Here is a 72089-nt window from a genome sequence, read left to right on the forward strand (position 1 = left end):
GGATTTGAAAGCGACATTTTCTGAAAATAAAGATGTAGCAAAAATGAATAACATGCAGATTTTGCAAGAAATAAACTATCAAGATATGGACTTCTATCTTAATATGCTCCCACTATTTTACTAACGAGTCACGCGACACCCTCAGCACGTGAAACGGAAGTCTCCGGCAAACTTCTAGTGGGGATCAGGATCCAATCAGCGTCTTAGTGTAACCTCGAGGGACTCGACCAATCACACTAAGCCTAAAAGGTAGGCAACTCTTGCCGATCATAACTCCTTGTGATTCCCGTCCTGTTCGGCCTCCGAATCACCATGGCCTCGAGGGACTCGACCAACCATGATGCTCGGTTAAGTCAACACCTTCGTTACAAGATGAGTCTGATTTGATGATATACCCTCGAGGGACTCGACCAAGCATACCATGTCCTCAGGTCACCGGTGACATCTCTATGTCGTAAGCAAGATAGCGAATCGCGATATAGGTGAGTCTCGAGGGACTCGACCAACTCAACCTACACCGGGATTCGGTTCCTACTCATAACGATGGAAGGCCACGTGGGTCAATCTAATTGCCTCACGTTTACCGACTTAATATTATCGAGAGATGTTTCTATAATTTGGTCTCCTAATATGACATGTCACACATATACATATTTAATATATATCTACATCGCATGCAAATATATATACTTATCTAGTATGTGTATAAGCAATCACATCAGATGATCATGGACCACAACCTAATATGATTAGGCCCGAGCCAGTAGGCCTAATCACTCACATCAAGATCTATGTGTGCAACGGTGCATCTCCATGCCCTGTGATCGTCCATCTCGTCCTCGTCGGTTTCGTCGACATCTTGATGCATCTCCATGCATCACGATCGTCCGTCTCGTGGGTCCCGCTGTCGCATCCACGCTCCCGCTGCGCCTCCTCATGTGATTACAACTTAATCATAGGCACGCAGGCCCGACAATAAACGAGAAATATAATGGAGGTTCGCAGACCTCAATAATAATAATCACAAGTACACACATCACACGGTCCATGATCATCCGTCCACACATCATACATCACATATATAAATAATCATCATCATGTAGGACTACTAGATAATAATAAAAATAATAATCAACTAAACCTTTTAATTAATTAATATTTTTCTGAAATCAGGGACATGTAGGGAATTTCTCAATTCCTAAGGGTATTTTCGTAATTTGGACAAAAGACAGAAACTGGAATTTCTCAAATTCCGAGGGGCAAAACTGTCTTTTTCCCAGAAAACCCTAATGCCCTTTCCCCTTTTCGCTGCTGCCGCCGCCGCCACCCTGCCGGCGGCGGCCTGTGCGGCGATGGGCGGGGCGCTGCCCTCGCCTGCGGGCGTCGCCGCCTCCGCGGGCAGTTCTGCCGGCGAGGCAGCGCCCGCAGGCGGTGCTGCCTCGCTGGCGGCCGCCCCTGCGGGGTTTTTGCCCGTGGGAGCAGCGGCCACAGGCGCCGCTGCCCTGCGGTGCCTCAGCCCGCGCTGCTGCCCCGCGGCGCCTCTGCCCGCGGCTCTGCCCTGCGGTGCCTCAGCCCGCGCTGCCAGCCCCGCCGGCCGCAAGCCTGCTGCAAGCAGGCCGCCGGCCGGCTGCTGCAGGCACAGCGCTTGCGCATGCGCCGGCGCTGTGCTGCCTGGCTGCGACTGCGGCTGCCGCTGCAGGTGGCTGCAGGCATGCAGATCGAGGGCAGCAACTGTTGCTGCCCTTCCTCGCTTTTGCGTCAACGATTTTGACGTCAAAATTCTTCCTAAACACAATACACGCAGTTCAAAACCAATCATTCGCACGAACAACCTGGCTCTGATACCACTGTTGGGAAATCATTGGGGGGGCGACATCATATGCGCAGCGGAAGAACAAGAAAACAAAAATCCCCGATTCCCAAAAGGATGTTCATCGTCGTGCGAAGATTGGTGCGCAAAATCCGCAAAAACACAAAACTGCGTATAGAGATTGTGTTACCTAGGGAGATCGTATATCCCTGTTTCCTTGCAGATCCTTAGGAGAGGGTGAAGGAGGTCAAGCGTCCTCCTCTCTAGCGGTGATCCACACAGCAGGGTTGCGACGACGCTCCTCAAAACTCCAGGCCTACTCTGAGGTGGAGAGGGAGAGGAGAATAGGAAGGGCAAGCAAAGACTCTAGCCTATGAGGCTGTGAATCCCTCCTATTTATAGAGATCCCGTGTCAAAACCCTAATGGGTCCTTTCCCTAGTGGGTATTGGATCTGCATCCAATAAGACAGGGCTCCGTCGGATATCTCATATCCGAACCTCTACTCATCGCAATGCCTACCATATGTGTGTGACCCTCTAGGCCCAATATCGAGCTGGCCGTGAGTCATACCTGTCAGAACTCCTTCTGACTGAGTGAATTATTATCTCTGTAATAATTCACTCGACTCATCGACTACGGAAGTACTAGGCCACTACGCCGTAGTCCCCAGACGATACAGGGGAATCCAATCCATTGGACCTATCTGTCCTCAGTTACCATGTACCTATAGTCCCTCATCCATCTAATATCCCAGAGACCGTATATCGAGCATGGTGCTGTCAGACCCATACGGTTTCTACTCGAGTCTCGCTCTAATCGGATTCTCCCGGAGAACTCTTTCTCTCTTAACCCGAATGACCCTGGCCAGGGATTTGTCTGAGCAAGATCACATGGGATATTCCTCTCATGATACCGAGAGTGGATGATCCTCTATCGACACTCAATAGCCCTCGTAAGGTCGACTACCACTCCCAATGACCAGCTGTACTAGATCTGGGAACAGCCAAACCTATAAGTCTGGTATCAAAGAGTGGAGCACTCATACAGGACATCCTTGGTGTCTCAAGTCTAAGAACCAGATACACCACTAGGACTACGGAATCGTTGTCTGACAATAAGGCATCATCAACCATCCAGCATTCCGTAAGCGGATCAATCAGTGAACTCATTCTCCAATGAGCACCTGTACTGTATCCCTAGTGTCCCTACACGAGCAGCTATGAGACCAGCTGCATCAATCATATGGACGGGTATACAGCACACCAGTCTATCCGGTTATCACGATGTCCCTCTCGAGTAACCTATGACCGGGATTATTTAGGATATGTGTTTAAAGGTGAATCGATCTCATTATCGTGATCTCATCACGATCCGATTCCCATTGCACAAATCTAAGGACATCACAATATATATGCATTTATGCAATAGTTATAAAGTGATATACGCCAAAATATAATAAGCAAAAAGATTCTGTATCAAGTCACACGTGCCATCACTCACGTGATTGGCTTGTTGGGCACTTATGACTAGCAAGGATTAGGTGTTAATCCTATAACCCAAGTAGGGGCCAATTAGGCCCAAGTTCGGACTGGTTTGGACCAAGTTTGGAGCCAAACCAAGTGAGCTGGAATAGTGAAAGAGGTGCAACCTCCCCAGCCAAGAGGTGCAACCGCCCAGGCTAGGCTTTCCAGCGAGATTAGGCGGTGCAACCTCCCCAGCCAAGAGGTGCAACCGCCCAGGGCTCAGTCTCCAAGCGAGACTGGGCGGTGCAACCTCCTCTGTCAAGAGGTAGCACCGCCAGAGCTCAAGTTTCGAGCTCTACCAAGAGGTGCAACCACCGAGCTCGGTCTTCGAGCTCTGGCAGAGAGGAGCAACCTCTCTGGACAGGAGATGCACCGCCCGAGCTCGGTCTTCGAGCTCTGGCAGAGAGGTGCAACCACCTCCGGCAGAGAGGTGCAACCACCTCTGGCAGAGAGGTGCAACCTCTCTGGTCAGGAGATGCACCGCCTGAGCTCGGTCTTCGAGCTCTGGCAGAAAGGTGCAACCACCCCTGACAGAGAGGTGCATCCGCCTGAGCTCAGTCTTCGAGCTCTGCCAGGCGGTGCAACCTCTCCAGTCAAGAGGTGCAACCGCCTGATCCCGAAATTCCGGGATTTGATCGTTTTGAGCTCCAAATTTGAATTGGGTTGGGGCCTATAAATACCCCACCCATTCAGCACTGAAAAGTGCAAGAACTCAAGCCGAAATCTTGATCTTTTCAGTGGTTCTTAGAGCTCAAAACTGCTAGTTTTTCCTCCTCCTTCTGTTCTTCAAGTTTGAGTTGTAAAGAGAGGAGAGAAAACATTTGTAAGGGTTGTCTCCTAAGCCCATCAAAAGGAGTGAATCTGTAAGAGGGTAGTTGGCCTTCGCCTATTGAAGGAAGGCTTCTAGTTGACGTCGGTGACCTCATCGGTGGAGGAAGCCAAAAGTGGAGTAGGTCAAGACTGACCGAACCACTCTAAATCTCTGGTTTGCGTTTATTTTGAGCACCTTATCATTACTGCAAACCTCCTACTTAGCCTCTGCTCTCTGCGCTTTTACGAACGAATTCTGTGCAGTTTACGTTTACGTCTTGATTTCATTTACAACTGCAAACTGTCTTCTGCGCTTTTACGAACAAGGTTCTGTGCAGTTTACGTTTACGTCTTGATTTCATTTACAACTGCAAACTGTCTTCTGCGCTTTTACAAACAAGGTTCTGTGCAGTTTACGTTTACGTCTTGATTTCATTTACAACTGCAAACTGTCTTCTGCGTTTTTACGAACAAGGTTCTGTGCAGTTTTCGTTTACGTCTTGATTGCGTTTAGACGTAAATCTGCGTTTAGACGTAAATCTGCGTTTAGACGTAAAACTACGTTTAGACGTAAATCTGCGTTTAGACGTAAAACTACGTTTAGACGTAAATCTGAGTTTAGACGTAAATCTGCGTTTAGACGTAAAACTGCGTTTAGACGTAAATCTGCGTTTAGACGTAAAACTGAGTTTAGACGCAAATCTGAGTTTAGACGTAAATCTGCGTTTAGACGTAAACTGCGCTTCGACGCAATCTGCGCTTAAACGCAAACTGCACTTAGATACAAACTGAGAATTAGCTTTTGCATCATAATAGTTTTTATTGAACGAACGTAGCTTTTGGTTTTAATCGCTGTAAGATTTTCGCTGCACTAATTCACCCCCCCCCCTCTTAGTGCTCTCGATCCTAACAATTGGTATCAGAGCGGGGTATTTCTCATTTCGGATTTACACCCGAGAGAAATGGCTCTTCAAGAGGGCTTTTCGGTCTTTCGTCCACCGTTCTTTAACGGATTGGACTACACTTATTGGAAAACTCGAATGAGAGTTTTCTTGATTTCTCTAAATCTGGATTTATGGAATATCGTTGAAAACGGTTTTCAACTTCCCTCTAAACCGATGAACGAATGGTCGGACTTGGAGAAGAAGTATTTTTCTTTAAACGCAAAGGCTATGAATGCCTTATTTTGCGCTTTGGACAAAAATGAGTTCAATCGGGTTTCTTTGTGCGAAACGGCTTTCGATATTTGGCGCACTCTTGAAATCATGCACGAGGGAACTAGTAGAGTCAAAGACTCGAAAGTTAATATTTTACTGCATGATTTCGAGCTTTTTCATATGAAACCAAGCGAATCCATTGTTGACATGTACACCCGTTTTACGGATGTCGTCAATGGTTTAAAATCACTTGGTAAAAGCTTTTCGGATTTTGAACTCGTTAACAAAGTTTTGCGCTCACTTTCTAAAACTTGGGATTCAAAAGTAACTGCTATTCAAGAATCGAAAAACCTAAACAACTTACCACTTGAAGAACTAATTGGTTCATTGATGACATATGAAATGGTGCACAATGCACATGATGAACATGTTGAACACAATCACCTTCCAAAGAACAGGAAGGATTTGGAACTCTGGACAAATGAATGCCACTTGAGCGATGACTCAAGTGATGAGGACAATGATGAACAAAACAACCTTCCAAAGAACAGGAAGGATTTGGGACATAGAACATTTGAAGACCACTCGAGCATAAGCTCAAGTGATGGTGAACTTAAACTACAAATGAAACGAAAATTAAAAAGCAAAAAGAATGGAACTACTTGCTTTAAACGCAAGAAGAAGAACAAAAATTGGGATGAATCGAGCTCCTCCGAAGACGAAGAAAAAATCAACAAAAGCGAGGCGGCAAACTACGCCTTAACAGCCTACAACGTTGAGGTAATGCCTTTGGTTTATTTTGAAATTACTTGATGCTTTCATGATGTAGTTTTCTTTTTTAGTTTAGAACTAATTTTCTTGAAAATTACATGTTAAAAAAAAAAATTACAAAATTATGATCATGCTAGTAATTTCGAAAATGATAATATTGCATATTTTATGATAAATAAACAAAATTATTTTGATTGAAAATATGAAATCATGGTTAAGAAGTAAGAATATGTATCATGTTTGATTAACATTGTTGAATGAAATCATGTTTGATTTAAAGTAATGCATAATAATATTAAATGGTTATGATACAATGATTAACAATTTTATGCATGAGATTTTAAGTTATTCATGATCATGAGCTTGTTTGATCTTCATGATTTAAATTCAAAATCTATAGCAAAAATCATGTCTGAATATATGAAAGTGTTAATTTCATTTTCGGATTCACTTAACAAGTGGTATCCTAACAATCGGATTTACTCATACACTTATGAAAAATAATTTTCTAAAATAGATTTGATGAAATGATCCCTGCTTATAAATTCCATCTTGAAATATGAATGATAGTATTTTTGCTTGCAAAGATTTGTTTCACATACATATCTCCTATGATTCATGTGCAGAAAAAGAATTTATAAATCATAATACAATGAGATTTCTTATGCAAAAATAAAGTGCTTTTGTGATTCATTGCTAAAGAGAATAATTATTAAAATCATGATCTTGATAATTATAACATGAAGCTCGTTATAAATCAAGATCGTTCATTATGCTTATCAAAAAGGAGTTCTTCAAATGAAATGCAACTTGTCTTTTGATTTCTTAGAATTCAATGAAGTGTCATATTAATATCTTAAAACTTGGAATATTTTAAAATGTGATCTTGATAATAATGTTTCAAGTTGCTATTTGTACTATATCTTTTCAAATGAATCATGAGCCTTGATATCATATATTTCATAATATAGAAATAACAAGATTTCTTTGCCTTTTGTCTTGAACCTTCATGCTTATCTTAATTTGGCATATAAAGACTAAGGCATGATTAGATGAAAAAGAATCTCTTAAAAAATGCTTTTCCCATCTGATCGAGATTAATGATTTCATCTCGAAATTAATTTTAATGACTTGATTATGAATTTCAAGTTAATGATTTGATTTGAATAAGTTTTATCTAAATCATAATCTTGATCTTGCAAAATTGAAGTCACAAATAATATCCTGTGGTATTCATGAATTGATACTCACAATATGAAAGCATTGATATTCATGACTTGAATTGGATTGAAACATTGTATGCTTAAATTAATCATTCTCCTATGTTTCAAAAATTCCTTAAATGCCTTATGTGATGATTGAAAACTAACTTGCTTTATGATGAATCACGAATCATAACTTAATCTATGATGCCTTGAAATGATTGAAATATTTAACACTTTTATGCTCTACCCCCTACTTTCTTCTTGTTTTCAATGATAAAATGGGGAGAAGTTTTGATCATGCATGGTAGGATATAATTTGACAAAATTGATACCATCATGATATGAAACATTTATGATGTGCAATTATGCATGCAATACTTGTGCTTTCTAATTATGATGTGATGTGTTGCATATGATGTAAATCATGATTTAAAATGTTATGAGTGCTAAGTTACACACTTTGAGAATAAATTGCTATATTGAAACATTAATGTAATTATGAATGGTGATATGAAATTATGCATGTAATACTTCAACCTATGATAACGATGCATGCAATGATAAAATATTCATGATGAAAAATTGTCTTGACATTCATAACTTGATTATTCATCCTTTGTCATGATTTTGAAATCGTTGTAAAAGAAAAAAAAAACTACAAAACTGTATTCTTCCTTTCTTTTTGACAATGACAAAGGGGGAGATAGCTAGCTTGCACAAGTCAAGAAGATGCAAAAACTTGATTGCTAACTTGCTTATTTCAAGAAGCAAAAATTGTCTTCTTGAAAATCACTATCTTGAATATCTCAAGAAGCAAGACTTGCAACCTGCACATTACAATAGGAAGCAATAATCATGAGCCTACACAAGAAAGTTATCTTGCATTTGCTTTCGAAGTTTTTGCTAGCTTGTATATTGCGAAACTTGTATATCGTAAAAATTGCTAGCTTGTAGTCTAAAGAGAAGCGAAAAGTTGCTATCTCAAAAGAAGCATATGTGCTATCTTGCCTATCTCAAGAGGCAAAAATGCTAACTTGCACATCTAGCAAAACTTGACAAATTTGCATATCTCAAGAAGCAAGAGTTGCTTTCTTGAACATCTCAAAACTGCTATATTCTAAGCATGAATCAACACTTGCTATATTTTCTAGCAAAATTGCATGATGATAAAACTTGATATTATGTTTTTCATGCAATGAGTTGAACCAATATCACAAACACTTGATTGTGATACTTCTCCTTTTTGTTGATGACAAAGGGGGAGAAGTATGTTGATGAAAGTATGTTGATGACATGACATGTGATGCATAAGTTTATGCAAATGTTCATGTTGACGTATTGCAAGTATTCATGATGAATATTGCAATGACTTGAATTCAGTTTGAATTCAAGGTTCTATCAATATGGCATATTGATAGGGGGAGTTTGTTTAAACTCCGGGAGTTAAGTTTAACTCCGTCATCAAGTGGTTGTCATCATCAAAAAGGGGGAGATTGTTGAATCTCGTATTTTGATGATGAAACTACTTGATATATGTTTATGATTTAATCTGCGTTTTGAGTGACGCAGGATGCTTTGATCAGAATGAGACAATTAAAGCAGGAAAATCATGTTGTGCCGAAGGAACATGTCAGAAGATTGGACGTCGGGCCGGTGGATCGGTCGACGTATCGACAGAAGGCTTCGGGCCGTGGACTCGGGCATCGGGCCAAGAAGAGCGGGTATTGTGCCAAGGATATCGGAGTTGCGGAGTCAACTGGCCGATTGGGCAATAGGCTGCAGGAAAGGACGATGCGCCGAAGAATCGGACGAAGCGTCGAAGGACCAATGACATGCCGGACAACTTGGTTAATTGCCTAGGATTAATTGTCTCGATCGAAGTTTTGTTTTGTTGTGCAGGATTAACTATGATAACGATGAAGACATAAAGCGAAACAAAGTGTTGGAGTCAAGCGCGAAGGATTTGTTGCGAGTTCGAGAGTTCGACGGAAGTCCGAAGGTTCGTCGGGAATGCTACCGGAACTAGCCGAGAATGAGTTGGGAGCTTGCCGAAGGGTTTTTCGGAAGCTCGCCGGAAGGTTCGTTGGAAGTTCGCGGAGCTCGCCGAGAAAGATCGGAGCTTGCCGAAGAAGCTCGTTGGAACTCGCTAAGATCAAATCGTGAAGTCTAGGAGCTTGCCGGGAGTCCGCAGAATGGTTTCCGAGAGTTCATCGGAAGACCGTCGGAAGTTTGCCGGAAGCTCGCCAGAAGAAGTCTTGACTTGCGGACTTTGTAATAGCTTAGAAAATGTCTTTAAATTCATAGTTAGCACATTAATTAGGGTTAGGATTATGTGTTAATCCTATAACCCAAGTAGGGGCCAATTAGGCCCAAGTTCGGACTGGTTTGGACTAAGTTTGGAGCCAAACCAAGTGAGCTGGAATAGTGAAAGAGGTGCAACCTCCCCAGCCAAGAGGTGCAACCGCCCAGGCTAGGCTTTCCAGCGAGACTGGGCGGTGCAACCTCCCCAGCCAAGAGGTGCAACCGCCCAGGGCTCAGTCTCCAAGCGAGACTGGGCGGTGCAACCTCCTCTGTCAAGAGGTAGCACCGCCAGAGCTCAAGTTTCGAGCTCTGCCAAGAGGTGCAACCACCGAGCTCGGTCTTCGAGCTCTGGCAGAGAGGAGCAACCTCTCTGGACAGGAGATGCACCGCCCGAGCTCGGTCTTCGAGCTCTGGCAGAGAGGTGCAACCACCTCTAGCAGAGAGGTGCAACCACCTCTGGCAGAGAGGTGCAACCTCTCTGGTCAGGAGATGCACCGCCTGAGCTCGGTCTTCGAGCTCTGGCAGAAAGGTGCAACCACCCCTGACAGAGAGGTGCATCCGCCTGAGCTCAGTCTTCGAGCTCTGCCAGGCGGTGCAACCTCTCTAGTCAAGAGGTGCAACCGCCTGATCCCGAAATTCCGGGATTTGATCGTTTTAAGCTCCAAATTTGAATTGGGTTGGGGCCTATAAATACCCCACCCATTCAGCACTGAAAAGTGCAAGAACTCAAGCTGAAATCTTGATCTTTTCAGTGGTTCTTAGAGCTCAAAACTGCTAGTTTTTCCTCCTCCTTCTGTTCTTCAAGTTTGAGTTGTAAAGAGAGGAGAGAAAACATTTGTAAGGGTTGTCTCCTAAGCCCATCAAAAGGAGTGAATCTGTAAGAGGGTAGTTGGCCTTCGCCTATTGAAGGAAGGCTTCTAGTTGACGTCGGTGACCTCATCGGTGGAGGAAGCCAAAAGTGGAGTAGGTCAAGACTGACCGAACCACTCTAAATCTCTGGTTTGCGTTTATTTTGAGCACCTTATCATTACTGCAAACCTCCTACTTAGCCTCTGCTCTCTGCGCTTTTATGAACGAATTCTATGCAGTTTACGTTTACGTCTTGATTTCATTTACAACTGCAAACTGTCTTCTGCGCTTTTACGAACAAGGTTCTGTGCAGTTTACGTTTACGTCTTGATTTCATTTACAACTGCAAACTGTCTTCTGCGCTTTTACAAACAAGGTTCTGTGCAGTTTACGTTTACGTCTTGATTTCATTTACAACTGCAAACTGTCTTCTGCGTTTTTACGAACAAGGTTCTGTGCAGTTTTCGTTTACGTCTTGATTGCGTTTAGACGTAAATCTGCGTTTAGACGTAAATCTGCGTTTAGACGTAAAACTGTGTTTAGACGTAAATCTGCGTTTAGACGTAAAACTACGTTTAGACGTAAATCTGAGTTTAGACGTAAATCTGCGTTTAGACGTAAAACTGCGTTTAGACGTAAATCTGCGTTTAGACGTAAAACTGAGTTTAGACGCAAATCTGAGTTTAGACGTAAATCTGCGTTTAGACGTAAACTGCGCTTCGACGCAATCTGCGCTTAGACGCAAACTGCACTTAGATACAAACTGAGAATTAGCTTTTGCATCATAATAGTTTTTATTGAACGAACGTAGCTTTTGGTTTTAATCGCTGTAAGATTTCCGCTGCACTAATTCACCCCCCCCCCTCTTAGTGCTCTCGATCCTAACATACTATACAACAAAAACCATCATCCAACAAAGATTAGCTCAAAAATCTTCTAGCCTTTCACTGCTTTAACCTAATTCTAGCTTTTCAGTGCGTGACAAGCTACCCTGAAAAATTTATATAGCAACGGGGTGAGCATAAAGAGCTCAGCAAGCGTCTAACATATCCATGGCGATAGGAGAAGTTCAAGCAAGCTTAGTATCAAGATACAAAAGTAGAAATACAAGTGTTCATTTGAAGTCATCTCTTTTGATATAAAATCACAAAGGTTTACCTCGTTCAAAAACAGGCATTAGACATAACAATAGGAGAAAGGAAATTAGAGCATTTCATTGGCAAAGGAAGCATTTAGGCATGTATCAAATGGCACATGAAGTATTTAGGTGCATATCCAAAGGTATAAGAGTGTTTGGGGGCATAATAATGACAAACGAAACACTTCAAAGTATAATAAGTGAACCGAATAATAAACACAAGCTTGTATGTCATTCTTGATGTAGCATGCATTCCATTTTTATCCAAAGCATAATATGAACTCATAAACAAAGCTTTGGATATCATATCAATGAGCATAGATGGCGCTGTGGGACCACATACATAATGTGATTCATCCATTTCTGGATGACCACCAAGCATAAGTCTCCCACGTCTGGGAGCTCCATCCACCCACGTCTGAGTGAAGTCAATGGGGCCGGCAGAGCAATCGCGGGCTCTAAGCATAACTCCCTTTACCATTTCTGGCAAAGGTTCACAATATCCCACAAGACACCAGAGTACAAAAGGGTAGTATGAACAATAACATTGACACATATCAGAAACACATGCGGAACAACGAAGATATGCATGTGCCTTATCAAACAAGGAAATGCAAACAAAGCATTACATAATAAATTTCAGTTATACAATAATTTCAGGATGAACAATTCAAGAACTTCAAAGGACTAATATAAAGCTCAATTGAAGAAGAATTTAGCAGAAATCAATTTTCCAATAGGATGAAAATTGAATAGGCAAATCCCAACAAAGTTTTCAATTATGACAGGATTTGAATGGTATAGTTTCTGAATTGTTTGAGTGACCAAATATGCTCTAAATCACTAAAAATAGGTGTCATTGGAAAGCTGTATCAATCTATTTTCCGATGAACTCAGATTTATAATTTTTTGATTTCTTAACAGGAAGTTACACCAAATAGAGTAAAGGAAGGTCAGAAATAATCATCCCTGTTTTGCAGACTTGATAGAATCGATTTAAACAGAAGTTTCAGAAGGCAAACATACTTCAAAATTTCCAACTAGGTGTCAAAAGAAAGATACACGAATCTAGTTTCCAAGGAACTAAGTTTTGCTTAATTCAGAATTTTCTCTAGAGAGTTATGAGCAATTTAGTAACAGAAGGTCAGAAATTTCAGTCCCTATTTTGCAGAATCTGTAGGGTGAATTGAAACAGAAGTCTTAGTAGTCATTTAAACTCCGAATCATTCAATCTTAGTGTCAAAATAAAGATATTTGAGTCTACTTTCAAATGGAATAGGTTTTGTCTAAATCAGAGTTTATTACAAAATGTTATGACCGAAATATTGAATAGAGGTCAGATTACCGAAAAATTTCAGATTCATGGATTTGTATCAAAAAGGAAAGAACGGTTTGGTACTAAGCTGAAATCTTCTGCATTATGAAAAATTAAAAGGAAAACAAAGATTAGGAGTTCTGTAGGAAGAGGTTAGAACACTTGCCTTAAACAAATTTGATTCCCAAATGGGGGGAGTTGATGCAAAACCTCAATCAAATCTTCTTCTTCAATTCCTCTTCTTCTTCTTCTTCCCTTCTCTTCTCTTCTTAAACTCACGTTGGATGCAGCATCTGAAGGTTACATTTAGTTTCTCCTTTAATCTCTTACTTAATTACTTTTTGTTAACACAAGAGTTGCAAAGTTTCAAGGTGGCAAGCATGCATGAAAAGTGCTAGGTGTCATCCTTAGAGCAAACTTAGGTGGCACCATTAGGCTAGCTAGTGACACATGTCCACTAATTTTTTTTTTTTTTTTTTATAACTTAAATCTGAAACTTTCATAAATCATATTAAACTTCTATTATAATATTATTTAATATAAAAAAATTATTAAATAATCCTCATATTTACAAATAAGCATTTATTAAATTTTTAAAAATGGGGGATATTACAGATACCAATTGTTAGGATCAAGAGCACTAAGAGAGGGGGGGGGGGGGGTGCGTGAATTAGTGCAACGAAAAACTTTCGACGATTTAAAACGACGTTCGTACGATAAAAACACTTTCGATGAAAAACTGTTTTGGAAAGTTCTTCAAATTAAGATTAAACGAAGTACAGTTGAAGAAAAACAATGGAGATAGTTTGCAGTTAAGATAGAGAGCAGAATGTAAATGCAAACCGAGATTTAGAATGGTTCGGTCAATCTTGACCTACATCCACTTTTGGCTTCCTCCTCCAATGAGGTTACCAATATCCACTAGAGGCCTTCCTTCAATAGACAAATGTCAACCACCCTTTTACAGCTTTACTCCATTTGACGGGCTTAGGAGACAACCCTTACATATTTTTCACTCCTCTCTTGAATGATCAAAACTTAGATAAAAAGAGGGAGAAGAACTTTTGGCCTTTTACAACACTTTTGAGCTCTCAAATTCTTAGAATAAGATCAAGATTTCGGTGCCCTTTTATGCAGAAAAGGGTGGGGTTTATGTAGGCCCCAACTGGTTTGAATTTGGAGCTCAAAAATGTCATCTCCCGGATTTCCGGAGTCTTGGCGGTACTACCGCCATAACTAGGTGGTACTACCACCTAGCATTGCTCGGAGACTGAGCTCAGGTGGTACCACCGCCTGACAGGGGCGATACCACCACCTAGCATTCCTGGGAGACTGAGCTCCTAGGCGGTGCCATCGCCGGTCAGGAATTCTGGGTCCGAATGGGCTGATCCATTCGGCTAATTTTGAGTCTGTCAAAGGCCCAATTGCCCTTAGATTAAGTTAATGGGATCACCTCCCATTCCTAACTTAATCTACATGATAACTATGATATTTAAGATATTAATACTGCAACTTGCTCCGGTGCGTCAATCGCTTCTTCCGGCGAGCTTTCGGCAAACATCCGACGAACCCTCGGTGATGCTCCGGCGGACTTCCGATAAACTCCTGGACTTGCGACGATCTATTTGGCGAGTTCCGACGAGCTTTTTTGGCAAGCTCCTGGACTTCTCGGATTTGTTCCCGTAGAACCTCCGACGACCGTCCGGACTTCTGTCGAACTCTCGAACCCCCAACGTGATCATGGTCTTGACTCCGGCGTAACTCCTACTATATGTCTTACTTTCATCGTAGTTAATCTTATATACTTATCTCAACGTATGGATTAGATAACAAATGACAATTGACTTCATCATCAAAATCCGAGATTCAACATCTCTCCTATAAAAATTATCTCTTACAAAATTTTACTATAATTAATTTTTTTATTAATTAATAATCAAAATTTATTTATATTTATAATATATCTAATAGTGCATTAACATGTCAGCTTTCTCTGCACAAGATTTAACATGATGGCAGAGGCATAAGCAGAGTTCAGAGTCTTTTGATTCTGTGCGTTCAATCGAGTGCAGGTAACGCAGGCAGCGTTGCCTCACCTTTTGGCTTTTATCTGCTGGAAACCAAGTCAGGCATGGTGAGTGATGCAATGGTCCAATGTCAGGCCATTGCACTCTGTTGCTGCAGTAGGGGGACCAAAGCATGCATGACTGGTACTGAACAGCATTTGAATGTGATCCACCAAGGTTCATGGGAGATCACAGCCATGGTAGTGAGTGGAGACCTCACTCATCCATCACCTTGGCTCATTGTTGGAAGCCACCATCCTTTGAAAATTGCTTCTCACTGCCAGTAGTAAGGAGGAATGTAATGTTTATTTTGAAGATATGGAATCAGATGGAAAATTTGCAAGGAGAAAGTTTTCTCTGACTTGAAAAATGTGTGAGCTGTTTAAACTCTTTTGTGTCTAATGTGAATGGATTCTGTATCCCAAAGTTGAAGGTAAAGGAGCTACTTCAAAGCAAAGTATGTGTTATGCAGGGACAATAGGGTCCAATCATGAACAGAAAAAGTCTTTATTAGTATTCTGAGACCACCTTAACTTGTGTTTACGAAGAAAGTCTAGAGACAGAGAAGTAAAACTCATTAAAAGTTCATAAAGGATTTGGTTCTTTCTCATTGTTTAGTATCAAAATTGATCATTGATTTATTTATGTCTATCTAGCCTCGAGAACTAGAGGGTCATTTTCTCAAGACAAATTTCTCGCATTATTATGAATATGACCCGTAAAACTAATATTAAGTGGATTACTTTGATAGTCAAGTCAATATAAGATTTTACAAAAAATTCAAATCCTCTCTCTAATCAATCTAAAATTTGATTATATCAAAAGGTGGATCTAAAATTTTTCAGTAAATATAATTTATAAATTATCTTGTTAATTTAAGAATCATACTGGGAAATGCATTAAAATCAATCAGTTCTTTTGGAACCTCCTTGTTCTATTGTTGCTGATTTATCCTTATGAGTTCATATGCATGCATCAGAAAGCCTTTCTAAAACACAATTATATCAAGACAGAAACACACAGTGGAAATAGTTAGATGAGAAGATCCATACTCCATTCGCCACATCAAAACTTGAATAAATGGCCTCGTTGCTTAGCTAAGCTTGCCCAAGAATAGTATCTAGTTCTAAGAAATCTAGAGCAATCATCATAACTTGGCGTAGGCTAACAATTGCTTGTGAAGTATACGATCGAGCACATCTGGATACAATGTCCTCACTGCTTTGGCTTGAGTTTGGTCCTGCGGTCATGCACATATCAACAACTTCCATTAATGCACGATAGTCATGTCATATTATTGTAGCTTGCTTGCTCTACACGTTGATTGTGATGCCACAGCCCATCAAGGTGTCAAAAGTGTTACATCCCTATTATCTTAAGTATCAATAGTGAATCAAAGAACTCCTCGATATCTTCGAGGGTGATGTGGTCTCTTGCAAACCGAATATATGTATGTGATCCATCTCTATGCGTCGACCTACACATGAATACATCACCCCGTGGGGCGAATCGGTACACCCACCTAAGCAGCTTTTTTCCAACCCACGATGGCATGAGGACAAGACGCCACAGCACAGTCCTCCATCGCATGAGGTTAAACCTCAAGGATCATCCTTGCGTGGGCCCACTAACAGCTCCACTTTAGGGCTGCTGCTTGTGTGCTCAGTCAGTGACTGAGGCTGAACACCGTCCACTGGTGGCAGCCACAATGGTCCCTGATGCAGACCACAAATCAAGATGTTGTTTTGTACAGAGAGGGTTTCGGGATGATCTTTTTGTCTTTCTCTTTCCTTCAAACTCATCAAAGATTGTAGTGAAGCTAAGAAGGATCCTCCCTCGCTTTGCCAAGACTGCTACTTGGTCCAAGAAGAGGAGGGCCATGTTGCCAACCAAGTAACAGAGTGTTTTTGTTTGCACAATACCAGAGAGGTTGCTCCAATAGCATCAAAATATTCCCCATCCAAAAGAGTTTCCCCATGTCAATCCAAGCTTCGCAGATCCATCTACCCATCAATCACATGCAGCTTCCAACTCCATGCCTCAAGTTTCCCTGTAGGACGTTTGTTGTGGCTTGTCCCAGAGGATCGGGATAAGCCACAAGGGCTTTGCTATTTGGGAAAGGGGGGGGGGGGGCGGAGAAGAAAAGACAAAAGGAACTGCAAGTTTCATGCACGAAGAAACAGGGGTTGGGTGGTGACCTTCTTGTGCGTACGTGCTGATCCAAATCAGCATGGATGAGTGGTGAGGAAGCGAACAATGCACATCTGCCAAATGATTGAAACATAGAAAATTGACGACTTAGGGTGAGATCTAAGACCTGAATTTTAGACATTTGTTGGTGAAGAAAGTACCTCAAGAAGATGAATCTACTTCAAGCATTTGTTGTCTTATTTTGCTTTGATCGCTGGGTTTTAGCCATGTTGAGGTGTTTTTATAATTTAAAAAGGTATTTTGTTTGAGAAAAAAAAAAAGTAGTAAAAATGAAGAACTGTCTCACTTCCCCTCGTAGTTGTTATCTGTTCATCTTTCTTTGATCTTATTTCCTGAACATTTTGTTTACAGTTCAGAATCCAGAAGGAGTAGAGATTACAAATTGATGAGATGGCAAATTTATTTCCTGGTCCTTTTTTTTTTTTTTTGTTTCAGTGCACTTAGATCGGGTCCAAACAAAACAAAAGGCTCCATCATCAATCACAGAAACTTTTTGGCTGAGTCCTCCCTGATCCAACTACAAAGAAGTGGGGGATCCATACTGGTGTGACCCTAATCCTATCTGCCTGCCATTCTTGTGACTTGTAACACCCCTCCCATTACCGGTGGGCCTTAGATCGAGTGTCAAACAACAAAGGACTAGTAGCTTCAAATCAAAACTTTTGCTTTTGTGGGGGAAGGGTGTATAATTGTACAAGCCAAGGTCAAGATTCTCATACAGATATGTCTTTTAGTGGGCTCTTATCTTTTCCTACTTTTTCTCTCTGTCCTCTCGGTAAAGAAGCACTCAGCACTTGGCCATCATAAATGCTGAATCTTTAGTGGGTTAACCCAGCTGATTGCCATCAAGTGTTCTATCCTTCCAAGCCCAATGTTTGAGCTCATATTTATTCATGTCACACTGCTCACCTTCTCTTCGTAAGACAGATAACTTAGAGATCTGCCTATTGGTTAGTGTAGTGGTTGTTTGAAGAGTTACTTTCCTATCAAAGCAGACCTCTTAGAATCTGAGATAGCCGAGTCAAGATTTTATGTTCTAAACCTTATATTTAGAGCAAATAATTAGACAGAGGAATTAAAATCTAAATGGATCATGACGTGGCACATCTCCATCCAAACATGCTGTTGAGTGTTTGGAATGTGACCAAATTGACAGCAATGGAGCACAAAAAGAATCCAACCATGAATCCAGTACGACTTCGGTGTTCCATACAGTCTCCTGCCCATCTCCAATGAACTTAAAAACATGCTTCTTCACTGCATTTCTTTGCTTCATTCCCACATAGATGGACTGCATGAATGATAGAAGTTCCTGAAGTGGTATCATTCATCAAAGTCCACAGAGGAACGGATACCCTTCCAGTTAGTCTTTCAACAAACACTCATGTAGAACCAAAGAACAGAAGCAACATGGATTCTCCCCTCATCTCCGGCTAACAAGATCATAGTCATTAAACAAGCTCATTAATTTTACATCATCAGGGTGTGGCTCCAACAAAGATTAGTGAAGAACAACAGAACAAAAGCCATCACATCCTTCCTCAAAAGGAGAAAGGCAAATGTTTGCAGCTGAGAGCTTTTTAGTAGTTTAAGCAAAAGGAGAAGACAAGCCACTGGGAGTGTGTCAGCCCTCCTTGTACTCCTCCTCTCAGCGCCTTACACCCCACTACGGCCATCACTTCGAAAGATCAACCCCACCATTAAAAGACTACATGATGACCCATTATACAAACCAGGAAAGGACACCCCATTTGAAAGCCCCCATTCAGTGGCAACCCTCGTAAATTTGCACAACAAGCGTGGCCTAAAACACGCCTCCCTTCTGTCGGCCGAGCTCCCGGAAGCTGCGCACGATATAATTAAGAGTAAATATACGAACACGTGCACGAATTTTCTATGCGGGATAACAACTTCCCGTTGATTGACCGCCAAAATCATCTCAAGCGTTCATCACTGGCGTCCAATTCCTATGCGGGAGACAATGGCGATTTCGTTAATTTCCTGCAGTTCAGGAATTAATTATTAGACTGGATCCGACGGTCTGGATTCAATGGTTTAGAGGGGGGAGTTGATACTGCTTGCGATTCGTTACCTAGTTCGATACCCGTGTTGTTATTGGAAGACATGTGGGTCCCAGTTCTCGGTTTGGATTTTCTCGTCAATTGTTTCATCCCTCCCGTCTGGGTATATATATTGACCTGGACTTACGGTTCTACCCCCGCAATCGGAGGAACGATGCGGCCTTGCCTGTAAAGAGGACCACCCCTCGCAAGGAGGCCATCTTCTCTCTCTCTCTAAACGTGCTCTCTTCGCGCTCCGCGGAGACCCTCTCGAAGCTCCCCCAGGTGGTCAAGCTCGTCGATGGGTGGCCGGCGACCGACAGCGGAGGAGGAGGGGAGGGCCGCGCGTGGTAGGAAGAGGGGTGGTGGACTGCGGACCATGCAGGCGGGGCGGGGCTCTTGCCGCGGCAGCTAGACCCGTTCTTATCCCCGGAGCCGCGCGGTGTCGACATTTGCTGTCTCTCGGAGCCCTTCCGTTGTCTCTCTCCTTCTCTCCCTTCCTTTTCGGCTTCCAGTTGCTTTCTTCCTCCGAATTTGGCGGCAAAGTCGGGTCTTTTTTGGTCGATCGACCGTGGTGGTGGGGCTTGTCGCCATGGGGCTGCCGCTGAGAGAGGCGCTGAGGCAACTGTGCCTCGAGTTCGGGTGGTCGTACGCGGTTTTCTGGAGCGCGACCGGCTTTGGGAGTGGGATGTAAGTTTCCTCTCTCGAATTTTATGTCTTTCTGTTTCGCCGGGTAAAGTTTAGCAGAGGTAGGGTATACTAAACTCGCATTTGATGAGCTTGGTAACATGATAAGTAAGGAAAAAGGTGTCTACGTCCGGTTCGTCTTGAGCTGATGGAAGCTTATATCTGAGCTTCTCATGTTGTTACGTACGAAGAAATATGCTTGTTTGGTTATCTTTGGAAAAACCGAGACGCTTTTTATGGTTTATTCTGTGTCTCTTTCATTTGCTTTCCATTTTTGAGTGGCAAGGCAAACAAAAATATCCCTGTGGTTTCTAAACATTTGTGATGGATAGCAAGCAGAAAAATGTGTTATTGACATTAGGTCTTGCATGGATTGTGCGGCTGTAGCTTTGAGCTCTTGTATGATGCTTGTGACGTTGTTTCACTATGATCTTAAAAACGAGTGAAAAATTTTGGAGTTTTGGTCGACTATTTGTTTAAACCTTTGGATTACATGTTTTGACATTTGTTTTGAGGACTCTATTGTGAAATTTAGCAGGCATTTGACCTGGGAGGATGGGTATTGTGACCGGAAGCTGGGCGTGTCAAAGTTGCAGGTTTCAGATTTGCTGCTCAAGGAACATGCTGTTGTTGAAAGTACCGAGGACAACTGCTTCTCGGAGCGAGGCTGTCAAGCAGATGACAGAATAGTTGATCTGGTTGACAAGATTATGGCATCACAGGTCCATATTGTCGGAGATGGGTGTGTGGACTAATCTGGTCATTCTTGGTTTTGGCATTTCTGTGAAATGTTTTCTTCTTATTCGTCTTCTTTATGCTTGCCGTTGGCTTCTCTTTCCTAGTTTAGCTTACTTAATGGACTTCTTATTTCAGGTTAACTGGACAGGCAGCTTCAGTGGGAAAACATCTGTGGATCCATAAGGATACCCTTGATGGATTTGGTTCCACATCTAAGGTATAGCTTTTGATGTTCTTATTGTCTAGTTAAAAATTAAACATATGATGCTATAACCTAAAATGCTCTCTGAGGTGGGCACTTTATGTGTGACAACATTGTTGTTATTTGTGTACCTAGGTCATCTTGTCAATGGCTTAACATATGAAACTTGGAAATTTTGGTAGGTATAGCTCAGGGGATTGTTTCTCTTTATAACATTACTAAGGAAAATATATACTAAGACTGACAAATAAATGCACATTGGAATACTCTTGGTGTAAATGATTTGCTTTTGACTATCCTCGGTTGTTTTCGGGAATTAATTGCTTCTGTAACTGATAAAATAACTGAATTAGAGAAGAAGATGAGGCCTAGACTTGTGTTATTTCATCAGTTATTTGAAGAAGTGAGCCTAAATTTTCAAAAACATCTAGAAATTCTAGATGTAATTAAGTGTAAAGCACCTTAGGCTGGAATTGGGCTATGCAAAGGCTTATTGACCCAAAACGGAAACTTTTGGGTTTTGTAAAGGCCCTTTGTCACTACCTCTGGTCAGAGTATAATTGACTCATTAATTTCATTGAGACTAAACGACAAGCCCAAATTACTTAAGACTCTTATAAGTCAATCGGATGTGTAAGTAAATCAGGTATTACATTCTCTCTCACTTAAGATGTGTTGTCCAACATAGCTCAAAATCAGACCCTAACATGATGCGTGTGTGACATGCTTTAGTGGTAGCTCCAAACCATGATGTATCCTTTTGCTCCGTTCCGTGGACGTCCTCTAGCTCCCTATACAGATAGTCCTTTTATACTCAAGCCTCTCACCATGCCTCATGTCGTCTCGGTTCTGATACCAATTGTCACAACTTATCCTGATGAGATAATTATGCTACTAACATCGTTGGGGGTAAATCACTAGTCCAAAATGCTTAATCCTAAATTAAGGATAGTACACTCATCGTACTTTTATAAATCAAACCAAGAATTTGCCCATTTCCATTGCAGGACTGAACTGAGATGTTATACTCTTCTTTCAGGCAGATTGGCTCGCTTTTATCATTATGATGATGGCAGTGGTTCTGCAAAGTCTGTACTGCATCTTAGGATAATTTTTAATCAATTTCTTCCTCTTGACTAATGTTCAAAGCTACATCTTCTCTTGATTTTGAATATGGTGTCATGTGATTGGGCCAACCTTTCATGCTGTTTGAGTTTTAAGCAATCTTGGTGTCCCTTATTTCCAGGGAGATTAGCTTTAATAAGTAGATTTATCACTAGTCTGTGGTTAGGAATTATCTTACTGTGTTCGTTGGTGATAGTTTATTATATCGGTTTGACATGAGTTTCTTTGATTAGATCTATGTGTATCACACTTAATAATGTTATGGTATAGAACGTTCATAATTGGAGATGTACTGTGCAAGCCGATTTCATTGTGGATGAGTGAGTAGCGAGTGTGCCCGTCAATTTTTGTGTTGGGTTTTTTCCATTCTTTTGCTTGTGGAATCCTATATTAAACATCTATTCTAAAATGTTACTGTGGCCAAGTACTTCAAAAGCATATTCTACTTCCTGATTTGGAGTAAAAGCCCTGATTACCATCTTGCCATCCCTAATGAATGTTTATTGTGTACTTGTAGGGCTTTGCTAACATAAATTGCCAGATTGTAGCAGGCATTCAGGTCATGCAGTATTCTCTTAACATTTCCTATTATTCTCACTTCTTCTTCTTCTTCTCTTGTTTGTGTTTATTGGTATATCATTCTATTTTCTTTCTTTTTCTTAACCAAATTTCTGATAAATTTCTTGCATTGCAGACAATTGTAGTTGTTCCTGTGCTTCCAGTTGGAGTCATACAACTAGGTTCCACCCAGATGGTATGTTGACTTCCACTATATTGAAAACTACAAGTAGATCCTGATTTTAGCTTTGTTGAAGTGGCCTCATCTTGTGTTTCCAATTTCACTATATGTTTTAATGTTTCAGACAGCAATAAACACAACTCGGAGTGTGGAAAAATAACATGGATGGGTGCACTTACTTGCAAATTGGGAATCATAAACTTGCATATTGTCACTATATATTTGGGGAGTGGTTGAAACTATGCTGCAAGATCATTTTTGATGAAAATTCTTCACAAACACACATCATTATGAAGAATTAACAAGCAAAGCTTAGAATTTATTTTACATTTATGGGCATGATGATGATGTACTGCTGGAAAGCCTGATCCTATCTATGATCAAAGAAATTTACTGCGAGACATGCTGAAGGAATGAAGCTTATTTATATTTTTTATTATCCTCTTTTCTGATCTGTGTATCCATATCTTGCAGGTTCTGGAAAACATTGATTTCATTAATCATGTGAAAAATTTAGTTTTGAAGCTAAATTGTGGATTGGGAGCTCATCCATCTGATAACACCCAGAAAACACTGAGGCAAAAAAGTCAAATGTATTCTTCACTTGGCCCGCTTTTTGATTGCCGATCTACAACTGCTTGTACTACTGTGGACAATATACTGCCTATTACTGCTAACGGATTCAGCCATGAGCTCATCAGGTTCCTACCTCCAGAATCTTTTGCTGCATCGTTTTCTGCATTACCATCACAAATGAATAAGAAAATGCAACCCAGTGCTTCTGAAATAATGTCAGGCAAACAAAATGTGAACACTACAACACATACTATAGGTGAACTTTTCATGCATGGTACTCAGGACATATCTCCGAAGCCAGATATAGAGTGTACACAGCAAGTAATGCCAGTTAATACAGGCTCCAAATGTCAAAACGAGCCTTCTGTTTCAAACTTATTTCTATTGTCCAACAGTTTAAAGGTCCTGGAAGAAGAGCTTATGTTCACATCAGCTATTGGAACATTAGAATCTGCGAACAATTTATCTACATCACTGCAAGATACCAAGGGTTTTCCACTAAGTGTTAAGAGTGAATCATCCAACAATGCAGATAAACTTGGCAAATCCAGTTCCATTCAGCATGGAGTCACTGAACATTCAAATTTGTGTGCCAAGTTTTCTGTAAGTGGGGCACCCCAAATTTTAGACCAAAGAAGCTGCTCACTTGGAAAACCTGGCATTTCAGAGGTTTCTAACAAGGACCAGCCTTTCTGCATCAATGAAGTTTCTAATCCTGTATCAGATGCAGGAGCACTAAAAGAAAACAGTGATTTAGTTCAAGCTTCTTGTTTCTTTTCATCCAAACCTGATGTTCGAGTTTCTTGCCCTGAGATGCCAGCTGACATTTTTGAGCATGAATTTTGCTATTCAAATGCTGTTCAGAGAGATCAAAGATGTAAAAGAGTTAATTATAAGGTAAATGGTATTTGTCCAGGCGAGAGCAGGCAATGTGTGCAAGATTTGGATGAATGCAAACTTCTATATACATCAAAAGACGCATCACCATTTCCTGTGGCTTTTACTTCAAGCAGTGATCTTTTTGGTTTGTTTGATATTGACAATAAGACAAATTGCTCAAATGGCAGTTTAGATGATGTTTTAGTGCATGAGAATAGTGCAAGTGCTCTTAATGTGGGTACAGAGATACCTGTCTTAGATTCATCAAGCAATCAGATTTTGTATTCTGGGCTATTTTCCATAGATGACAGTGATCAATTATTGGATGCAGTAATCTCAAAGATCAATTCAGGTGCCAAGCATAGCTCAGAAGACAGTACTTCTTGTAAGACTTCATTATCAAATGTTCATAGTTCTCATTATGCTGGAAATCCCAGTCATGGCGAAGTGCTTCTGTCGAAGCACAGGAAAGATGACTTTATTGGTTTTTCACCAGTACTTGCGAAAAACGAGCCTTCATACTCAGGTTATGGCAAGTCTTCATGCAACCTTGAGAAAGATGGAGACTACTCTCAGAAAATTGGGCTTCATAAATCTTTGACCAGCTCATGGGTTGAGAATTGTCAGAATGTTAAATATGACTGTGTATCAGATTCAAATAGTAAAAAAGTTGCTGAAGTAGGTAAGCTAAGTAGGAAGAGGCCGAGACCTGATGAGAGTCCTAGACCAAGGCCAAAAGATCGACAGATGATACAAGACCGTATCAAGGAACTCCGAGAAATAGTACCAAATGGGGCAAAGGTGACCTTATGACCTGAAGCTTCAAGCATGCATAAGTTTTATGAGTTATGATTGTTGATGCTTAAGGGCAATACTAATGATTTTGTTGCTACTTGTTGACAATGGAACAGTGTAGCATTGATGCCTTGTTGGAAAAAACCATCAAGCACATGCTTTTCTTGCAAAGTGTAACCAAGCATGCTGACAAGCTTAAGGTTGCTGGAGAACCCAAAGTATGTGGATTTATCCTACAATCACCATTTGCTATATGTCTAAGCTTGCTTAAACTTCTTAAGAATCATTGGTTACACCTTTTTAGCAATCTGAAAACTAAATAAGCAACACCGACATTGAAAACCATGTTTGTTATTTGTGGCATAAATTTTTGCATGATGCAATAAAGGTTTATGCTAGTGAAGACTTCCAATGATCGTTAGAGATTTCTTCTAACTGAAAACCCTCATGAAGCTATCTCATGCAAATCATGTTTTGGGATTACTGTAATTTTATTAAATACTTAATTGGACTAGTTAAAGAATTTTATTTTATATGGCCATTTGTCTTTCTTTGTGAACATGTCGTAATCAGCTCCATCCTTGTCTGCATAGCCTTAAGCTGTTACATTCTATTTTGTTATTCCTTCCATCAGATTCTCAGATCAGATGTGTAGGACTTCATTGATTTATAACCCTAAGTGTCATTTTTTACTTGCTGCATATACAGATCAGTGGTGAAGAGGGCGGGTTGCTCTTGAAAGACAACTTCGACGGTGGTGCAACATGGGCATTTGAGGTAGGAACTCAACCAATGATCTGTCCGATCATAGTGGAGGATCTGAACCCACCTCGACAGCTGCTCGTAGAGGTAAATGGTTCCTCTTGTTACTTGCTTTTCATCAATTCTCATCAATGATGAGAAAGCCTCAAGATGATTTATTTGTAGATGCTTTGCGAGGAGCGGGGTTTCTTTCTGGAGATTGCTGATTTCATCAGAGGATTGGGATTGACAATATTGAAAGGGGTGATGGAAGCACGAAAAAGGAAAGTTTGGGCACGTTTTGCCGTAGAGGTACTAAGATGCCTCTGGCATATAAGTTCCTTGCTATTGATCTGTGCCTTCAGTTTAGTAGCATGCAGACAAACTTTAGTGTCATACTGTACCTGTTGGAAAATTATCATTGAAGGATGATAGTTTTCATTAATTCATAGAAAAACACAGTAGCGGATAAGTAAAGAGGATGAAACTAAAATATTTTATTCATCACAATCAATCACTCTATCTTTCTCTCATGTTACAAGGTCATAGGCAGACCATACCGCAGCCTAATTTGATGGAACTCTTCATTTAATTACGGCTCTTAAGCTAACTCGTTATCTAAATATAATTTTTAATTTAATATTCCATCAGCATTATGCACATGCCTCACACACTTACATAGGTCATATATTCTCCTTTCACTTGTTCCTTATCCTAACATCCCATGTGGTGCATTTATAGCCCATAGTTACATACAAAAATTTATAGCCCATGGTAACTATGTTACATCCATAAATTCAGTCATCGTTTGGGGAAGGAAATCATTGGGGATTGGTTGGCTAGGTTTTCTTTGTCAACTAAAAATTCCTTTTTTTCAAGAGGCTACTGGCATGATCCTCTCCTTCCTCTTTTGAGTGCTGATTCTTTAAGCATCGGTCATACACGATCTTTCTAGCAATGTAATTTCTTTTGTGTTTGAAAAAAAAAGAAAATGTTACGATTGCTAAAACAAAGGTTGCATATATTGTGCACAGGCCAACAGAGATGTGACTAGGATGGAGATATTCGTTTCACTCATGCAATTGTTACAACCCACGGCTGGAAGCAGCACAGGACCACCAAGTGTCGGCAACATCAACATGCCGCATGCCGTACTCCACCAAACTTCTATTCCTGCACAGGTTCTCTGATCATTTGTTAGCAAGTAATTGGCATGGCGCCGGTGTTGGACCTGGAAAAGCAAAGAGCAGGTTTAACTTCTCCTGCCATGACTAGCATTCCAGAACCTATTTGGAAGACAAATTAGACTATAGACATTTTTGTCTAGTCTGTTCCAGCTTAATCTGGAAGCATGTGAGCTGTGTACTTGGGATGTTTATTGTCAATGCTAATAGCATACCCTTTGCCTTTGGTAAATTCTTTATAAAGAAAGCAGCCTTCTTGGCAACTGTTACCCTTCTTCTAATTTGTTTGGAATGCCAGTAAGATGTGAATGCTATGGCATGACATTGAGATCAAGGTTTTGTATGCTTCTTGTTTTGAATTTGCTGTACTTGTTTGGAAAGCAAAAGAAGTAAAAAACTTGGGATTTGAATGCATGAAATTGGAGATACCATGTTTTTATTGTCAGTATAATTGTCCCACTGGCTACAGTATTCTGTTTCTCCTTTTACCCCAAAAGCAGTGGAAATCCCATATCATTGTGACATACTATTTGCACGCAAACAAATCACCAGCCATACAACATACATCTGCATAAAATTCTTCCATATCAGTGTTGCATAATATTGTCACACACTGCACAATTCTAAATTTTGTGAAGTGTTTCTTCTTTAGTAATATTTCAATCTTATCTTATACATAAATATTTTGCTAAGGATTATATAATTTATTATATAACCCTTTTCATTACCTCTCATTGAAGGGTCATCTTAGAAAAACTGATGTAATCAATTTTATACAAGTAATTTCTTTTATTATCTTACAAATATATCTGAAAACATATTAATATAGATCATATCATACGGATGTACATGAGTGGAAGATGCTATAATCCTGGATTAAGAAGGGAATAAGATTTTTTAGGGTTTTAACGAGGAACTAATTATGTTTATGAGGAATCAATGTAGATTTATTTAGCATATGCAAGCATAAAGACTTTTTATTCTTTGGTATGGAAACCTTGCAGGATTTACACTCGTTACTACTAGTATTTACGTAGCTCATCAGCTCCATTCTCCTCTCTCTCTCTCTCTCTCTCTCTCTCCTGGCGAGAGAGAACCATGGGAGCGTGCGCCACGAAGGCCAGAGCCGACGGGGACGCGTCCCCGCCGCTGGAGCAGCCGGCCGCCCCGCCGGATCACCAGGTGAAAGATGGCGGAGGAAGGCGGGACGTTCAGCGGGGGCCGGCGCAACCGCAGGAGAACCGGCGGAGATCTCTCAGTGACTTGTTCCAGGTGCGTGTCGCTGCCTTATTCCTCAGATTTAATCGTCAAAATCTCTGTTTCAGCTGCAGAAGGAAACAAGTTGCGATCTTTAGGCCTGGTAGTGTGTTCTGAAGATTCTTGATGTTAGCTTTTGATCTCATTTGTTGCATCGAATGAGGGAATCCCCTCCTCATTTGGCTGCTTCTAAAACTCCACTAACATGGTAAAATACGGGTGTCAGGGGCAGTAAGCAAAACCTTGGCATTGATTATGTTAGGCGAGGTTGTTGATGTCATTGGAAGAGAGGATAGAGATATCAAATAGAGGAAGAGTATAACGAGCTTCAATCTTCTATATTTCTCTCAAAAAATATTTTTACAATTTCAGAAACTCTCTTACCCTCATGACTCAACATATGGGGTTTATATAGTCCCCAAAGATACATTATATTAATTGTATTCAAGATGAATCATTCTCTTTCAAGAAATCTTTTCAAGAATCAATAATCAATAATCAATTTGACTTATCCTTTTATAGACTTTTAATCCATTTTTTCTGTTTGATGTAATGATTCTCCCACTTGATGCAATGAAACTCTTTATGACATTTGAACAAGTTTAATTCCAACAAAGGTCACATGCATATCGAATTTAATTATTCAATTCGCTTGCTACATTAGAAGCAGCTGTGTGGCGGAAAGTGTAATCCAGTAGAAGCTCCATGTTGACTTTATTGTGTAACCGACCTTATGGTTCTCCAATTTTGTCCCATGGATTTCTTTGAGAATAGAAAATTGCAATTTTCTAGTAGTTGATGTCATTGTTTCATTGCCTGCCTATAGTGTGGCTTATATTCTTCGTCTTTAGACCTAATGCATCATTCTCACCATTATTGTTTTCTTCTCTCTTTATGTTTTCCCTGCGCTACTTTACTTTGAACCATAGATTAAGAAGAATCTTTTAGAATCTCCTAAGACAATTCTTATGTTTCTGATTTCTGATTGACAATTGGTTGTTGTTTCCTATGTCTGTTCATGTAGGTTATCCAGTAAAATACATGAGCATTATTGACAATGACCGTGCAATCAATTAGAGGCTTTTTCTTTAGCTTTACAAAAGATACTTCACCCTTTCAATTTTCCTCAGGAGGACTGCCAGTTGTCTTTTTTCTTTTTTCAAGTGCCAGCACTTTTACTTTTCTCCTTTATCGATCATAACACATCGAAAGGTCTCAAACCCTTTTTAAGTGCTTGTGCCAACCTTCATTATAGCATGTAAATTTTATGTCGTGGGCTAATTCTGCTGGAAATCTTGTGTGGAGCACTCTGATATCATTCCTGTGGAAAACTCTGTTATACCCACCTTAGGTTTCTAATTAAGAAATTTAATGCTGATGATCACTTAAACACATTGGTTCTCTTAATCCATGTAGCCCTTTAGTTGTTTTAGATTTTTTCTACATTTCAAAGCTTGCTTGACCATAATTCATTGATAGTAGGGCTTAGCTAAAGCCGATAACAGTTTATTATGGATATGCTAGTGTCAAAATCGCGTATAGGAGGCTTAAAGACCTTTTATAAGATTTTTTTTTTTTTATCGATAGAAACAGGCATTGAATGATTTGTTCATGGCATTAGAAAAGTATCAAGTACGTAGAAATAGGGTATGTGACATACAAATCATCATGGCATAGAACACATTCAAAGATCAACAACTGCTATGATGTCAGTCTTAAGGCTTTCCACATAAATAGGACCTACTCCCAAGTAATGCTTGAGGTAATTCTGTAAGGTTAACGTTGAGTATGAAGTTAAATGAATGCAGTGAATTTTTTAATCTTATCACTCTTCTTGAGTTAATAAATATCAAGAATTTGAAATCCTAGAATTGTTCAATAGACACCAAGGACCATAATGTGTATTTTCGTTGATGTTCTTGCTTATATGTTTTCTCGGTAGGGAACTTTTCAGGTCATCTTCCGGATGGAAGTAAGCCTCAGAACCTGCCACCATAAAAAAAAAAAAAAAAAAAAAATCACTAAATGTATGTACAAAGTTCACAAAAGCTAATTTGAAGTTGAACTTATACTAATTATATTTGCCGTCTCTGCAGAATGAAGAGACGAGCAGTTCCTCTGAGACTGCTAAGAACATTCTATCGGAGACTGTTACATCAGAACCTGTGTTACCAAAGGAAGAAGTGATCGAGTGCAAGGCATCGAAAGAAGCAGTGGTGCAAGAAACAGATGAACGACCTACGCAGATTTCTAAAGCCGAAGCCGCTCAAGCTATCACGACTGCTACCCCACGGGAGACTTCTGTTCCTTCTACGGCGGCAGATTCCGTAGCAAGCGTAGCAAATGCAGTAGCATTGGGTTCAGAAACTAAAGCCCAAGTCGAAACTGCTAAGGTGGAGGCAACAGATTCCAGTGTCACAGAAGGTAGTCCAGATGCAGAGGAGAAGATGACAGATGCATGATTGCCTGTTTACTGATTGCCACAATTTACACCGACATGGTTTACAGGTAAACATGGCTGATCTGATGGAATTACTCTTCTGCGTCTGTTGTCTGTTCATCATTCGGCTGTTTCCTTTCACGATTCAAATCCCGATTGCATTGTAGATTTGATTTTTTATCTGCTCATGTTCTGTGGTAAGAAAAATAAAACTATATGTAGCAGGATATGATATTTTTAAATAATTCTTGTATATCCTCCTTGCTGAGGAGAATTAAACTCCTACAGGACTTGTAGAAGCTCTTGGCAGTATGCTCTTAACTATTGCATTCTTGTAAGAATCAGTACAAAAAACAAAATTCTTCACTGTTTTGATTCATAAACCATGGCTGTTTGGTTGATCAACATGAACTCAAAATTTAGCTGCAGATTTCATTTGGTAGCACTTCCAACTCTTGATTTCTTCAACACAAGGATTTCTTTCATGTTTCGAAGTAGAAATAACATCAAAATAGTTCAGGCCATGTTGCTTCCTTCTCCTGCATGTGCTGGCTTTCCTTCTTCGATTGAGACCTGACAGAGAGCTCTTTCCTTGTTCTTTCCCCATAGGACTCCATAAAGGCCTCCAACCATAAGAAGTCCACCTAAAATACTGAAATCAATGTGTCAACATAGCATTAGCTTAGCTAAATTAATCAGACAGTTTGAAAGATGGAAGAAAAACCAGGTATGCGTAGGCCCCACACCTTCCCACAGAAATCATCTCTCCTAGGAAAACAGATGAACATATCATGGTGAAAACAATATTTAGAGGTGTGAAAATTGCCGAAAACACAGGGCCCTTCTTCTCGACACAAAATGTTTGCAAATAGAAACAAACTCCTGTCACCACAAACCCCTGCCATCAAAGAAAATGTGATTCATCATTGCTTTTTCTTGTGAGAAACACAAGAAGATTTATCAGCAACAAAATGACTGACCTTCAGTTGATAGCATCATATCCAATAAACTTGTTGGGAATAAAATTATTTCCAGTAGCATTTTATCTCAAGATACCAAGAATAGTTTTCTTGCTTGTACTTATGAAATAGGTGAGTGTTTCCTCATCTTTCTTAAAAATTCTTGAGGTGTCACTAAGAAAAATGATAGGCCATCGGTTGAACCTATGGTCAACTGATTGACCATAACTTTCATATATTTTATAAATAAAATAAAGCATATGTTATATTTAAAATAGAAAATTTACATAAATAGTATTATAAATTTTTTTGGTATGAGTGAGCCGACGGTGAGGGGATGAGAGAGTAACGAAAATAGTTCTTTTATTTTTCATCCTTATAATACAAAGACTAAATTGCCCTTAGAAAATTCAAACATCTTTAACGGTAAATTAAAATTAAAAGTATTTAAAATATAAAAATATACAAATAATATTATATTTTTTTGATATGAGGGAACGGACATTGAGGAGATAAGAGAGTAACAAAAATAGTTTTTTATATATATTTTTCGTCCTTATAAGATAAAGACTTAATTGCCCATATAAAATTCAAACATCTATAATGATAAATTAAAATTAAAATTATTTAAATTATAAAAATATATAAATAATATTATAATTTTTTGATATGAGGGAACAGACATTGAGGGGATAAGAGAGTAACAAAAATAGTTTTTTTTAAAAAAATTTTTCATCCTTATAATAAAATGACTTAATTGCCCTTAGAAAATTCAAACATCGTTAACGATAAAAAAAAAAAAAATTACTTATTTTAATCTGTTTAAGAATCAAATAACCTAATCGGTTTAAGATGCTGAGTCACTCACACTGTAGAGGATGGCAAGCAGGCCCATATCCCACTGCAGCTTCCACTTGGAGCTGTCCCTCTCGAATGCTATCGCAACAAACAGCGACTGAAATGTGCCGAAAAGGCACTCGAGTGTTGTGAAGAGAAGCTTGGAAGTGTACTCCTTCAGCAACATCCCCTGTAAGCAAAGTGATCAGCGATTAGCATGGAATCCCCAAACCCCCCTGTTGCCTATGGCAACATCTCTCTCTCATGGCTGATCTAATGCTAGTGCAATGCACCTGTAAGACCAGCCACAATGCCCAGGTTATGTTGGAGGTGATCATGAAAAGGGTGCCTTTGATCCAGGTGGTCTTTGGCAGAGCTGCCTTCTGGTGTGTTGGACTTGTGTGGCGGCCGGAGGAGCCATGGAGGTTCAGGGGATGGATGTAAGAGCCTCTGTAGAGGGCAGTCATCACCACTCCGGCCACACAAAGTGCTATTCCCACTGCCTTGGCTATTCCTGAGATCCTCTTCACCTTCATGGTCTCCATTCTGGATCATTAAAGTACACATACTACTCTGTTCATATATTGAAGCTGGAGATATTTGTCATGGTAATAATCTATGCCAAGTGCATTAATTTGAGAACATACACTTGCAAACTTTGATACTATAAATATGAAGTTGTGAGGGAATATATATATATATATATATATATATATATATATATATGTATGTATCAAGCAATGTAGTTTGGCCCTTAAAATAGCGATATGGCCCATCAAGAAGTATAACAATAGGCCACTTGATCCTATAATCGAGTGCAACTTCTATCAAAAGCCATGAGCCAGCGAGGAACATCTGCATCGTACCAGACGATATTTTTTCGACCTGAAATGACCTGTTCCGATCTGACCCGACTCATCAGTTTTTTTGAGTACTGAATCGTAGCTACTTTGCTTCGATCTTTTTCCCATCAAAGAATTAATCTTTGGAACGGAAATTAATGAAGGTACATAATTTATATGATGTCGCTTACTACTGTCAACAAAATTAGTTCTATCTCATAAGGGAAGAAGAATAGAAGAAGAGCCACAAACCTGAAGAGCACAGCAAAGAAGAAGGTATATACCGGGACGGAGTTCGCAGTTGCTGAGGCCACTGATGCTGAAGTATACTTCACTCCGATGTTATACAAGTTCAAACTCAAAGTAATCCTAAAAACACAGAGACTACCACTGTCACACAAAGTGTGAGATCAACACTACCAGCACGCAACAAAAGCTAACATCAACAACATATATACCCAAGCATTGCATGCATGAACAGTTTCAACGACACCATAAACGTCAATGGTGGAGAGGAATTCCTGCAACCAGCAACCAAGATGATGGCCACGGCAGAACTAAGAACGAAATGAAAGCAGATGATGATGATGATGATGAATACCTTTCGAAGACAAAAGCGAGGGGGGCGAGTAGTACCGAAGCAGCTGCTTGTCGATAGAAGATGAACACGAACGTGCTCAAACCCTCGTCGAAAGCTGCTTTGGATATCACGAAGTAGCCAGTATATGTCAGCTGGATGATGACTGCGGCGATGTATGGTTTGTAATTTGCGTCCATGGCTCCCAGGTAGGGCATGAGATGATGGAGTTGAGCTGAGATGAGCCACTTCAACTGCATCTAGTGGACATGCATGCATGGAGTCGCGCATTAAATAAACTGCACAAGAACAGGAGGCTCCATAGTGCTGAATCTTTTAGGCAACCTAATATTCTTGCAGAATATATTGCTTTGTGATCTAAAAGTATTCATTCATGTTGCATTAAGCATTTGTTCTTCGCTTTTGTAGTTAGATAATAGCGTTTATATATATATATATATATATATATATATATATATATATATATATATATATATATATATATATATATATATTACGTGTATGTACATGGTACATGTGTTGCAGAGAGAGAAATGTGCTAAGCAGCTGTATCCATGCATCATGAACTTGAAAATGGTTGTGCTCAATGTAAAAGCTATTGTGATAGTTTAACCAAAAGTATCAAACTATAGTCTTACTTTTTGTTATGCATGCTAGATGGAATTTTGGATCACTTCCTCGTGGACCATTTGTTTGTTTCTCTCATCAAGATTGCATTATCTTTTGCTTATTGCTCGGGGAAAGATGTGATACATACATACATACATATTATATATAAAGACTTTTTTTTTCTACACTTTTGGTTTGAAGTATTAAAAATTTTGTTTGCCTAACTTACTTACTAGTTATGTATTATATAATGTGTGCAATGAAAGATAAAATGTTAGGGGCTGAGTGCAAATAATTTAATACATACATACATATACATACGTACATACATATATCCATATATATACATATATATATGTATATATATATATGTATATATATATATGTGTATATATATATATGTGTATATATATATTTGTATATATATATGTATATATATATGTATGTATGTATATATATATGTATATATATATATGTATATATTTATATATTATATATATATATATGTATATATATATTTATACATATGTATATATATATGTATATATATATATATACATATGTATATATATATGTGTATATATATAATGTGTATATATATATTTGTATATATATATGTATATATATATATATATATATGTATATATATTTATATATATATGTATATATATATATGTATATGTATATATGTATATGTAGATATATATATATACATATGTATGTATATGTATATATGTGTATATATGTATACATATATATATGTATATATATATATATGCATATATACAAATATACATATATATACATATATATACATATGTATATATATGTATACATATGTATATATATGTATATATATATACATATATATATATGTATATTTATATATGTATACATATATATACATATATGTATACATATGTATATATATATACATAAATATATATGTATACATATGTATATATATATACATATATATATATATATGTATATATATATATATATGTATATATGTATATATGTATACATATATGTATATATATATGTATACATATATACATATATACATATACATACATATATATATGTATACATATATATATACATATATATATATCTTTGTTCGATTGGAGCTATATGAAAATGTTATGGATTCCCAAAAAGCATAGTGACGACTCAACTTAAAAGAAAAGAATAGTGCTCAAAGCAACTTTTGACCGTAGGAAAATAAATGACTCATATTCTCCCTTCTCACATAGACAACATCTTAGGGTTTATGTAGTTGGTGAGCTTTTTAGGGCACCATAGGGTGGAGACTATAACCTAATCTCACTATTTCCTAATTGTCTTATGCTATATTATTCTCTGTCTTTGATGCTCATCATGTGGTATGAATTTACCTTAGATTTTCATAGAGATTAAAGATTTAATAGTATTTATTTATTTATGCAGAAAATATTAAAACGGAAAAATAGTGTATGTTGGTTTATTGATTTTTTTTCAAAATTTTCTATATGTAAATGTTTTAAAAATTGAAAAAAAATGCAAGCCCTATTCATGAAAAGGGCTTTGCAAAGCTATTTTTTTTATTTTTTATTTTAAATATACGTTGTTGAACCATCATCTCTGCTCCACTCATGATAAAAGTCATCATCTTTTCTATTGTAGTACCTTATATTTATCATTATTATATCTAATATTACCATCACTATTGCTTCAGATCATCGTAGCTGCTCATATCCGTTCATAGCCATCATCTTTGCCATGAACAGCTCCAGCATTATTATCACCAATGAACTATTCCACCAACACCACACTGAGATTGTTGATATATATCATCATCTATCATAGCCGCTTCCATTATCATTGCATATTGCTATATATCATTGCCATCACCATCTACATAATAATTTTCTTTGAATTCAAAAACATCATGAATGAAGTTACTTTAAGGGTTTAAAAATAATTACTGAATTTGCAATAGCATAACAAGAACTTCAAGAGCTCTAGCATACGAGTTAAAGATCCAAGGGGAGCAATTACCTTGTCACAAAACACATATCCACAATGAGTTAGCATGGTAACTTATCCTCATTCATCCTAAACTATTGTCATTGTCATCAACATGTTATAATATTAGACTAGAAATAAAAGTTGGTCCTTGTGTTCTTGAATGTGTGGTTCTCGGGTATGTGATAATCCAACCAACATCTTATTATATTACATCTGAATAGGTTATTTGTCATCTCTAACTTTTCTTATGATATCTATGCACCTAAATATTCTACATATTGAACTTTATAAATCCTCTCATACCCTTCCTTATATGGTTGACTAATATCTACGAAAATAGTGCGTCGTACCTTTATTTGTCTGAGTATACATCTATCCATAGAAAAATAGGCGTGCAGTATCTTTTATTGTCTTTCATTCACTTTATCTTTCTTGTTGATTATCATTTACTTCGATATCATATTCTCACACTCATAATAAAATCAATTATTAATTGAAGGATATGTTCAAAATTATTATTATTATTATTATTATTATTATTATATATTCATATCTAACACTACTAGAAAAAATATATTTAAAACATTAAAGAAAACTCTAAATAAATAGTATTGGTTGCGTGTTCATGCATGAAGCATATGATTCTACATTAAAATATACAACTTGCAACTCATTGATTTAAATTATTGATGGATCCGTTCTTAGATATGTGGATGACAAAGAGACTTGTAATGCAAACTACAAAATGCTATTATTTTTATTGGCTTACTCTTTTGTGGATGGATTGATTGGTCCGGTTCTTCCAACATTATTCTATCTTGACTAAAGCAAATCTATCTATTAATTTTGATGCCTTATACCTCTTCTGTTCCTTAAAATGTACTAAAATAGAAAATTACTTTAGTTTCCTTCGAAGCAACGGAGGATAACAAAATAACATAGCATGCCTTCAAGACAAGTGAGATATAAATAACACAAGCAGGAAGTGGGACATACACAAAGAATATAGTGCGATTATCATAGAAAATATTTATATTTTATGTATTTTTCAAAAGATACTTTTCTTTATTATTTTTTTCTCAAACAATACTTTTAATTTAAAAATATCCAAATTACCCCTCAAAGGTTTTTCCTTCAAATTTTTTTGCTCGTTTTTTTTTATCAGTTTTCAACTGTGATGATATTTTTATTTGGCTCGTTTTACATTATTTTTCAATAGCATTTACAGTATTTTATTATAAAAATAAAAACAACTGTAACAGTTATCAACTGTCACAGCTGTTTTTGTTTGATTCGTTTTATAATTTTTTATTGATGTACCGAAAACACTGTAAACTTTATTGACAAATACTATAAATGACATCATACCGTGTTATTTGTTTGATTGTCATTATTTGTCATTACAATATCATAATTTTAAGTTTATTTAGATTATTTACAATATCTTTAAGTAGACTTTACAGAGCTAAAATACTAGAATGGACCAAAATATTGTAACAGGCGAAAAAGATTTTGAAAGACAGTTTGGGTTTTTAAAAAAAAATTAGGAATACTGTTTGAAAAAAATAAAATAGGGATATTGACTGAAAAATATCTAAAATATGAGTATTTTCTAGGAAAATCACCTAACAATATATATAGTGAGATTTAACCTATATTATAATATAAGCCCAATATTTAAAGATGTAGGCAAGATTTAATGATAGAACGACTCTCTACATTCATATTTCAAGACAGTCATGTAAAAGCCAGATAGTTCACAAAAGGCAGTCAAATATTAAGCATGATTAATTAACCTAAAAGTTATCTTTTCCAGATTTGGAATATTAACATTCAACAAGTGGTTGCTTTAAAATCATCTGGTATATTGTTAGAACCTTTACAGATTTTAAGCTTAGGATTGATCTCTTTAGGGGATTAGCCTCCTTGAAACTCTATAGGGGTTTCTTCCTCCAAATTGCTGCTCAAAGATTGTTAAAAAGATTCATCTATTACTTATGAAAAGAGGATAAATAGATGATTATTTATAGGGCTTCTAAACCTCAACTCCTAATAGGGCTCATACTCAAGACTCATACTTCTAACCAACTCCCAATACTTCTCTAAGAAGCAACCTTCAAACTAATCCTAATCTTAATCGGTATCTTCACCTCTTTAATATGGGTCGACTTTGTAGGTTTTATATGAATACCCTTTTCAATAAAATTCAATTAGGACTTTCATAGCTAGAGTCGTAACAAACCCACCCTCTTCAAATCAGTCTTGTCCTCGAGGTTGACGATCTATGAATTCTGGGAATTTGATCTTCAAGTCGTCATAGTTCTCCCAAGTGGCATCTTCTACTGGTAGGTTCGCCCATTATAGTAGCACTTCAATAGTGGGTCGTTGTCGTCGAGTCATGATCCGTCGATCAATAATGGCACTCGGTTGGGTCTGGAATTCTCCTTGGATAGTCATATTCGGTAGATGGCTTTGGGCTATCTTATTTTATCCCAGCTTGAGCTTTAAACATGACACATGGAAGACTGGATGGATTCGGGAGTTGGTGGGTAAGTCCAATCTACATGCTACCACTCCGATGCGCTCCAAAATTTGGTAGGATCTATAGAACCGAGGTGAAAGCTTCATATATGCTCTGGTCTAGATTTATGTTTCCTTGTATGACTGGAACCGTAGGAAGACTCAATCTCCGACTGAAAATTCTCTTTCACCTTTGTGTTGATCATATTATTGTTACATTATTACTTGAGCTTTTCCTTGTGACGAGGGAAGCCCTTCGATGAAGTCCATTATTATATCAATCAATATTGAGTCCGGGACATGTAAAGGTTGTAACTTTCCGAGACTTGCTACTGTCTTGCCTTTATATCGTTAACATACATTACATTGTGCCACAAATTTAGAAATAATATTTTTCATCCTTACCCAATAAATTTTTTGCTTAATTCTTTTATAGGTTCTAAGGAACCCGGAGTACCCAACCGTAGTTATGGAATGCATCTCTTGAAGGATGATTTTTATGTAAGAAGAATTTGACACTATCACAATGCATCCCTTATAACGTAATTCTTTTGAGTCCCAAGTGTAATGAGCCACGGAGCTTAGTGTTTCCTCTAATTTTTTTATGATCTTACTAGTCTTCGGATCTTCCTGTCATTCCCTCTTAATATCCTCAAGGAAGTTATTAGTCGAAAGTGAAACGACCAAAAATTCAGCTTGCTCGGGTAGCTACGAAAGCGCATATGCAATAACATTCTCTTTCCCATTTTTGTAAGTTATTTCATAATCATATCCAAGAAGCTTTTTTATCCATTTTTGCTGTTCGAGGGAAGATATCTTATACTCCAAGAAATATTTTAGGCTTTTATGGTCGGTCTTGATTTGAAAGCATCGCCCGATCAAGTTTTCCCATTTTTGTAAGTTATTTCATAATCATATCCAAGAAGCTTTTTTATCCATTTTTGCTGCTCGAGGGAAGATATCTTATACTCCAAGAAATATTTTAGGCTTTTATGGTCGGTCTTGATTTGAAAGCATCGCCCGATCAAGTACGGTCTCTATTTGGTCACTACATGCACAATCACAAGCCTCTCCTTGTCGTAAATAGTCATCTTGAGATGGGAAGGAGATAATGCCTTACTAGTATAAGCGAGGGGGTGGCCACTTGCATTAGTACAGTACCAATTTCGATTCCGGAGGCATCGATTTCAATAACAAAAGTCTTACCGAAGTCGGGTAACGCTAGTATGGGCATTATCGTCATTGTGGCTTTAAGTTCGTCGAAGGTGGTGGTGGCTTTGTCTGACCATTAGAAAGCATCTTTTTTTAGTAAGAAAGTAAGGGGTGCACTGATCTTTCTATAGTTTTTTACGAACTTGCGGTAGTAGCCTGTTAAACCGAGAAAGTCGCGTAGCAATTTTATGTTTCTTGGGGTCGGTCAGTTCTACATTGGTTCAATTTTGGAGGGGTCCATTGTCACACCTTCCTCTGACATGATATGTCCAAGATATTTTACCTTCTGTTGAAGAAAGCTGTACTTTGATTTTTTGACAAAAAGAACATGCTCTCGTAAAATCATCAAAACAAGTCGTAAGTGCTGAAAATGACTTTCAAGAGAAGGGCTGTAAATAAGGATATCATCAAAGAAAACTAGCACAAACTTACAAAGATAATTTCAGAAAATATCACTCATAAGGAGGCTTTGGAAGGTATTGGTGAGACTAAAGGGCATTACCAAAAATTCATAGTGGCCGTTGTGCATTAGAAAGGTGGTTTTCGGTATGTCTTCTTCGCACATTTGTATTTGATGATACCCAAATCGAAGGTCCAGCTTTGTAAAGACTCGTGCTCCCTTTAATTCAGTAAGCAATTCATCTACTATTAGAATAAGGTATTTATTCTTGACAGTTATGCCATTTCCGTTCTTTTGTACGAGGAGCACCGGTGAAGAGTAGGGGCTGCAACTTAGCCGAATAACTCCTGCTTCGAGCATCTCTTTTATAATCCTTTCTATTTCATCCTTCTAGAGATGTGGATATTGATATAGCTGAGTATTTGCTGGAGGTTTGCCTGGAAGAATCGGTATACAATGATCATGCCGACGGGTAAGAGGTAGGTTGCGCAGTTCGTCAAATATATCTAAAAATTCAGCAAGTAAAGGAAGTAGGTTTGGATCTTCAAATTCTATTGGCTCACCCTTAGTTTGCTGCTCAAGTTATACTAAAAAGCCACTACATGCTTTGTGCAAAACCTTCTCCATTCGTTGTGTGCAAATCATTGTTATGTTGCCCCCATGTTTCCCGTGTAGTATCACATGTTTTCCCTTACTGTAAAATTTCATAATTAGTTTCACAAAGTTTTAGGAAACATCACCTAATGTCATCAGCTATTTGATGCCAAGAACAACCTCATAATCATCAAGAGGGAGGAGAAAGAAATATGCAATTATATCTTGGTCCTGCAGCAACAGTTTCACCTACGGGCACCTATAAGCACACTTCAAAATTCATCTGTCGGCGACCTTAACATCAAACTTGCTGTAATTCTCGATAGATAAGGCCATCCGGATAGCAACCTTACTATTCATAAAATTATTAGTTCTCCCAGTGTCAATAAGAATGGTGATAAGTTGTTGTTTCAGAAGTCCTCCCACTTTCATCGTTTGTGGGTTCGTGTAACCGGCAAGGGCATGAATTGTAATATCAACCGATTGTTATTCTTCATCCACAACCTCTTTCTCATACTCTTGGACCTCCTCCTCCATGTCTTCAAGAGGTTTAATCAGTAGGAGGTGGCCCCTTTTGCAGCGAGGATCGTAGTTCCATGGCTCGTCGCAATGCTAACAAAAACCTTTTGTTGATCGATCACGTAGTTCTTCTCTTATCAATTTTTTTGGCAGCGAAGGATGGCTAAGAGCAGAAGGAGATTTATATGCCATGGGTCTAGGAGAGGTTCTAATCCTTCGAGCATCTTGGTTGAGTCATTCTTCTTGTATTTGGACGAAAGAAATCACAACTATCTCTGGCTTGAGTCTTTCGATGAATGTTTTTAACAATTGATGGTTAGTCCAATCATAAGCAATGTAGGATAGCTTCTCAAACCTAGTTTGGTACTCTTCAATCGTAGAGGTTTGTCGAATCTTTGCGAGTTGGCCATTGATATTTTCATACTCTATAGGTCCAAAACGATTAAGCAGTGTGTTTTTAAATTAATTCCACGTCAGAGCCCTATGATTATATTCTAGCAAATTATATAATTGAATAGCATCTCTTTCAAGGTGGATGATAGTAATTTCCACCATAGCATCATTCGATGTTCGGTAGTAGCGAAAGTAACGTTCGCCGCGCAAAATCTACCCCGCTGGGTCTCCTTCTTCCCATCACGAGAAGTCCACTCTCATGTGTGGCTGAAGAATGTTTGAGGGCTGTCCCTCCTTCTCTGGAGGTCTCTTTGAACTCTCTCATCGTTGAAATTTGGTTGGACTCACGGTTGTCTAATTCTGAATTTTGCAAACAAAGCACGCAATTTGTCTTCCAAGCACGATTGAAGCCGCGATTTGATCCGAGATTCCCATGCTTCAAATTTGGCATCAATTAGATCTTGAGAAGCTATAGCATATGCCCTAGATCACAAATGTCCCTATCTTTTTTCTATTGATGGGTTAATGATATGAGGTGGTGGAAGGTTAAGAAAAATTGAGGATCACGAAAAGATACTGTAGCAGAATTTTACATCTAAAGTGTAGTAATTTGGACATAAAAGGTTAGTGGTTTATATTAAGATTTTTTTTAAACAAAACTAAGAGAAAATCCATTGTTAGGAACTATCAAAGCTGTCGTAAAAATTTTGTAGAGATTTGGATAGAAAAAACACAATAGCAAGATCAATCAGACAGTGTTATACGGCTAGAATTCTACAATACATCTTTCGTCGTAGAGATGAAAACTTTACGATGAAAAGTTTATGCAACAATATAGGAACAATTTTTTTTTTAGATTTTGAATAAAGATAACTAAATTGCAGTAGTAATAAGGTAGGAAACCAGAACATGTTGCAATTTACGGGGAGATCAAAGGATGATTCGCGGTGGTGGAGATAATGACGGAATTTGACGACGATCTTTTAAGCAATTATGGGAATTGCTTTGGGCAGTTGTGGAGGGTTGATGGATGACTGTGGAAGGGCAATAAGATACCAAGAACGCTGCTCTGATACAAAGTGTTGAAACCCTTACAGATTATAAGCTTGGGGTTGATCTCTTTAGGGGATCAGCCTCTTTGGAACTCTATAGGGGTTCCTTTCTCCAAGTTGCTACTCAAAGGCTTGTAAAAAGATTCATCTATTGCTTATGAAAAAAAGATGAATACATGACTATTTATAGGGCTTCTAAACTCTAACTCCTAATAGGATTCCTACTCAAGACTCCTACTTCTAACCAACTCCTAATGTTTCTTTAAAAAGTAACCTTCAAACTAATCCTAACCTTAGCCGACATCTTCACCTCTTTAATAGGGGTTGGCTAGATAGATTTTATATAAATATCTTTTTTAATAAAACTCAATTAGAACTCTCCTAGCTACCGTCCTAACATATGTTTTATCTGATTCAAGGTACCGAGAACAATACATGTTATTTCTCCTTGCATATCTTCGTAATGAGTAGCAATAGTAATGTAATGTATGTCTTTGCATGTCACTTGTAATGTGTTTTGCAAGCAGCCACTCACGTAGTTCGACGAGATAATAATAGTAAAGTTGATAACAAGAGACTTCTCTAGTCCGATAAATAAATTCTATTGTAATTCAACTTTTAATGTAGGATTGAACTACGATTCTACGATGAAGTTTGAAGGAGATATCCTAGTGGTGTAATAGACTGCCTTTGTGTTGATCATTTATAAAATCAAAAGAGGATGTAGACATTAAAATATGCATATTCCCACGTCTTTCTTTGATTCTAAATTCATGTTGTTTTTCTTGAAGGAAAAAATGTGCATCGCTTGTTCATGTCTCGGCCATCCTTCCACTGAAGGTGCATCTCTAGAGAAAAAGCAGAGATTAGATTCTCAAACTAAACATACTTTTATGTTTATCTTAGTCCTCATACATGATCACACCCTTTCTGTTTGGAAGAATTTAATTATTATTATTTAATCTTATGTTGATGTATTTATGAACTATTCTAATTATTATTATTATTAATCATTCTGATATTTACTATTTTTGAATTTTCCTCAATTCCACAGGATATTTGTACTAATCATAATTAATTTTCAAATCACAGCATGCATTCTCAGTATAATTTTTTTTTTAAATTCGAGTAAATGTGACACATGGAGGGAGCCACAAGAAAAATAATTGCTCAAACTAACTTAGTTGTTCTGAATAGTTGATTATTGTAATTATGTGTTTATGGATGAGAGTGTACATGTATACAAAAAAAATAAAAAATAAAAATTAAAAGGTATTTTGTGAAAAGGTTTATCTATGATATTTTCTTTTAATTGAAGTCGAGCCATATTAGAGTGTGTGGCGATAAATATTCAACCGATGTGAAAGCAGCCGTGAAAAAAGAAATAAAAACTCTTGGCCTATGAGGAGATCACAAGCAACACATTTCATGCATTTTAAAGCAGAAAAATAATTAAAGATTTGGGTGTTTTTGGACTTCAGCTGCCTGAACTCGTAAGGTTTGGAAGATGATGGTGACTTCTCTTGTGATTATGGACATCTTCCGAGGATATCTGATATGGGAGACATCTTACATTAAGACTATAATCTATTCTAAGCCTAAGATCCTAAAGTACATCCACCAGATTAAATCTATCTTTTTTTCGTCTACGTTGAAGTAGAATTACTGATGAGGTTGATAGGATATAAAGAGAAATAACTTTTGTATATGAACAAATATTAACAGCCCATAATATACAATAAAATTAAATTGAACCATAATCAAATAGAACATTAAGATATACGTGGAAAACTCCTTCAATGTGAAGGGTAAAAACCACGGGATAAACTAGAGATAATCCACTATAATAATAATGAATATATAAATCTCAATCTCTTGCCCAAAACCCTAGCAACAATCATAAGAGAATAACTGAGATACAAGGATCATATCACTATGTACAATATCTAAATCATCTCTAATTCTTCCCAAATAATCACAGGAATCTATTGTAGATCTGATCTAACCTGAGATGAAAGCAGTGTTAGATGATTGAGAATAGTCTCTCTGTGTTGTCTTTGTTTTCTTTCCTTTCTTTCTCTTCCTTTTCTGTCTTGTTCTCCTCATTTTCTTTGGAATCCCATGGCTGTCAAAAACTATCTCTTTACTATCTTTTTCTACCTATTTTTATAGCCACCACACCCTCCCAAATATAAATTAGGGTTAGGTTAAGAAAGGATGAGCTATGGGCTGATAAAGCCCATCTTGGGCTGAATATGGGTTGTCAGCCCAACAACCTTCTCCTTTAACCCATAAGGGAGGCTGTCCCATGAGTCCTCAATATGAAGCCATGCTGACCAGTTGTCGGCATATCTCCTGTCTTTCTTTTGGTAAGGTCTTTATCAACATATTTTCTCCGTTGTCATTTATGTGAATTTTCTGAAGCTGCAACTACTTCTCTTTCTGCTCACTTTCAACTATTTCTTAGTAACTCTCTAGTTCACCTGTATTAGTAAGCATCACATACTCATACGTCGAGTATCTTCTGGAAGGTTGACGTTGTTTAAAAGATCTTCTCAATTGAGGTTCTGTATGAAGTTGTTCTCCAACTTTTTCTTGCTCAACATGTTCTGCAAGTAGATCAACATTAGACTCTACACCATCTTCCTGCACATCTCCCCCATCACCCTGATATATTGGAGGAGTAACTGGGTCACAATATGCTAATCCTTCTGCAGAAGTCTTGGCTTGTGTCTTCTTCTTCAAATCCTCAAAGGTATGATCCTTAAAGGAGACCACATCTCTGCTTCTGAACACCTTCTGCTTTTTTGGATCCTAAAGCCTGTAACCAAACTAATCATGTGAGTAACCAAGAAAAATATATTATTTAGTATTACCATTCAGCTTGGACCTCTCATTGTCTGAAACATGTGCAAATGCACGACAACCAAATACTCACAAATGCCTATAGGAAACATCTTTCCCTGACCATATATGTTCTGCAACATCACCATCTAGGTCTGTACACGGTGATAAGTTGATCACATCAACTACAGTCCTCAAAACCTCATCCCAAAACCTTTTAGGTAGCTTGGCCTATAAAAGCATACATCTGATCTTTTCTATAATGGTGCGGTTTATCCTCTCTGTAATTTCATTATGTTGAGTGTTGGGCTGATGGCCCATATTCAGCCCATGTGGGCTTTATCAGCCCACAGCTCATACCCCCTCTTAACCTAACCCTAATTAAGATTAGGAGGGTGTGGTGGCTGCGTTTTAGAGGCAGATTAAAGCTATAAAAAGGCAGCAACGAGGCAAATCTTTGCAGCGACGAGATTCCAAAGAGAAGAAGGAGAACAAGGCAAAAGAGGAAGAGAAAGAAAGGGAAGAAGACAAGGACAACGCAGAGAGACTGTTCACAATCATCTAGCAGTGTTCTCATCTCAGGTTAGATCAAATCTACAGTAGGCTCTTGCTGTGATTACTTGGGAGGTTTTAGATATTGTGGGCAGTAACGTGATCCTTGTATCCCAGTTATTCTCTTGTGGTTGTTGCTTAGGTTTTGGGCAAGAGATTGAGATTTGTATATTCATTATTCTCATAGTGGATTATCTCTAGTTTGCCCCGTGGTTTTTACCCTTCACATTGAAGGGGTTTTCCACGTATATCTTGGTGTTCTGTTTGATTGTGTTTCCATTTTATTCCGCTGCGTATTTTGGTCTTCTAGTATTTGTTCCTATACAAAGGTTATTCCTGTTTATATCCCCATCAACTGGTATCAGAGCGGGGTTTTGGTGATTTAATTTTTGTATTTGAACATGGAGGCCAGTAATATTTCTTGCATGATTAGTTTGAATGGAAATAATTGAATGGAAGATCTCTTGTATTGCAAAGATTTGTATGGACCTTTGCAAGGGGATAGTGCAAAACCTACAACTATGATAGATGATGAGTGGAAGAGGTTAGATCGAAAAACAATTGGATTTATTAGACAGTGGCTTGATGATAGTGTATTTCACCATGTTTCTACTGAAATTTCTGCATATTCTCTTTGGAAAAAATTGGAAAGTCTCTATGAAAGAAAAACAGCTGGCAACAAAGCTTTTTTGATCAGAAAACTTGTGAACCTAAAATATAGAGAGGGTGCTTCTATTGCTGAGCATTTAAATGAAATGCAGAGTATTACTAACCAGTTATCCTCTATGAGAATGTCTCTTGATGATGAGTTGCAGGCATTGTTACTTCTCAGTTCATTACCAGAAAGTTGGGAGACACTGGTGGTTTCCCTTAGTAATTCTATGCCAGATGGTATTGTCACTATGAGTCAAGTAACAAGCAGTTTGTTGAATGAGGAGTTGAGAAGAAAGAGTTCGGCAACATCTCAGAATGATTCACAGGCACTTATCTCAGAAAACAAAGGAAGGTCAAAGTCTAGAAGCAGTTCACGTATGGGTAGGAGCAAGTCAAGATCAAGAAAAGATATTGTTTGCTATAACTGTGGTGAGAAAGGACATTACAAGAACCAATGTAAGCAACCTAAGAAGAACAAGAAAAAGGGAAAAGAAGTGGAGTCTACAGAGTCAAAGGATAATACTACAGCTACAGTGCAGGGTGGTGATTATTTGATTTTGTCTCCTTCTGATGATATTTTTTCTTGTGTGTGTCAGGATCTTGAGTGGGTGATTGACACAGGTGCTTCTTATCATGCTACACCACGGAGGGAGTTTTTTGCTACATACAAGTCTGGAAACTTTGGTGTTGTCAAGATGGGCAGCTATGGCACAACAGACATCATTGGCATGGGTGATATCCATTTAAAGACCAACCTTGGCTGTAAGTTGGTACTTAAGGATGTGAGGCATGTGGTTGACTTGAGGCTAAATTTAATTTCAGTTGGAAGACTAGGTGATGAAGAGTATGAAAGCAGATTTCACAGAGGGCAATGGAAGCTCAGTAAGGGTTCTCTTGTTATAGCTAATGGAAAGAAATGTCATACTTTGTACAGGTTGCAGGCTAAAGCTTATGGTGAGCAGTTAAATGCTACAGAGAAAGACTTCAGTATGGAGTTGTGGCATAGGCGATTGGGACACATGAGCGAGAAGGGGCTGCAAGCTCTTTCCAAGAGAGAGGTATTACCAGATCTCAGAGGTATACATCTGAACCCTTGTATTGATTGTTTGGCTGGTAAACAACATAGAGTTTCATTTGCTAGTGCTGCTTTGTCTAGAAAAATGCATGCCTTAGACCGTGTTTATACAGATGTATGTGGTTCTTTGAGGACAAAAACTCCTGGTGGATCTGTTGATGTTCTTAGTATAAGTGGTGCACTTTATTTTATCACTTTTATAGATGATTTTTCCAGGAAAGTTTGGGCTTATGCTTTGAAGACCAAAGATCAGGTTATTAATGTCTTCAAAGAGTTTCATGCCAGGGTTGAAAGGGAGACAGAAAGGAAATTGAAATGCATAAGATCAGATAATGGTGGTGAGTATATGGGATTGTTTAATGACTATTGCAGGTCGCATGAGATCCAACATGAGATGACAGTTCCTGGTACACCTCAGCATAATGCAATTGCAGAGAGGATGAACCGCACCATCATGGAAAAGATCAGATGTATGCTTTCACAGGCCAAGCTACCCAAAAGGTTTTGGGATGAGGCTTTGAGGACTGCAGTTGATGTGATCAACTTATCACCATGTACAGCCCTAGATGGTGATGTTGCAGAGCATGTATGGTTAGGGAAAGATGTTTCCTACAGGCATTTGAGAGTGTTTGGTTGTCGTGCATTTGCACATGTTCCAGATAATGAGAGGTCCAAGCTAGATGTTAAGTCTAAAGAATGTATTTTTCTTGGTTACTCACATGATCAGTTTGGTTACAGGCTTTGGGATCCAGAAAAGTAGAAGGTGTTCAGGAGTAGAGATGTGGTCTTCTTTGAGGATCAAACCTTTGAGGATTTGAAGAAGAAGGCACCAGCCAAGACTTCTGTAGAAGGATTAGCAGATTGTGACCCAGTTATTCCTCCAGTATATCAGGGTGATGGGGGAGATGTGCAGGAAAATAGTGTAGAGCCTGATATTGATTTACCTGCAGGACATGTTGAGCAAGAAGAAGTAGGAGAGCAAGTTCCCGCAGAACCTCAATTGAGAAGATCTTTTAGACAACGTCAACCTTCCAGAAGATACTCTACAGATGAGTATGTGATGCTTACTGATGCAGGTGAACCAGAGAGTTACCAGGAAGCAGTTGAGAGTGAGCAGAAAGAGAAGTGGTTAGTTGCTATGCAGGAAGAGATGGATGCTCTTCAGAAGAACCACACTTATGATTTGGTGCTGCTACCAAATGGAATGAAGGCCTTGAAGAACAAGTGGGTTTTTAGGTTGAAGACTCAAGAATATTGTTCTCAACCAAAGTACAAAGCTAGATTGGTTGTGAAAGGCTTTGGTCAAAAGAGAGGTATTGACTTTGAAGAGATATTTTCTCCTGTTGTTAAAATGTCTTCTATTCGTGTTGCTCTTGGTATTGCTGCTAGCCAGGACTTGGAGGTTGAGCAGTTAGATGTGAAGACAGCTTTCCTTCATGGTGATTTGGAGGAGGAAATTTATATGGAGTAACCAGAAGGCTTCAAAGTCAAAGGTAAAGATAATTTTGTCTGCAAGTTGAAGAAGAGCTTGTATGGGCTAAAGCAAGCTCCAAGACAGTGGTACAGAAAGTTTGATTCATTTATGACAGAAAATGGATACAAAAGAACGGCTTCAGATCATTGTGTGTACATCAAATGGTTTGGTGAGAATTTTATTATTCTCTTACTTTATGTTGATGACATACTTATTCTTGGAAAAGATATGTCTAAAATTGACAGGTTGAAGAAGGAACTGAGTGAGTCTTTTGCAATGAAGGACATGGGGCCAGCAAAGCAAATACTAGGCATGCAGATTTCTCGTGACAGGAAAAACAAGAAGATTTGGTTGTCACAGGAGAAATACATCGAGAAGGTATTGGAAAGATTTAGTATGAGCAATGCTAAGCCAGTTGGTTCTCCTCTTGCAGGTCACTTCAAGTTGTGCTCAGAACAGAGTCCGTCAAGTGATGAGGAGAAGGAGAAAATGCAAAAGGTTCCTTATGCTTCAACAGTTGGAAGTTTAATGTATGCAATGGTATGTACGAGGCTGGACATCGCATATGCAGTGGGTGTTACTAGTAGATTTCTTGCAAATCCAGGCAAAGAGCACTGGGCAGTAGTGAAGTGGATTTTTAGATATCTTAGAGGGAGCTCTAAGGTTTGTTTAAGCTTTGGAGGTGGACCACCTGTGTTAACAGGTTACACAGATGCAGATATGGCAAGAGATATAGATACGAGGAAGTCTACTTCAGGTTATGTACTTACTTTTGCAGGGGGAGCTGTGTCATGGCAATCCAGGTTACAAAGGTGTATTGCTCTCTCCACCACAGAAGTAGAATATATTGCTGCTATAGAGGTATGCAAAGAAATGTTATGGATGAAAGAATTCTTACAAGAATTGGGGCTGAAACAGGAAAATTATGTGGTGCATTGTGACAGCCAGAGTGCCATCCATTTGTGTAAGAACCCAATGTTTCATTCCAAGTTAAAGCATATAGATGTCAGATACCACTGGATTCGAAATGTATTTGAAGAGAAGCAGTTGCAGCTTCAGAAAATTCATACAGATGACAACGGAGCAGACATGTTGACGAAGACCTTAACAAAAGAAAGACAGGAGATATGCCGACAGTTGGTCGGTATGGCTTCACATTGAGGAGTCATGGGACAGCCTCCCTTATGGGCTGAAGGGGGAGGTTGTTGGGCTGATGGCCCATATTCAGCCCATGTGGGCTTTATCAGCCCACAGCTCACACCCCCTCTTAACCTAACCCTAATTAAGATTAGGGGGGTGTGGTGGCTGCGTTTTAGAGGCAGATTAAAGCTATAAAAAGGCAGCAACGAGGCAGATCTTTGCAGCGACGAGATTCCAAAGAGAAGAAGGAGAACAAGGCAAAAGAGGAAGAGAAAGAAAGGGAAGAAGACAAGGACAACGCAGAGAGACTGTTCACAATCATCTAGCAGTGTTCTCATCTCAGGTTAGATCAAATCTACAGTAGGCTCTTGCTGTGATTACTTGGGAGGTTTTAGATATTGTGGGCAGTAACGTGATCCTTGTATCCCAATTATTCTCTTGTGGTTGTTGCTTGGGTTTTGGGCAAGAGATTGAGATTTGTATATTCATTATTCTCATAGTGGATTATCTCTAGTTTGCCCCATGGTTTTTACCCTTCACATTGAAGGGGTTTTCCACGTATATCTTGGTGTTCTGTTTGATTGTGTTTCCATTTTATTCCGCTGCGTATTTTGGTCTTCTAGTATTTGTTCCTATACAAAGGTTATTCCTGTTTATATCCCCATCATTGAGGTGTACCAAGAATTGTCATCTCATGTTGGATCCCATGTGACCTGCAATAATCATTAAATAATCCTGTGTACTCACCACTAGTATATGATCTTATGCATTTCAATTGTCTTTCTGTCTCCCTTTCAACCTTGGCATGAAACTTTTTGAAAATATTAATTACCTGATCTTTGATCTTTAAAGCATATGTCTAAACTTTCCTGAAAAAATCATCTATAAAAGTGACAAAATAAAGTGCACCACTTATACTATGAACATCAACAGATCCACTAGGAGTTTTTGTCCTCAAAGGACCACATACATTTGTATAGACACGATCTAAGACATACATTTTTCTAGACATAGCAGGACTAGCAAATGAAACTCTGTATTATTTATCAGCCAAACAATCAATACAATGGTTCAGATGTATACCTTTGAGGTCTAGCAATACCTCTCTCTTGGAAAGAGCTTACAATATCTTCTCATTCATGTGTCCCAATCACCTATACCATAACTCTATGCTGAAGTCTTTCTCTGTAGCATTTAACTACTCACCACAAGCTTTGGCCTACAACCTGTATAAGGTGTGACATTTCTTTCTACTAGCTATAACAAGAGAACCCTTACTGAGCTTCCATTGCTCTCTATGAAATCTGCTATCATAGTCTGCATCATCTAGTCTTCCAATTGAAATTAAATTCAGTCTCAAGTCAACCACATGCCTCATATCTTTAAGCACCAACTTCTAGCCAAGGTTAGTCTTTAAATAGATATCACCCATGCCAATGATGTTTATCGTGCCATAGTTGCCCATCTTGACAACACCAAAATTTTCAGACCTATAGGTAGCAAAAAACTCCTTCCTTGGTATAGTATGATAAGAAGTACCTATGTCAATCACCTACTCAAGATCCTAACACACACAAGAAAAAACATCATCAGAAGGAGACAAAATCAAATAATCACCACCCTACACTATAGTTGTAGTATTATCCTTTGACTCTGTAGACTTCACTTCTTTTCCCATTTTCTTGCTCTTCTTAGGTTGTTTACATTGGTTCTTGTAATGTCCTTTCTCACCATAGTTATTGCAAACAATTTCTTTTCTTGATATTGACTTGCTCCTACCCATGCGTGAATTGCTTCTAGACTTTGACCTTCCTCTGTTCTCTGAGATAAGTACCTGTGAATCATTCTGAGATGTTGCTAAATTATTTCTTCTCGACTCCTCATTCAATAAATTGCTTATTACTTGACTCATAGTGACAATACCATCTGGTGCAGAATTACTAAGGGAAACCACCAATGTCTCCTAACTTTCTGGTAATAAACTGAGAAGTAATAATGTCCACAACTCATCATCAAGAGACATTTTCATAGAGTATAACTAGTTAGTAATACTCTGCATTTCATTCAAATGCTCAATAGAACCCTCTCTATATTTTAGGTTCATAAATTTTTTGATAAAAAAAGCTTTGTTACAAGTTGTTTTTCTTTCATAAAGACCTTCCAATTTTTTCCGAAGAGAATATGCAGAACTTTCAGTAGAAACATGGTGAAAGATACTATCATCAAGCCACTATCGAATAAACCAAACTGTTTTTCGATCTAACCTCTTCCACTCATCATATGTCATAGTTGTGAGTTTTGCACTATCCCCCTACAAAGGTCCATACATATCTTTATAATACAAGAGATCTTCTATTCTTGGTTTCCATATCATCCAATTATTTTTATTTAAACTAATCATGCGAGAAACATTACTAGCCTCCATGTTCAAATACAAAAATTAAATCACCACAACCCATACTAGTTGATGGGATATAAAGAGAAATAATATTTATATATGAACAAATACTAGCAGGCCATAATACACAGTGGAATTAAATGGAACTACAATCAAATAGAATACCAAGATATATATGGAAAACCCCTTCAATGTAAAAGATAAAAACCATAGGGCAAACTAGAGATAATCTACGATAATAATAATAAATATACAAATCACAATTTCTTACCTAAAACTTTAGCAACAATCACAAGAGAATAACTGGGATACAAGGATCATGTCACTGTGCACAATATCTAAATCCTCCCTAATTCTTCCCAAGTAATCATAGTAAGAATCTACTATAGATCTGATCTAACCTAAGATAAAAGCACTATTAGATGATTGAGAACAGTTTCTCTATGTTGTCCTTGTCTTCTTCCCTTTCTTTCTCTTTCTTTTTTACTTTGTTCTCCTCCTTTTCTTTGGAATCCCGTGGCTGCCAAAAACTACCTTCTTTTTATCTTTTTCTATCTATTTTTATAGCCACCACACCCTCCCTAATATAAATTAGGATTAGATTAAGAGGGAATGAGCTGTGGGTTGATAAAGTTCACCTTAAACTGAATATGGGCCGTCAGCCCAACAAAAGTGTGAGGTCCCAATTTAGTCATATGTTAGGATAATATTATGTTAGTTTATAGTGGGCTCCTATCATTAATTTGGGCTTCAAATATTTTAACATCACATATTCTATCAGTTACCCAATCTAACTAAATGGATTTACTATTGGATATGATGTGACACCCAATTAAAAATGATTATATGTATATGGACCTGAACGTAACATTATGACATGCAACTATCAATGAGTTTTGGGCTATGTTCGAATCGAATCCGATTTAATCTTATATTGGATGCATTAAGTTCGGTTTGATGAATAGGCTAGAGGCATGGCATGAAGCCAATCATTGGGTTGGACTTCACCCATGCTAGCATTTAACCACGCCTCAATTTAATCTCACATGCAAGTTATTCCGTCCAATTCCTCATCAACATAAGGGTCTACTTAAAGAGTTATAATATGTGTATACACCATCAAAATTATTTCAATCTCTGCTTTATACTACTCTTTCCCAAATTTTTATATCAATGAATGATTTTATATTAACATCCTTTTTAAAAAGATCAGAAAATAAATACAGTGATGGTACTGTTTATATATATATATATATATATATATATATATATATATATATATATATATATATATATATATATATATATGATGGTGGAGTTCAATCAATTAAAAATAGTATAAAGTACTGATTGACGTCCCACCTCAGATCTCAGTATTCACACGGTATCAATAGATATGTCATGTCAACATGACAAGAAAGAAGAATAAGATACTGAATATTGTATAACCGACAATGATTATAAGACTAACTCTATATTAGTCACAATGATCTTAGAAGACTAACTCTATATAAGGTAGCATTTTTAACAAAGCATGACATAAAAAAAAGAACATTCCTTCGTTAAGCTACTGAATATTCTACAACTGACGATGATTACGAGATAATGTAATCTTTATAAGCAGTTTTCATTCTGCGCTTACTAAACTTATTTAAATATTTATATTTATTTTAGATCTTTTTCATCGATATAAATTAAAATTGACTTAACCATCAATGTCGAATTCATCGGATTTTTCATAGGAATAGATTGACATAGAATACAAGTGTTTTCTATCCTTAAATTAAAATAAAGCGAGATATGATATATTAAAAATAAATACTGTTTACCTCAAGTAAAATTATACCTCCACAATTATTTTTGACTCCTCTAGATGAAAGAAAAAAAATTTAAATTCAATCAATTTTTAATATGTGGAGGTCATTAGAATATGTGGACCGATAAAAAGAGTTCTTCCACTATGAGTCAACAAATAATTTCTCTGATGCTTCCACTTTGAGAAGTCTCTCTCAGATGTCATTGTAAGGTAGAAAGAAGCATGGACGGGTGTTCCTTCATCAAAATCCCCTGTCAAATAAATTTGTTTGGCATAAAAACACTCCACATAGCTTTTTTTAAGCTAGTGAAACGAATGCAACCATAAATATATACCTGTAAGCCTATTCACAGAGGCAAATTACGTTGGCAGTGATGAATCTCTTTCGCTAGATTATATGTCCTATCATAACATATCTTATTAACTTTTGATTATAATTATCAGTTAATAAAAAATTAATTATGATAGAATATTTTAGGAGATGATATTGATGGAAAAGATTCTTCTAGTTACTTATACTAAATCCTCTATTCTTATATATAAATATACAAAATCTCCAAGGACTCATGACGTGTTGTGACATGATATTAAGTTATACGTTAAGAGATTATAGATCTTCTCTCATCTTCCCTTAATCTCTATTTCAAGTATATCACTTAAAGTGATCCTATGAAAAATAGAAAGAGATAAGAAGATAAGTCTAGTTCTCCTTACAAATTGGTATTGCTATTTTTCTTGGATCATGTGCGTTTACAGATAATAATTTTCTAAATAGCATAAAAAGATATGCAATCATAATCCTTATTTTATCATTATTTGATCATAATTTTTAATATTAAAGTTTTTTCATATAATGACATAATTATAGTTTTTATGCTTACAATAGTATCAAAGTCATATTTTGAAATCAAATACCTTAGATTATAAAAGTATATTAGATCTATTTTATATTTAGATTTATTTATTAGTATCCCCTTACTTGCGAAAAGATGTTATTTAATTTTGATTGTATGATATTTGAGTAATCTATTTATATTATCAATCTACTTTCCTATCTCTCCGTCTTGTTGAAATCTAAATTTATTCCTTTATGCTCTTCGCTTGCAATGCGGGTGAACCACATCTTGAGAGGTTGTTCTCACCATGGCAACTTGCAATCAACTAGAGCACGGTTAGGGTGGTAGCCTCTGTTGGCTGCCAACCCTATCACGAGCAATAGCTATGTAGATGGAAGCGTTCCTGCATGTAACAATAACTATTGTTTGCAACAACCCAAGCAGCGAAAGTGCTACGTCGACATTGTTGTGCAATGATTTCCACTATGGACAACGAGTACCGTAAGTGGCATTATTGCTATGTCGGCATCGTTGTTGCTACCTACGATCATAGGATTTGGTCACAAGTGCCTCTGCACGTGCAGTAGTGGCATGACAACGTCGGTTGTAGCACAGTTATGAACAACGATCCACAAATGGTGTCGGCGGCGAGCTACGTCGCGCAGCTCACGGTTGCATTGTGTTGAGCACGCAGTGACAACAGGTCGGTCGCGGACATGCACGTTGCCAATGCAGCCCACTTAGTGGCTACGCGATGACTATTGTTAAGAATGAGTCGGTACTAAGAGGGGGAGGGTGAATTAGTGCAATGATAAAATCACGTCGGTTTTGAAAATTCTTTCGTACGTTGAAAATCGATCCCGGAAATATGCTTGACTTTAAAGTGTATTCGTAAATGTATTGAATAGTAGTAAGCAAGTAAAGTGATTTGCGGTTAAAGTAAATTGCTCAAAAGATATGCAAACCAGATTTTTATAGTGGTTCGGTCGTCATGACCTATATCCACTCCATCGATTCCTCTTCCATCGAGGCCACCGGCATCCACTATCAGTCTTCCTTAAATAGGCGAAGACCAACCACCTTTTACAATCCTATTTCTCCTTTTACCGGGTTTAGGAGATAACCCTTACACCCCCACTTACTCCTCTCTCAAACTATTCTAACACTTAGAAGAAGGAGAGGAGTTCATACAAGATTACAACAGCGTTTCTTTCTTTTTTACTCTCAATTCTTGTGTTGTTTAATCATGGATGAGAGGAGTATTTATAAGTCTCAAGTTGATTCAAACTTGGAGTCTAAAAATATATCATCCTCGGTTTTCGAGGTCCTGGCGGTACCACCGCCTACAGCACTAACACTGGGTGGTACCATCGCCTAGACTGGCAGTATCACCACCTGACACTGCCACTGGACGATACCACCACCTAGACTAGCGGTACCACTACCTGACATAGTCTCGTAGATTATGCCATGATGGTGCTACTTGTTGGGTCATTGTTTGGGCCTTTCATTGGACCCAACATAGTCCATACATGCACCCAACTAGCCCCTAATTGGGTTAGCCCAATTCCAATCCCAATTATGTGTTAACTACGAAATCTAAGATATTTACTAAGCTTAATAATTTTGTAAGTCTAGGTTTCTTCTAGCGAGATTCCGACGAACTTCCAACGATCTCTCGGCAATGTTCCAGTGGACTCCCGACAAGCTCTTGGACTTCATAATGATCTTTTTAGTGAGTTCTAACAAGCTTCTTTAGCAAGCTCCTGGACTTCTTAATCAATTTCGGTAGAACTTCTGACGAACATCCAGACTTCCGACGAACTCTCGAACTCCCAACGAAATCACGTTCTTGACTTTGGGATTTCATTTTGCTTTATGCCTTGTTATCATAGTTAATCCTACATATTTACAAATCTACTTTGATCTAGACAATTAATACTAAGCTAATAAGATATTGTCCAGCATATCATTGGTTCATCAATGCCTTGTCTGATTGTTCGACGTATCGTCCTCTCTTGCGGCCTATTGCCCAATCGGCCAGTTGACCTCCGCAACTCCGATTTTCTTAGCGTAATATCCGCTCTTCTTGGCCCGATGCCCGAACTCATGGCCCGAAGCCTTCTGTCGATACGTCAACTAATCCTTCGGCGCGATGTTAGGACTCTAGCTAGGAGAGTCCTAATTGAGAGGGACATTCATATAAAACCTACCTAAACTGACCCCTATTAAAGAGGTGAAGAGGCCGGCTAGGGTTAGGAGGTTATTTCTTAGAGAAGAATAAGGAGTTGTAAAGAAATAAGAGTCTTGAGTAGGAGTCCTATTAGGAGTTGGTTAGAAGTAGGAGTCTTAAGTAAGAGTCCTATTAGGAGTTAGGGTTTAAAAGCCCTATAAATAGTCAGGTATTCCACCTCTTTTCATAAGCAATAGATGAATCTTTTCTGTAGCCTTTGAGTAGCAACTTGGAGGGAGGAACCCCTATAGAGTTCCAAGGAGGCCGATCCCCTAAAGAGATCAACCCCAAGTTTAGAATCTGCAAGGGTTCTAACACCTGGTATCAGAGCAGCGTTCTTGGTATCTCGCTACCCTTCCACAGTCATTCATCAACCCTTCACAACCTCCCAAAGCAATTCCCACAATTGCTCAAGAGATCGTTGCCAAATTCCGCCGTCATCTCCACCACCACGGATCATCCTTTGATCTCCCTATGAATTGCAACAGGTTCTGGTTTTCTACCTTACTGCTGTTACAATTTAGTTATCCTTATTTGAAAATCTCAAAAAAATTATTCCTATATTGCTGCATAAACTTTTCGTCATAAAGTTTTCATCTCTACGACGAAAGATACATTGTAGAATTCCAACCGTATAGCACCGTCTGTTTGATCTTGCTACTGTGTTTTTTCTATCCAAATCTCTACGAAATTTTTATGACATCTTTGACATTTTCTAACAGCAGATTTCCTTTGGTTTTGTCAAAAATTCTCAATATAAACCATTGATATTTTATGTCTAATCTGCTATACTTGAAAATCTGCACTATAAAATTTCAACCGCATAGCACTGTTTGTATGATCTTGATACTATGTTGTTTCTATCCAAATCTCTACAAAATTTTTATGATAGCTTTGACACTTCTGTTAGGACTCTAGCTAGGAGAGTCCTAATTGAGAGGGACATTCATGTAAAACCTACCTAAGCCGACCCCTATTAAAGAGGTGAAGAGGCCGACTAGGGTTAAGAGGTTATTTCTTAGAGAAGAATAAGGAGTTGTAAAGGAATAGGAGTCTTGAGTAGGAGTCCTATTAGAAGTTGGTTAGAAGTAGGAGTCTTGAGTAGGAGTCCTATTAGGAGTTGGTTAGAAATAGGAGTCTTAAGTAAGAGTCATATTAGGAGTTAGGGTTTAGAAGCCCTATAAATAATCATGTATTCCACCTCTTTTCATAAGCAATAGATGAATCTTTTCTGCAGCCTTTGAGCAGCAACTTGGAGGGAGGAACCCCTATAGAGTTCCAAGGAGGCCGGTCCCCTAAAGAGATCAACCCCAAGTTTAAAATCTGTAAGGGTTCTATCACCTGGTATCAGAGCAACGTTCTTGGCATCTCGCTGCCCTTCCACAGCCATCCAACAACTCTCCACAACCACCCAAAGCAATTCCCACAATTGCTTAAAAGATCATTGCCAAATTCCACCGTCATCTCCACCATCACGGATCATCCTTTGATCTCCCCGTGAATTGCAATAGGTTCTAGTTTTTTACCTTACTGCCGCTGCAATTTAGTTATCCTTATTTGAAAATCCCAAAAAAATTATTCCTATATTACTGCATAAACTTTTCGTCATAAAGTTTTCATCTCTACGACGAAAGATACATTGCAGAATTCCAACCATATAGCACCGTCTGTTTGAGCTTGCTACTGTGTTTTTTCTATCCAAATCTCTACGAAATTTTTATGATATATTTGACATTTCCTAACAGCAGATTTTCTTTGGTTTTGTCAAAAAATTCTCAATATAAACCATTGATATTTTATGTCTAATATGCTATACTTGAAAATCTGCACTGTAAAATTTCAGCCGCATAGCACTGTTTGTTTGATCTTGATACTACGTTGTTTCTATCCAAATCTCTATGAAATTTTTATGATAGCTTTGACACTTCCTAACAGTAGATTTCTCTTTGGTTTCATCAAAAAATTCTCAATATAAACCACTAATATTTTATGTCCAATCTGCTATACTTAAAAATCTGTGCTGCAGAAAATTTCAGCCGCATATTGTTGCCTTAACCCATCTATTTGCAATCTTTTTTGAATAAAATTTCTTATACACTTCATAGATCATCTTGGCTTCCATCTAAGATTGATCTATTAAGAAATTCATCTCTAAAAATGATTTTGTGTTGCTGTAAATTTTCATCGTAACCCGCTGAAATTTTTCGACGAGAATTCTGCAATCGCAACTTGCACCAATTTCCTTGCTGTTATACTGCCGAAATTTTCTTGACTAAATTATATATCCTTGCTGTCATATAAACTGTGATTTTGCTATCAATTCCCTCCTCAATTCTCTCAAGTGTTTGGTGGAAATTATGTCGAGAAACCATTGTTTCTTCGACGATAATTCTACTCTTACAAGACAGCACATACTTGCTGCAACTTCCACTGATTTCTATCAAACCTTTGCTACCATCTACCACAAATCCAAAACTATCATCTACAGCCCTAAAACTCCACCAAACCACACCCTCAAACTGCACCCAAAATAGCCACAAAATAAGCCTAAACCGTAGCCTACATCCACCAATCCACCAACCCTTTCGACCATCACCTCTCTCAACCAATACATGCCCTTAACCCGACAACAAAAGAGAGATCTTAACATCATAGATTTGGCGGCTTATACTATGGCATCTGAGGAGGTAATCAATGCTAAATTCGAAGCCTTCAAGGCGCAAATGGAGGATAAGATTCGGATGCTCTTTACCGAACTCAGATTGGGCCGACCACTAAGCCCGAAGAAATCACATCAAGGAGAGAGCTTTGCCCAATCGTACCAAACCCGAAGATATGACTTCCAAGAGAAGGGAAGCTCTATGACCAACCCCAACTATCCATGCATGAGAGTGGACTTCCCTAGATGGGAAGGAGACCCGATTGGTTGGATCTCGCGCGCGGAGCGATATTTTCGGCACCACAAAACCGCGGATGCATCTATGTTGAAAATTACAGCTATACATCTTGAAGGGGATGCTAAACAGTGGTTTGACTGGTTTGAACATACTTATGGAGTCCTTTCATGGCGACAATTCAAAGAAGGACTGCTGATTCACTTCAGACCAACCGATTACGAGAATATTGACGAACAACTAGCAAAGATCCGACAAACCTCCACCATTCAGGAGTACCAAATCAGGTTTGAAAGGTTATCTAATCAAACTCATGATTGGTCTCAAAAACAGCTATTGAGGACCTTCATTGAGGGCTTGAAGCCGGAGATCCGAGGAGAAGTTAAAGCACGATAACCGTACACGCTTATGACAGCCATCTCTTTCGCACGACATCAAGAGGATCAATTGAACCATGAAGCTTGGAGGACTAGGGTCACTCCTCAACCAGCAATATTAAAGCCCTCAGCCCCCTCTACTATCGACCAAGTCCCTACACCAAAGAGGTTAACAAGAGAAGAGCTTTGGGAGCGATATGCGATGGGGTTATGTTGGCATTGTGACGAGCCATGGAGCCGTGAGCATCGCTATAGTAAAGGGAGACTTCTTATGATTGAACCAATAGAAGAAGAGGTCATTGAACATCCAGAAGAGAGCCTTGAACATGAAGAAGAAGATGTAGAAGAAGAGCCACAACCGACCGAAGTTACAGTACATACAATAGCCGGCTACTCAAACCCGCAAACGATGAAAGTTGGAGGCCTTCTCAAACAACAACCGATCACTATTCTCATCGACACGGGCAGTACTAATAACTTTCGAAACAGTAAGGTTACTATCCAGATGGCCTTACCTATCAAGAATTATGGCAGGTTTGATATTAAGGTCGCCGATGGATGGATTTTGAAGTATGATCGTAGGCGCCCGCAAGTGAAACTGTTGCTGATCATAAGGCCTTACCAAGAGATAATTGCATATTTCTTCCTTCTCCCTCTTGATGATCATGAGGCCATGCTCATAATTAAATGGTTGACGACATTAGGTGATATTTCTTGGAATTTTATGCAACTAATTATGAAATTTTACAGTAAGGAGAAACAGGTGATACTGAACGGGAAACGTGGGGGCGACGTAATGACGATTTGCACACAACAAATGGAGAAGGTTTTGAATAAAGCATGTAGCAGATTTTTGGTACAACTTGAGCAGCAAACTAAGGGAGAGCCAATATAATTTGAAGATCTAAACCTACTTCCTTTGCTTGTTGAATTTTCAGATATATTTGACGAACCGCACAACCTACCTCTTACCCGTCGGCATGATCATTATATAATGATTCTTTCAGGCAAACCTCCAGCAAATACTCGGCCATATCAATATCTACATCTCCAGAAGAATGAAATAGAAAGGATTGTAAAAAAGTTGCTCGAAACAGGAGTTATTCGGCCAAGTTGCAACCTCTACTCTTCACCGGTGCTACTTGTACGCAAGAAGGACGGAACATGGCGAATATGCGTTGATTACCGAGCTCTCAATGGCATAACCATCAAGGACAAATACCTTATTCCAATAGCAGATGAATTGCTAGATGAAAGGGAGCACAAATCTTCACAAAGCTGGACATTTGATCCGGGTATCATCAAATATGAGTGTGCGAAGAAGACATAACGAAAACCACCTTTTGAAAAAACAACAACCACTACAAATTTTTGTTTTCTTCAACAGAAGGTGGAATATCTTGGGCATATCATATCAGAGGAAGGTGTGATGGTGGACTCCTTCAAAATTAAAGCAATGCAAAACTGGCCTATCCCGAGGAACATAAAATTGCTACATGGCTTTCTGGGTTTAACAGGCTACTACCGTAAGTTCGTAAAAAACTATAGAAAGATCAATGCACCACTTACTTTCTTATTGAAAAAAGATGTCTTCCAATGGTTGGACAGAGCCTCCACTGCCTTAGACAAAATTAAGGCAGCCATGACGACGACGCCGGTGCTAACACTATCAGATTTCAACCGACCCTTCATTATTGAGGCCGACGCATCTGGAGTCGGAATTGGAGCCATTCTCATACAACATGGTTGACCACTCATATAAACTAGCAAGGCATTATCTCCCTCCCATCATAATAAGTCAACATATGATAAGGAGATGCTCGCCATTGTGCGCGCAACAACGAGGTGGAGACCCTACTTGATTGATCGACGATTTCAAATTAAAACCGACCATAAAAGCCTCAAGTACTTTTTGGAGCGAAATATATCATCCCCTGAGCGGCAAAAATGGGTAACAAAACTTCTTGGATTTGATTATGAAATAACTTACAAAAAGGGGAAAGAGAATGTTCTTGCAGATGCGCTTTCGCAGCTACCCGAGCAAGTTGAAGTTTCGGCCGTTTCACTTCCGACCAGCGACTTCCTTGAGGATATTAAGATGAAATGGCAGGAAGATTTAGAGACTAGTAAGATTATAAAAAAATTGGAGGAAGTACCAAGCCCCATGGCTCATTACAATTGGGACTCAAAAGAATTACACTATAAGGGTACTAAATTGAAAAGGAGTATGACATATCACCCACAAACCGACGGCCAGACGAAAGTTGTAAATAGGTGCTTGGAGATAGCCCAAAGCCACCCACCAAATATGACTACCTAAGGAGAACTTCAGACTCAGCCAAGTGCCATTATTGATCGACGGATCGTGACTCGACGACGACGATCCACTACTGAATTGCTAATATAGTGGGCAAACCTACTAACAGAAGATGCCACTTGGGAGAACTATGATGACTTGAAGATCAAATTCCCAAAATTCATGAATCGTCAGCCTCGAGGACAAGGCTAATTTGAAGAGGGCGGGTCTGTTAGGACTCTAGCTAGGAGAGTCCTAATTGAGAAGGACATTCATGTAAAACCTACCTAAGCGGACCCCTGTTAAAGAGGTGAAGAGGCCGGCTATGGTTAGGAGGTTATTTCTTAGAGAAGAATAAGGAGTTGTAAAGGAATAGGAGTCTTGAGTAGGAGTCCTATTATGAGTTGGTTAGAAGTAGGAGTCTTGAGTAGGAGTCCTATTAGGAGTTGGTTAGAAGTATGAGTCTTAAGTAAGAGTCCTATTAGGAGTTAGGGTTTAGAAGCCCTATAAATAGTCATGTATTCCACCTCTTTTCATAAGCAATAGATGAATCTTTTTTGCAGTCTTTGAGCAGCGACTTGGAGGGAGGAACCCCTATAGAGTTCCAAGGAGGCCGATCCCCTAAAGAGATCAACCCCAAGTTTAGAATCTGCAAGGGTTCTAACAACTTCCTAACAGTGGAATTCCCTTTGGTTTCATCAAAAAATTCTTAATATAAACCACTGATATTTTATGTCCAATCTGCTATACTTAAAAATCTGTGCTGTAGAAAATTTCAGTCGCATATTGTTGCCTTTACCCATCTATTTATAATCTTTTTTGAATGAAATTTCTTATACACTTCATAGATTATCTTGGCTTCTATCTAAGATTGATCTATTAAGAAATTCATCTCTAAAAACGATTTTGTGTTGCTACAAATTTTCGTCGTAACCCGCTGAAATTTCTCGATGAGAATTGTGCAATTGCAACTTGCACCAATTTTCTTGCTGTTATACTGTCGAAATTTTCTTGATTAAATTAGATATCCTTGCTATCATATAAACTGTGATTTTGTTATCAATTTCCTCCTCAATTCTCTCAAGTTTTTGGTGGAAATTACGTCGAGAAACCATTGTTTCTTCGACGACAATTCTACTCTTACAAGACAGCACATACTTGCTGTAATTTCCACTTATTTCTATCAAACCTTTGCTACCATCTACCATAGATCCAAAACTTTCATCTACAGCCCTAAAACTCCACCAAACCACACCCTCAAACTGCACCCAAAATAGCCACAAAACAAGCCTAAACCGTAGCCTACATCCACCAATCTACCAACCCTTTCAACCATCACCTCTCTCAACCAATACATGTCTTTAACCCGACAACAAAAGAGAGACCTTAACATCACATATTTGGAGGCATATACTATGACATCTAAGGAGGTAATCAATGCTAAATTCGAAGCCTTGGAGGCATGAATGGAGGATAAGATTCGGAAACTCTTTACCGAACTCAGATTGGGCCGACTACTAAGCTCGAAAAAATCATATCAAAGAGAGAGCTTTGCCCAATCGCACCAGGCCCGAAGAGATGAGTTCCAAGGGAGGGGAGGCTCTATGACTGACCCCAACTATCCATGCATAAGGGTAAATTTTCCTAGATGGGAAGAAGGAGACCCGATTGGTTGGATCTCACGGGCGAAGCGATATTTTCGGTACCACAAAACCGCGGACGCATCTATAGTGAAAATTGCAGCTATACATCTTGAAGGGGATGTCATACAATGGTTTGACTGGTTTGAACACACTTATGGAGTCCTTTCATGGCGATAATTCAGAGAATGACTACTGATCCGCTTCAGACCAACGGATTACGAGAATATTGACGAACAACTAGCAAAGATCCGACAAACCTCCACCATTCAGGAGTACCAAACCAAGTTTGAAATGTTATCTAATCAAACTCATGATTGGTCTCAAAAATAGCTATTGAGGACCTTCATTGAGGGCTTGAAGCCGGAGATCCGAGGAGAAGTTAAAGCATGACAACCATGCACGCTTATGGCAGCCATCTCATTCGCACAACATCAAGAGGAGCAACTGAACCATGAAGCTCGGAGGACTAGGGTCGCTCCTCAACCAGCAATATTGAAGCCCTCAGCCCCCCCTACTATCAACTGAGTCCCTACACCAAAGAGGTTAACAAGAGAAGAGCTTCCGGAGCGATATACGAAGGGGTTATGTTGGCATTGCGACGAGCCGTGGAGCCGTGAGCATCGATGTAGTAAAGGGAGACTTCTTATGATTGAACCAATAGAAGAAGAGATCATTGAACATCCAAAAGAGAGCCTTGAACATAAAGAAGATACAGAAAAAGAGCCACAACTGACCGAAGTTACGGTACATGCACTAGCCGGCTACTCAAACCCGTAAACGATGAAAGTTGGAGGCCTTCTCAAACAATAACCGATCACTATTCTCATCGACATGGGCAGTACTAATAACTTTCTAAACAGTATGGTTGCTGTCTAGATGGCTTTACCTATCAAGAATTGCAGCAGGTTTGATGTTAAGGTCGCCGATGGTTGGATTTTGAAGTATGATCGTAGGCGCCCGCAAGTGAAACTATTGCTGATCATGAGGCCTTACCAAGAGATAATTGCATATTTCTTCCTTCTCCCTCTTGATGATCATGAGGCCATGCTCAGAATTAAATGGTTGATGACATTAGGTGATATTTCTTGGAATTTTATGCAACTAGTTATGAAATTTTACAGTAAGGAGAAACAGGTGATACTGAACAGGAAATGTGGGGGCGACGTAACAACGATTTGCACATAATAAATGGAGAAGGTTTTGCATAAAGCATGCAGCGGCTTTTTGTACAACTTGAGCAGCAAACTAAGGGAGAGCCAACAAAATTTGAAGATCCAAATCTACTTCCTTTGCTTGCTGAATTTTCAGATATATTTAACTAACCGCGCAACCTACCTCTTACCTGTCGGCATGATCATTGTATAACGATTCTTCCAGGAAAATCTCCAGCAAATGCTCAGCCATATCAATATCCACATCTCCAGAAGGATGAAATAGAAAGGATTGTAAAAGAGATGCTCGAAACAGGAGTTATTCGGCCATGTTGCAGCCCCTACTCTTCATCGGTGCTCCTCATACGAAAGAATGACGGAATATGACGATTATGTATTGATTACCGAGCTCTCAATGGCATAACCATCAAGGATAAATACCCTATACCAGTAGTAGATGAGTTGCTAGATGAAAGGGAGCACAAATCTTCACAAAGCTAGACCTTCGATCCGGGTATCATCAAATACGAGTATGCGAAGAAGACATACCGAAAACTACCTTTTGAACACACAACAACCACTATGAATTTTTGTTTTCTTCAAAAGAAGGTAGAATATCTTGGGCATATCATATCAGAAGAAGGTGTGGTAGTAGACCCCTTCAAAATTGGAGCAATGCAAAACTGGTTGACCCCGAGGAACATAAAATTGCTACATGGCTTTCTGGGTTTAAAAGGCTACTACTGCAAGTTCGTGAAAAACTATGGAGAGATCAGTGCACCACTTACTTCCTTACTGAAAAAAGATGTCTTCCAATGGTCGGACAGAGCCTCCACAGCCTTCAACAAACTTAAGGCAGCAATGACGACGCTGGTGCTAACACTACCAGATTTCAACCGACCCTTCATTATTGAGGCCGACGCATCTAGAGTCGGAATTGGAGCCATTCTCATGCAACATGGTCGACCACTCACATACACTAACAAGGCATTGTCTCCCTCCCAACATAATAAGTCAACATATGATAATGAGATGCTCGCCATTGTGCGCGCAGCAACGAGGTGGACACCCTACTTGATTGGTCGACGATTTCAAATTAAAACCGACCATAAAAGCCTCAAGTACTTTTTGGAGTGAAAGATATCATCCCCTGAGCGACAAAATTGGGTAACAAAACTTCTTGGATTTGATTATGAAATAACTTACAAAAAGGGGAAAGAGAATGTTCTTGCAGATGCGCTTTCGCAGCTACCCGAGCAAGTTGAAGTTTCGGCCGTTTCACTTCCGACCAGCGACTTCCTTGAGGATATTAAGATGGAATGGCAGGAAGATTCAGAGACTTGTAAGATTATAAAAAAATTGGAGGAAGCATCAAGCCCCATGGCTCATTACAATTAGGACTCAAAAGAATTACACTATAAGGGACGCATTGTGCTTATGATAAATTCTACTTATATCTTCACAAGCAGATTTTGGACAAAGTTATTCCATATGTAGGGTACTAAATTGAAAAGGAGTACAACATATCACCCACAAACCGACGGCCAAAGGGAAGTTGTAAATAGGTGCTTGGAGACAACCCAAAGCCACCCACCAAATATGACTACCCAAGGAGAACTTCAGACTCAGCCAAGTGCCATTATTGATCGACGGATCGTGACTCGACGACAACGATCCACTACTGAATTGCTAATACAGTAGGCAAACCTACTAACAGAAGATGCCACTTGGGAGAACTATGAAGATCAAATTCCCAAAATTCATGAATCGTCAGCCTCGAGGACAAGGCTGATTTGAAGAGGGCGGGTCTGTTAGGACTCTAGCTAGGAGAGTCCTAATTGAGAGGGACATTCATGTAAAACCTACCTATGCCGACCCCTATTAAAGAGGTGAAGAGGCCGGCTAGGGTTAGGAGGTTATTTCTTAGAGAAGAATAAGGAGTTGTAAAGGAATAGGAGTCTTGAGTAGGAGTCCTATTAGGAGTTGGTTAGAAGTAGGAGTCTTAAGTAAGAGTCCTATTAGGAGTTAGGGTTTAAAAACCCTATAAATAGTCATGTATTCCACCTCTTTTCATAAGCAATAGATGAATCTTTTCTGCAGCCTTTGAGCAGCAATTTGGATGGAGGAACCCCTATAGAGTTCCAAGGAGGCCGATCCCCTAAAGAGATCAACCCCAAGTTTAGAATCTACAAGGGTTCTAACATGCGATGTCAAATCTTCTAACATGTTTTTCTCCGGCCCAGCATGATTCTTCCTGCTTTAGTTGTCTCTCCCTGATCGAAGCATCCTACGTCACTCAAAACACAAATCAAATCATAAATACTATCAATTGGTTTCATCATCAAAATCCGAGATTCAACAATTTTAAGAATGTGCCAAATATCAAAAGCTGTTTCGCAAGTAGAAACCCGATTGAATTTATTTTTGTCTAAAGCACAAAATAGAGCATTCATAGCTCTAGCATTTAAAGAAAATGTTTTCTTCTCCAAATCATTCCATTCATTCATTGGAGTAGAAGACTTTTGAAATCCTCTTTCCATAATGTTCCATAATTTTAAATCCAAAGAAAGCAAGAAAACTTTCATTCGAGTTTTCCAATATATGTAGTCCGTCCCATTGAACATGTGAGGATGAATGAGAGAGTGACCCTTTTGAAAGCCGAAAAGAGCTATTTCTCTTGGGTGTTAAACCAAATAAGAAATTATGAGGCTCTAATACCAACTGTTAGGAACGAGTCGGCACTAAGAGGGGGGGTGAATTAGTGCAGTGGTAAAATCACATCAGTTCTAAAAATTCTTTCATACATTGAAAACTGATCCCGAAAATATACTTGACTTGAAAGCGTATTTGTAAATGTATTGAATAGTAGTAAGCAAGTAAAGTGGTTTGTAGTTAAAGTAAATTGTTCAAAAGAAACACAAACTAGATTTTTATAGTGGTTCGGTCGTTGTGACCTATATCCACTCCACCGATTCCTCTTTTGTTAAGGCCACCAACATCCAGTATCGGTCTTCCTTCAGTAGGCGAAGACCAACCATCTTTTATAGCCCTCTTTCTCCTTTTACTGGGTTTAGGAGATAACCCTTACACCCCTCCTTACTCCTCTCTCAAACTATTCTAACACTTAGAAGAAGGAGAGGAGTTCACATAAGATTACAATAGCATTCCTTTCTTTTTTACTCTCAATTCTTGTGTTGTTTAACCAAGGATGAGAGGGGTATTTATAGACCTCAAGTTGATATAAACTTGGAGCCTAAAAATATCTCATCCCCGGTTTTCGGGGGGGGCGGGGGTGGGGGCAGGGTGGGTGGTGCGTGGGGTGAGGGGATGGGGTGGTGAACTAGTGGAGCAGTAAAATTACGTTTAGTCGGAAATCTTCATACGATAAAATCATTTCGATAATGTTTAACTTAAAAGCATACAGTAGTTTGCAATGAGCTTAAAGTAAAAGCATATCGAGTTTTATAGTGGTTCGGTCATCGTGACTTATATCCACTCCCGATTCCTCTTCCGTCGAGGCCACTGACATCCACTAATAGTCTTCCTTCAATGGACAAAGACTAACTACCCTTACGACTCGATTCTCCTTTTGATAGGTTCAAGAGAGAACTTTTATACCTCCACTACCTCCTCTCTTAAACTTCACCAACACTTAGAGCTTGAGAGGAGTTCTTATAAGATGACAACATCGTTTTTCTTTCTTTTTGCTCTCAGTTCTTGTGTATTCTGAGCAGGGATGAGAGGGGTATTTATAGGCCCCAAATGGATTCAAACTTGGAGCCTAAAAGTGTCTCATCCCCAATTTTCGGGGTACTGGCGGTACCACCACCTGTAGCACTGACACTAGGTGGTACCACTGCCCAGTCTGGTGGTACCACCACCTAAAAGTCTCGGAGATCGTGTCTTGAAGATTGAGCCTTTGGCGATGCCACCGCTTGACCCAGCTTTTGGGACACTAAATGAGCCTTTCTCTTGGCCCAAAATATCACCAATTCGGGCCCAGTTGACCCCTAATTGAGTTGGCCTAATTATATTCTAAACCAACTCAATTAGAACTAATACTACTTCCATCTAGATAGTTATTACAAAGCATTAACCACATGTTGTCTGACATGTCATTGGTTCATCGGCGCTTTGTCCGATTCTTTGGTGCATCATCATCTTTTGTGGCTTTTTGCCCAATCGATATGTTGACTTCCACAACTCCAATCTCCTTGGTGTAATGTCCGCTCTTTTAGGCCGGATGCCTGAAATCATGGTATGAATGAAGCCTTCGATTAACACATCAATCGATCCTCCAACTCGACGTCCAATCTTCTGACATGTTCCTCTCTAGCCCAACATTGATTCTTCTTGTTTTAATTATCTTTCCTGATCGAAGCTAGTCATGTGTTACTCAAAAATATAGATTAGATCATAATATTATCAATTAGTTTCATCATCAAAATCTAAGATTCAATAATCTCCCCCTTTTTGATAATGACAACCAATTGATGATGGAGTTAACCTTAACTCCCCCTATCAATATGTCATATTGATAGAACCTTGAATTCAAGCTAGCAATTATAATAAGATCATATGCAACACATTATATGTATATCATTACATTGCATGCATCATTATCATAAGTTTCGCATGAATCATCATAAATATTTCAAATCATCATGGTATCAAAATATCAAAGTATATTACATCCTACCATGTATGATCATCATATCATCATATGTTCTCCTCCTTTGTCATCAACAAAAAAGAGAAGTGCACCTATCAAGTTTTAGAGATATGAAAGCTTAGCTATTTAGTACATTTTTCATCACTTTAGAATATGCAAGCTAGTGAGTTTTTTTTCTCTTTTGAGAGGTGCAAGATAGCATGTTTTTGCATCTTCTTGAAATGTTCAAGCTAGTAAACTTTGCTTCTCTTTTCATATGAACAAGCTAGCAAGTTTGCTTTTCTTTGCGATGTGCAATGTAGTAAGTTTTACTTCCTTTTGCAATGTGTAAGCTAGCAAATTTAGTAAGTTTTACATCATTTCTGAATATGCAAGCTAGCAAATTTTATAATATTTTCGAACATACAAGTTAGCAATTTTATCTCTCCCTTTGTCATTGTCAAAAAGAAGGGAAGAATATAATTTTGTAATTCTTTTCCCTTTACATCAATTTTCATATCATGACAAAGATAAATAACAAGGATAAATTTATATCAATATTTCAATCATAAAAAATACAAGATAAAGTCATGAATACCAAAAGACCATATATCATTTTTGACAAATTTCTTCTTTTGTAAATAGAAGGAATGATAGGAAATGATATTGATTTAAAAAAAAAACTCAAGTCATAAAAATCAAGAGATCAAGTTCATGATCCGAAAAATGTATAAGAAGAGTTTATGCATTTGGGAGATTTAACATTCAAGCTAGTACTTTTGTTTGCCTAAATTTAACATTTGGTTCTCTTGATATGCTAGCAATTTTCTTTCTCCCCTTTGTCATTGTAAACAAGGAAGAAATAGAGTGGAAGAATACAATGGTACCCTCTTTTTTTTTTTACATCAATGCTCTACTTATAACATA

The 72089-nt window shown here is 38.5% G+C and overlaps 3 protein-coding genes across 4 annotated transcripts; 2 read left to right on the top strand and 1 right to left on the bottom strand.

Moving 5' to 3' along the window:
• Positions 1-19377: 19377 nt before the first annotated feature.
• Positions 19378-27217, top strand: LOC103985250 (transcription factor LHW). Of its 2 annotated transcripts, none has more exons than XM_065109105.1 (10): positions 19378-19907; positions 20443-20646; positions 20778-20859; positions 22487-22528; positions 22664-22723; positions 23183-24964; positions 25075-25176; positions 25667-25807; positions 25886-26011; positions 26734-27158. In XM_065109105.1, exons 1-10 carry the CDS (start codon positions 19810-19812, stop codon positions 26887-26889), a joined length of 2793 nt encoding a protein of 930 aa, XP_064965177.1. In that variant the 5' UTR covers positions 19378-19809; the 3' UTR covers positions 26890-27158. The 2 variants fall into 2 exon arrangements, with proteins under 2 accessions (XP_064965177.1, XP_009401172.2); XM_009402897.3 differs by having other exon boundaries at positions 19394-19907; positions 20440-20646; positions 26734-27217.
• Positions 27218-27942: 725 nt separating this feature from the next.
• LOC103985251 (uncharacterized) lies at positions 27943-30963 on the top strand. The gene is made up of 2 exons (XM_009402899.3): positions 27943-28155; positions 30237-30963. The coding sequence occupies exons 1-2, from the start codon at positions 27982-27984 to the stop codon at positions 30600-30602; spliced, it is 540 nt and encodes a 179-aa protein (XP_009401174.2). The 5' UTR covers positions 27943-27981; the 3' UTR covers positions 30603-30963.
• LOC135612615 (WAT1-related protein At5g64700-like) lies at positions 30926-34044 on the bottom strand. Its single transcript, XM_065109106.1, has 7 exons — positions 33820-34044; positions 33677-33739; positions 33471-33587; positions 32670-32922; positions 32408-32566; positions 31327-31478; positions 30926-31232 (listed from the first exon to the last, which is right to left on the bottom strand). Exons 1-7 carry the CDS (start codon positions 34011-34013, stop codon positions 31097-31099), a joined length of 1074 nt encoding a protein of 357 aa, XP_064965178.1. The 5' UTR covers positions 34014-34044; the 3' UTR covers positions 30926-31096.
• Between the last annotated feature and the right edge of the window lie 38045 nt (positions 34045-72089).

The sequence above is a fragment of the Musa acuminata genome, chromosome BXJ2-5 (assembly GCF_036884655.1).
Source record: "Musa acuminata AAA Group cultivar baxijiao chromosome BXJ2-5, Cavendish_Baxijiao_AAA, whole genome shotgun sequence".
NCBI classification, from domain to species: domain Eukaryota; kingdom Viridiplantae; phylum Streptophyta; class Magnoliopsida; order Zingiberales; family Musaceae; genus Musa; species Musa acuminata.

Excerpts from the sequence above, each read along its gene's own strand:
- LOC135612615 (XM_065109106.1), bottom strand. The coding sequence starts at position 34,013 with ATGCCCTACCTGGGAGCCATGGACGCAAATTACAAACCATACATCGCC. Across the intron at positions 33,740-33,819 it reads CTCGCTTTTGTCTTCGAAAG|GAATTCCTCTCCACCATTGA; the intron begins GTATTCATCATC and ends TGCTGGTTGCAG. Across the intron at positions 31,479-32,407 it reads TGCTTGCCATCCTCTACAGT|GGGTTTGTGGTGACAGGAGT; the intron begins GTGAGTGACTCA and ends CTTTGATGGCAG.
- LOC103985250 (XM_009402897.3), top strand. The coding sequence starts at position 19,810 with ATGGGGCTGCCGCTGAGAGAGGCGCTGAGGCAACTGTGCCTCGAGTTC. Across the intron at positions 22,724-23,182 it reads AACTAGGTTCCACCCAGATG|GTTCTGGAAAACATTGATTT; the intron begins GTATGTTGACTT and ends CATATCTTGCAG. Across the intron at positions 26,012-26,733 it reads GGGCACGTTTTGCCGTAGAG|GCCAACAGAGATGTGACTAG; the intron begins GTACTAAGATGC and ends TATTGTGCACAG.
- LOC103985251 (XM_009402899.3), top strand. The coding sequence starts at position 27,982 with ATGGGAGCGTGCGCCACGAAGGCCAGAGCCGACGGGGACGCGTCCCCG. Across the intron at positions 28,156-30,236 it reads CTCTCAGTGACTTGTTCCAG|AATGAAGAGACGAGCAGTTC; the intron begins GTGCGTGTCGCT and ends CCGTCTCTGCAG.